Source organism: Vidua macroura (assembly GCF_024509145.1).
Source record: "Vidua macroura isolate BioBank_ID:100142 chromosome W unlocalized genomic scaffold, ASM2450914v1 whyW_random_scaffold_30, whole genome shotgun sequence".
Taxonomy (NCBI): Eukaryota; Metazoa; Chordata; class Aves; order Passeriformes; family Viduidae; genus Vidua; species Vidua macroura.
In genome coordinates, this window is record NW_026530534.1 from 4,985,727 (window position 1) to 5,057,815 (window position 72,089).

A 72,089-nucleotide genomic window follows, 5' to 3' on the forward strand; every position below is an offset into this window, starting at 1 on the left:
AAGGAGATGTTGACTCCATGCTCAGAAAGCATAAAGCGAGATTTATTAGGAACTTCACATATTTTATAGACAGGATCATTCACCCAGAACCTGATTGGTTCTTAACAACACCCCTCACACCATTGGTTAATTAGGAACAACACCTTCTGGTAAATATCTTTCCATAAACATCACATACAAACATTCCACATGTTCACAAACACCAGGTGCAGAGATTAAGATAAGAATTGTTTTAATTCTTTCTTTGAGCCTTCTCACAACTTCCCTAGGACGATTCCTGGGAAAGTTATCTGTTTCTTTCTCTGACTAAACTGTCGCATCCACACAGCTCAAGCCCTCCTGAGATACCATTGATTGTAAATTGAGCCCACCTCCCCCAAACAGCAGGCAGGGGATATTTCTGACTCTGTCTCCCAGCTGCCTGCTCTCACCACTGTGGCATTAAATGAGATTGATGGCAACACTGCAACTGCAGAGTCCCAGCTATCTGACCTACTCTCCTAAATGACCAAGTGAGGCAGAAATTCTGGCAGAATGTAAGAGGCAGTCCGAAGCCCCCCTCATTTTCTTTTTGCCTCCCGATTGCCACAAAAGGGAACCCCTCCCCCACTGCAGTTTCAGCTTGGAGAAGACGACTGTGCAGGTGCAGTTGCTGTACCGTCACACTAGCTGTTCCGAACAAGGCCTGGCAAGGACTTGGCAAGGAATTGGCAAGGACCTGGCATAGACCCAGCAAGGAACGGCCTGCTGCAATACCTGCTCACTACAACAGTTTCCCCACCTTTGAGCCAAATGAACTTTTGGGGTGACTCTAGTGGTCTCTCACTGAAGACCCCTCATCTGCCTCGTTACCACCATGACAGACAGAGATCAAAAACCCCCCTCCCAAGGACTGAGACTGAGACCCCTACCACAGGGAGTGGGGAAAAGGATGGTGTGACCACTAATGACATGACCTGTTCTCCTTCAGTAGCTCCAATGGACTTATTCTTCATTGTGTTCATCCTGCCTTGGTGGTTTCAGTGGACTCACCTGTTCCTCCCTCAGCAACTTCAATAGACTCTCATTGTCCTGCATGTTCCCCCTTTTTTTCTTGGTGGACTATAACTGAACCCCTGAGTTGACCAGAACTTTGGAGACTCTCCCCAACACAACAAGACGGATCCCCGTTGTCCGGACCAGTGAGGATCTCGCCTGTGTTGGTAGCTATTCCCATCCCCCTCTTTCCTCTCTCTCTCTCTATCCTTTTATCTCCTTTCTGACCCCACTATCGCATTTACTGTTTTGGCCCCTAATAAAGGTGCATTTGTTGTGATTAACTGATAGTCCCCTGCTGTTTGTCTTTTGCACTTTTGGGATCGGTGAAAAAGAACCATCACGATTCCTTTGCCCCTATGGGCAGATCGTGACACAGGACAACATTTTAACCAACCTCCCTCCCATATGGCCAGCTATATGCACCAAAGGGAGGAAAAATCCTAGCTTAAATTTGCTTATAGGAAGATCATTAGGTAAAGATTTGCTACAGCACTTTTAAGACAAAAAGGAGGACACAAGAAAAAGAAATACAAGAATTATTGTAATTTCTGTGCCCTGTGAATGCCTGGGTCAAATTTTTGTTGGGGCACAGTGCACACTTTTTCAGTTTCACTTGGCACATACATTTTTGTGAGCTAAAATCACCAACTGCATACAAACATAAGGTTTATTGTGGTAGTTACCTGTTTGGATGCCTGACTGAAGCTGAAGGTGAGATGAAAGGAACAGAAGAGTTGTAAGAGTAGAAGAAAAGAGGAGAGAAACAGCTTGAGGGTCTCAGCAAGCAAGGCTTTATTGCAGTTAGCACTAAGGGACTAGTGAGTGTGTATAGAAGACTTGTCTGAAGAAATAAAGACAGAAACCAGACAGTGCATAAGGAGTAGGGACAGCTAAAATGGCAGATGTTTTAGCAATGTATGGCTCCTTGTGGTTTCAACTTCAGTTGGAATTATGTTTCAATAATTAAGATTTACAACAGGCTTTAACTTGTACACACAGATATTTAAGTACAGTGAAAGTGTGTTGTATTTAATGATGAAAAAATGGAGTGAGGAGGGTCAGGGGTTTTCCCTGACAAAAACTTTGCCAAACTCTGTGCTAATTCCAATCTCTTTTAAAGGACTTTATAAGAAATTACCTGCTTGCCCTTCAGCCAGGTGGTACTTCTGGTTGGACAGGCAGGGCAGGGAAGAGATGCCAGCAGCAAGAAGACCTCACATTTGCTGCTGAAGTGGGCAGCAGGATGTGCAAGGAACAAACCCCTACAGACTGCAATTTAGAGGAAAAGACATGAGTCAGGGTTGTTATCACAGAATCACAGAATAAGCTGATTTGGAAGGGACCCTCAAGGATCATTGTCCCCAACTCCTGGTCCTGTACAGCACTGTAGCAGTCAGAGGCCATGCAAGGCCTCCATGGCGGTCACTAGCCTAAGATAAGAAATGCAGAGTCATGATGAGTGGACCAGAGCTGTCTCTCTTCCGCACTCAGACCCCTGTTATCTCTCTGTAAGGCTATAGGTTGTATTCTCCTCGACCCCAGCCATTGGACAATTCCCGATCCCCCAATACCCTATATAAACCCATACCTTTGCCCTGTTCAGACAGAAGAGCTGTCACTGGAACCCTTTGCAGAAGCTGCCAATAAAGACATCTCTGCAGAACTCCACACAGCCTTCACCTCTCTCCATCCCTGCGTCTGCTGAGGCACTTTGCGAGCACAGAGCTGAAATCACTAAGAGCTGAAATCACTAAGAGCTGAAATCACTCCACAAGTGCTCGCTAAAGTAGCCAGCGGCTCAGAGCTAGCCGGGGGGTCCAGACAGGCTGTGCCTCATCAGCACAGTGCTATCCGGGACGCCTACGGTGGCTGCTGCCCCGGGGGCCAGATGGACCCCCGGGACTCCAGGCCGCGATACAGCACCATCCCCAAGAATCTCACCATGTGCCTGAGAGCATTGTCCAAATGCTTCTTGAACTCTGTCAGACTGCTGTGACCACTTAGCTGGGGAGCCTGTTCCAGTGCCCAACCATCCTCTGGGTGAAGAATCTTTTTCTAATCCAACCTAAACCTCCCCTGACACAAGGCATTATGCGATTTCAGAGATCCTTTGGAGATGCAGAAATGGAAGTCTGTTTTGTTTTTCTTTTTGCTACACATTTTTGTAAAGAAACTAACTTTCCTGTTTATAGTCTATTTTGAATGAAAAAAACAGATTAACATTATTAACTGCATGCAGGGTTAGTAGTATCAACTGTTCTTTTTTCCCCCATTATTTGTGTCTGTACAAGCATCAGGTCACACTGAGTCTTAAATCACCCAGGGGACAGAAAGTAAGGATAATGGGATTATCTGTCCCAGAGAATTTCAGTTTGAAGCAACATCAGAAACCCTCTCTGAATGCACAAGCTGAGACATCTGTAGGACACAGGGAGCAGGAGTGATGCACCAGTTCCCCCAAGGCAAGAAGTTTAAGCATGGCAGGGAGGATGAAAGAACTGTGGTGTGTGTGCATACACATGCACACACAGTCAATAACATTCTTAAGCCTGAAATCTCTTTCTCATGCACAATATGCTGGAAAGAGCCTGGGTTTTGCCAAGACCCAATGTCTTAGGTTGCAATGCAAAATGCAACCAAAAGTATTCTATTACCATCTGTTAAAACCAGGTGGAGCTATGTTCTTTATCTCTTCCACTCCTCCACCTGGGGAGATATCTTCTGTTAATGGGCCATTAAGTCTCACTGCATGACTGATAAAATTATATCATCCCATTGTGAAATGCTCCACCCAGGGGGAGGAGTCAAGCATTACTACCTAAATTTAATCTGAGATTTAGAACACCACAGTCAGCCTTTTTCCACTGGCTTCCCAAAAGAAGACCAGACCCATCTACATCACCACTAAACCTTCAGAAGAAAACTACAGCCTTCTATAGGATCACCGCTTCAACAGAATTACATCTGTCAGTCCAGGAGGACTGTAGCCACCATTTAATGAGACTGCTACCAACACCCTGACCCCCAGGGTGTCAGGTCCTATTCTGACTCTGTCAGTGGTTTTGTACTACTGCATTTTATTTTAATTTTCCTATTAAGTTGTAGGGTTTTTTTGGTTTTGTTTTGTGGTTTTGTTGGTTTTTTAAAAATTTATACATACTAACAAAGCTCTATTATTCCTATTCTCATATCTTTGCCTGAGACTCATTTAATTTCAAAATTATAATAATTCGAAGGGAGGGGGTTTACATTTTCCATTCCTTAGCAGACACCTGTCTTTCAAACCAAGACAGATTTTGGGGCCCAATGATGGTGTCCCAGATTGAGAATCAAGATGTATTCTGTGAAAAATGCATATTTTATGATTGGCTTTTCGCAAATATTAAATTGAATACTATATGTATTATGTTATATTGATTAGAAGTGCTGTATTAACATTTTAATAGTATGGTAAATGTAGATTTGTAGTTAAAATAGAAACTATGTATGTGGGTTTTTTTTAAAAGAATGAGATACTCACTATGAGAGAACAATCCAAAAACACCTAAATCTTCCAGAGAAGAGGAATTTAGGGTTCTCTTATCAGAAGAAGCTAATTTCTCCAGGCCTTGCTCAGACTTGAAGATGCCGTGGGGATTAGAAGAAGGAGTTGACATATTCCAGACAGAGTTTCTTATTTTAAATAGAATGTATGCATAACCATGAAGTATGTATGAATATGCAACACTGTATGGTTTTTAAGGGTTATTCCTTTGTTCACAGAACCTGCTTGTCGCGGCTTACGTGCCCGAGAGCATCCGGACGTCCGTAAGTCTTTGCTTTTTATTGTCTTGTAATTGTCCTAACTCTAAATTTTTATTACCCTAATTGTATTACTATTTTTATAACTATTTTATTATTATTATTAAACTTTTTAAATTTTAAAAGCCAAGTGATTGGCATTTTTCACATATTCAATTTCTCATCTGTATGGCAGTTGTCTTGTGTTAAGTGGGCAGTTTTCCCTATCTCTTTCACAACCAATCCTCTCTCAGGGGAGACATCTGCTGATAATGGGCTACTGAATGTCACTGCATGACTGATAAGAACTATAACATCCCATTGTGATATGCTCCGCCCAGAGGGAGGAGCCAAGCATTCCTAACTGGATACAATCTGGGTTTTCGGGACATCAGAGGCAGCCTTTCCACTGGTTCCCAAGAGGAACAGCTGGGGGTTTCCACTGGACCTTCAGAGGAAGACTACACCCTTCTACAGGATCACTGCTCCAACCGAATCACATCTGCCACTCCAGGAGGACTGCAGCCATTCCAATTTGGACTGCTACCAACACACTGACCAAAGAGGTGTCAGGTCGTATTCTGACTCTGTCAGTGGTTTTTCTTTTGTATTATTGCATGCATTTTGTTTCTTTTCCCTTTTTCTAATAAACTGCATTTCTCACTTGGAGTCTTTCACTGGTTTTGCTTTCAAACCAGACAGATGGGAAAGAAGGCATTGAGAGAAAAAGGGTGCAAAAAAAAAAAAACCCAGTTCTTGAGTAACTTGATTTTTGTGTGCTGATATAGAAACCTCATTAAGTGTCACCATGTGGTCTAGCTTTCCCTGGTTTGGGTGGCACGTGGTCATGGCTATATTTCTCCCATTCACAGCCCCTTGTGTAAACATAAGTCCTATAACTAAAGCTACTGTGGCTATTATCCAGTTTGCTTTATGGGTTAACAAGGTGAAGAATGAATGGATTTTTAGCTTCCTCTAGAAGGTGGACACATAGATTCAGGGCTATCGCACACTATGTTTCTGGGGTTACTTTGATAATGGTACCTACCTTGAGGAAATGACACCGGGGGAAATTTTTTCCCAACCCTTCACCCAGCTCTTTGGGCCTACCCCAGCAGTTTTTGAAAAGTTCCAATCTTCTCTAAATGGTAATGATAACATACAGTGGCTGGTGTTGCTGATAGGCCTATTCTATTTACCATTCAGAGATAAAAGGAGATTTGTTGCTTCTTTTCTCTCCGACTTCCTTGTTTTCGCCCGGCTCCTCTTTCTCAGGGCGCTGGCCAGGCACTTCCAGGAGCAGCCGGAGAGAAGCAACAAGCACCTTTGTGGGTTCGTTTGATACAGACAGAGCTATTTAGAGAGCGCGATCAAGACCAGGATAAAGAGACTCAAGAGATTGGACACTTGTTGTGCAGTCCGAAGTAGGTTGTATTTGCTCGAACGCCGCACATACAAGTGACAATGGTCCGGGGTCGAGTCACAGGTTTTATAGGGGAAAATAAGAGATAAGGTGAAACCAATAGAACAATGCCCAGTGTGAATACATTATAGGTAAAATCCAATGGGAATAGCTTCAGGGGGAAGGATGAATACACGTAAAAATACAGAATAGAAACTCCAGCTTTAGGTTTAGGAAACAGAAACTCCCATCTCAAATTCACAAAGCCTTTTTGCTCCGTTTGCGTAGCTGTACACTACAACATCTCCCTCTTTTTTGTTTAATAACATGAACGGAGCTTTGGGGGAAGGAGAAACTGCGGCTATCACACTGCAGTGTTGTTTTGTTTTCCATCTTCCCACCATTCTCCTCCTGTGGTGGCAGCAGCAACTACGACAGGTGCGGAGGCTGCAAACTTGGAGGAAGCAATGCTAAAAATGATTTGCTTAAGAATCCCAAATGATAGCAAAACTAAAAAGACTGCAACTACAAAATAACAAATGTCCTTTAGAAGGGACAACACCCACCCAGAAAGATCCCAGCCCTTAAACATGCCCTTGAACCAGTCCTCATTCTCCTGCTTCACGCTGCCAATGAGGTTTCTCATTTCCTGGATGGATGATTGAACACTTTGGCCTTTTGATGACAAATTAAAGCAACACAATCCCTCAAATTCTTTGCATCCATGCCCATGTGCCAACAGCAGGAAATCGATAGCTGCCCTGTTTTGCAGGGTGGCTTTCCTGGTAATTTCCTCGTCTGCAAGCAGGTCACTCAAGGCTGCTGATGTTAAACTTGCCTGCTTCGTCACCCAGCATTCCAAATTGCCTAATTCACTCAATGCTTTGGCTGCCACTACCCATGGTAGGAACACAGAGACGGCAACCCTTTTTGATTTTGCCCAATGGTAAATTTTGGCGTCACAATGTTCATCAAATTGACTTGCACTCCGTTTAGTAAATTTTGTTTCACCTTTTGTTTGCCTGATTGGAATTTGAGTCATGTTGGGGGAAGCAAGGGAAAGACGCCCCAGAGTGCATGGACCTCCAACAAGATGAGAAGGGATTCCTGGATATGCTCTATCCCCACAGATGAAAAACATTCCCTTTTACAGCTTGTGGGGATAGAAATCCATGGTGCTAGGGACCTCTAAAACAGCAACAGCTGTGCACCATTGGCCCGCTCTGAATTCCATCTTGTATTGTCTGACCTGTGCATATAGTTTTATTTCTTTATCTGGTGAAAAATTAAATTGAACGCAAAATTCAGCTTTTGTGGAGCCCAGTAGTTCTAATTCCTGGGGCTCCCCATCAGCAGCGGGCAAGTCTAGAACAAACTTTTGCCACAGGAGCAGGGGATTCTGAACAGGTATTTTAACACATTCTACAACATCCTTGTGCTTGTAGAACTCTGCCCAAATATTCGGTGGATTGTTTTCATTTAATTCAGTTTGCAAATGGATCAAGGACTTTGGGAATTCTTGCCCCTTGCTCGGAATCCCTACCAGGCATGTGGACATTGGATTTTCTGCTGAGGCAGTGGCTAAACACAGGTGTTCTTGTTTCAAGGCTTGGGCAAGGGTGACCCACACATTTTTTCATGGCTGAGGGACGATCCATGCGTCCCCTGTGGACAGGTAAAAGGTCATTTTCTGGAGCCAAACGAGAAGCAGGAACGTAGAAATTGACATCCTGCTAATCTGAAAGAAAAATGAAACCATACAACAGGGTAAACTAGCTATAAAAATTCTGCCAGTATAAAGGAAAAACAGGAATTAGGGTTCTCTTCCTCCCTTGCGGCGTTTCCTGTTTGACACAACTGCATCATCTGTGGGGTCTCCAACAACCCCCTGACCCACCCCATTTGTATCATCATGCAGGGTAGGTCTGCGCTCCCCAATTAGTTTTTTTGCTGGTTGGAGAATTCTCCCCCCCACTCCCTCCCCCCCTGAGGAGGCGCTGTCCCCCAAAAGGGGCACTGGCTGATGAAATGGCCTTCCTCATTGCAGTAATAACACCTGCGTTTGGGAGGAGGAGAACTCGATGTTGGAGTTTCTGGGGTTGCTGATGTTGGAGCAACCACTTTTTCCTGAGGACTTTCCACCAAGTCCTCTGCCATCAGTGTGGCTTTTCTTGTGCACTCCTCGATGAGCTGATCCAGCGTAGGTGGAGGAGACGCTGGAAGAGCCATGATGACTCGCTGACAGGCATCATTTGCATTTGTGGTGACAATTTCAAACGTGATTTCGTCTCATGCTTCTTGCCCCTCCACCTTTTTCTCGACCGTGTCTCTCACTCGATCAACAAAATCCATGAATGGCTCTGAAACAGATTGCTTGAGAGTGATATAAGGTATTATAGGTTCTTTTGAGGGCATACTAATAAATGCCCCTTCTGCTGCGTCTTTTGTGAGATCTAACACTGCTCTTGGAATCCCTGCTGCTTGTTTTTGGGCTTGGTTCCAATCCCCTTCACCCACAAGATGTTCGAGGGTGATCTCATCATCCTCTATATCTTTTGCATAATCGGGACTCTGCAAAACTCCTGGAAGAAGGTCTCCTGCAAACCTTTTCCAAGTTTTTTCCCACATTCTGTATTCTGATGGAGGGAGCAAGCAACTGAACAAGCGCTTTAAATCAGCGGGAACTAAGGTGTTAGAACTGAAAGTTGCCTTTAACATGCTCCTAAAAAATTTGCTTTTTTGCCCAAATTCGCGTTTTGTTTTGCAGAGCTCCTTTATGCTTTCGTATGAAAGTGGTTCCCATCTGGCGTTTTGTTCTCTCGCGTTGTACAACACTGGTGCGAGAAACAAGGAGTTTGAATCCTTGCCTGCTTTCTGTTTCCCGGCTTCAGCTTCCCCGCCTTTCCCTTCGCCATGGGAAACAGAGGCCGGGCCTTGGGAAACAGGAGGAGGGGGGGCAGGGTCCAGAGGCTCGGGGGTGGAGGTTTGTGTGGGAGTGGCTGAGGTTGGTGATGCCGTGTGGAGCGGGGCGGGATCGGGTGATGGAACCTCGAGGGGTGGAGCTGAAGGAAGCACCTGAAGGGGTGGTGCTGTGGGTAGAGGCCTGCAATAGCACTTGGGAGGGGTTTGGTCTGCCGCAAGAGAGGAGGAGGAGGGGTCAGGACAAAGGGAAGGAGGGTCAGGGACTGGTGTGAGGGGGGGTACCTGGGAAGGAGGAGTTCCCGCCGCGCTTCTTTGTCCATCTTGTGATGAGACAAAGACCCCCACCACGCGGCCGCCACCATCTTGTGGCGGTTCGTCCCGTGGGGGTTGAGGGAAGGCGTTAGAAGGAGTACAGCATTTTTGGGAACAGCTACAGCTGTGAAAAGAATCAAAAGATGCGTTAGAAACTGAAGTTTCAACAGAGCGATTAGCATTTTCAGACCGTTGGGGTTGGGGAGACGGGGGGAATAAAGCAGATGGGCTCTTTTCAGTTTCCCGACTGTCTGCGCCCTCTTTAACAATGTCATACACTAACAAAAAGATCCTCATGAAGCCTTTTTTCACTGACGGATCCCCCTTCTTGGTACCTTCTGTTAAAACTTTGCCAACCTCCTTCCAAAAAACTTTCTGCCTCACATCCTGAGCTGAGACGTTTGGAAACTTTGAAGTCAACCACTTTATAAACTTTTTCACAAAACTTTTAGAAAAACTTTGTCCTGACTCTGTCAGGATTACTTTTATTTGGTAATAAGTCTCTTTCTGCTGCGTGGACAATTTCCCACCCATTCTGCCCACCAGCAAGCCTCACCCGCCTGCTGCGGAAAAAACAAAGAAAAAAAACTAAAAAAGTCTAAAAACTGACGGCGGCACCCCTCACGCTGCGCGGTCACGTGCCCTTTCCCTCCATGGGAACGGGGGTACCTCCACCCAGATTCACTAACCGGGGCCCTCCTGCGTTAGTGTTGAATCTTACCGAACCGTCGACCCTTAGAAAACAAAAAACAACAGCAGTTCCCGGTCTGAAGTCGTCTTCTGGGGTGTGCAGAAGCTGCGTCTTCACTCCGCTGGAAACCCAGAACCGGGCAGGAGCCAGAACAGTTTCTCAGCGGCGATAGCGCTGCCGGGACTGAGCAGAAGGAGCGGAAACCCCCTCGGGCTCGCTGTGGTCCAAGAGGTTTTTCCCGCCGGGCGGACTCTGGCGCTGATGGCTCAATGGTGGCGGAGTCAGCAGCCGTGTCTCCCGCAGTGACGGCGGTGGAAATCAGCGTCTGGAAAAGCCCCAAACTGGAGTGCTATCTGTTGCGTTTTGAAAACAGCTGCCACATCAGAGCCACGCGTTCGGGTGCCACTTGTTGCTTCTTTTCTCTCCGACTTCCTTGTTTTCGCCTGGCTCCTCTTTCTCGGGGCGCTGGCCAGGCGCTTCCGGGAGCAGGCGGAGAGAAGCAACAAGCACCTTTGTGGGTTCGTTTGATACAGGCAGAGCTATTTAGAGAGCGCGATCAAGACCGGGATAAAGAGACTCAAGAGATTGGACACTTGTTGTGCAGTCCGAAGTAGGTTGTATTTGCTCGAACGCCGCACATACAAGTGACAATGGTCCGGGGTCGAGTCACAGGTTTTATAGGGGAAAATAAGAGATAAGGTGAAACCAATAGAACAATGCCCAGTGTGAATACATTATAGGTAAAATCCAATGGGAATAGCTTCAGGGGGAAGGATGAATACACGTAAAAATACAGAATAGAAACTCCAGCTTTAGGTTTAGGAAACAGAAACTCCCATTTCAAATTCACAAAGCCTTTTTGCTCCGTTTGCGTAGCTGTACACTACAACAGAGATTGACTTAGATAACCACCCTGATACCTGCCTCAGAGAACAAGGATACTTCCCCAGAACCTGACGTGGCCCCAGAGACTAGGAATGCTGGCACAAAGTCTGACCCTGCCCCACAGCCCACTGCAGAAATGAACCACCCAGACTGGATTGGGGAGTTGTGAGTTAGTTAGATATGATAGTTAGAGAAAGTAGCGTGTAGTATTTAGTATCCTCTTTTATACAGTATATTAAAGTGGTTGATTTAAGAGTTTTGGCCATGACATTTCAGAGATTTTTTCAGGTCTTTTTAATTTGGTGATGGTTTTTTGCACAAGAAAGGTATGTTTGCATGGTTGACGATCAGCCCAGAGTTGGTTTTATCAGTTGTTGCAGTCTCTGGGATGACATTCAGTGTTTTGGTGTTAGATAATTATATGATGTCACATTTGGTTTTTGTTTATGGGTTTTTAATTGTTATTTGGATTTTCTTCAGTTGTTTTGTTTCAGGATTCAGCAGTTCTATGTTCTATGTTTCAGCATTGAGAAGGACTTTTGAGGATGTCAAGATCAACATTTCCAGTCAATGGACACCTTCTCCTGAGAATCAGCTGTTTGGACTTTGAAATTTGAGCATTCTTTTAATTGTTGTTTGAGTTTTTATGTTGTAAGTTTTGTTTTAGAGATTTGATAGATGGTTTGCAGATAAAGGATCTCTTTGAACATTCCACATCAGCATTTGATTTGGCTTTTGATTGATAACTAGCAAATTGATAAGGGGACCTCTTGAAATGTGTTTGCTCTCTTTTGCAGGGTCTTGCAGAAGAATTGCAGATGCAGTTTCTTTGGTTTTTTTTTAAATTTATACTAAAACGGTGATATGTGGCAAGCACATTTCTCTCTCTCTCAGGATTTTTTATTGAGGTGCACAGAGAGAAATGAAAGAGAAAACAATTTCTATTTCTGCTCTATGTTTTTCTCTTGTGGAATGTGTTTGGAGAATTGTTTACCTAGAGTGAGCGCTTGGTTGGATCATGGTGGATTGTTTGGGTCTGATGGCCAATCGGATGCACCTGTGTCTGGACTCTGGAGAACAGGGTCACGAGTTGTGAGTTAGATATGATAGTTAGAGAAAGTAGCATGTAGTATTTAGTATCCTCTTTTATATAGTATATTAAAGTATTATAACATAATTATAATAAAGAAATCATTCAGCCTTCTGAACTGGAGTTAGACATCATCATTCTTCCCATTGGGTTCGCCGACATCTTCAACACCAAGCAGCTGGGATCAATTTCTAAGGAAACAGGTATTGACAAGGCAATTAAAAGAGGGACATGAGTCCTTAGCCTCTGGAAGTGACATCTATCAAATGTGAAGGAAATGTACCCCTCCAAGGGAGATGTTATATGTCACCCAGGCAAGTGGATTACAGTAGGGAAAGGTAGCCAGTACCTGACAGAATTAGCCATGCAAGAGATGATTTGACTTTAACAAAGTGCAGTTACCCACAAATCAAGATGTATTCCAATGACCATGACCCATGTGACAGAAATTTGCATAGAGTGAAGAGGACATGAGGAAGTGGGATGGAAAACCTACCTTGACCCTAGAGGCATGGGTATGTCAATTGAAGGGAAAAACAATCACAAGTGGGGGTTCTTCCAGGAAAGTTGCTGCTCCAATCTCCAGTGGCCAGTTCCACAGGCAAAGTACAAGGGCTAATTTTACTCTTGATCCTATGGGAAGAAATCTCAGGAGAGGGTATTTCAAGGATCCAAAAGGGTACTGGGATGTCGGAACCCAAGGTGTCCCTCAGACACTCTTGGATGTTCTGGGTCCAGGGCAGAAGCCTCTGAGACCCTGGCAGGCAGCCAGAAACCCCTGTGGTCTTGAGCTTGACCCATGGAACAATTTACCAACTTTGCAGGAAGAACAAGAAATCACAAAAGTTTAGATATTATAATAGAAGTAGTCACAAAGTGAAAGGTAGGATTTTTGAGTGCTGTACAGGGGGGTTTTAGGCCTTGTACAGAGGGGTCTGAGTTTTGTACATGGGGGTCAGAGGTTCTAAGATGGAGGGATTTGGGCGTGCCCTGTCCTCCTTCTTTCTTCTTCCTATTCCCCATGTTCTTGGTGGTGTTGGCACTCACAGATTGGTTTAGAGTAGAAAGTCACTGTTCAACATAGGTAATAGGCATTGGGGAAAAACTATAAACATCTAACACGTAATGTGTGATATAAAAGATGGCACCAGCCCCTCGAGAGGGGAAGAGAGACAGGGACAGAGACGGAGACAGAGAAGAAGACGAAGAGAGACGCAGAGAGAGACGCAGAGGGAGAAGGAGTCAGGGACAATGTCAGGGAGTCTGTGTGCCTTGAGATAACATGCAATAAACTGCCTTGAGACCAGACGACTGAAGACTACTGAGTCTTTCTTTGAAGGCACGGGTTGGAGGAGAGACTTTACCACCACCCGGAGCCACCCCAATCTGGGGGAAGGCTCTGGCACTGGTAGGCTTTCGGTATAGCTGCCCTGGAAATTGAGGAGATTAAGCAGCTGTCTGCCTTGCCTGGTCTCTCAGAGGACCCTTCTCTTGTGGGGTTGCTGAAGGTCAAAGAATAATGGGTGACGATGGCTACCACAGCAGTGCACAAGTGGCAATATCGCACCAAGACTCCTCGTTTCCCATCCATAAGCTGATTTGTCAACTGTAGAGCCAAGGAGCGATCAGCAGGGCCTGCTCACCCTTTAATAGTCTCATATGGGCAGTGTAAAACTCTAATGGAGAATGGAGACTAAGAATAGATTATTGTGACCTGAATGAAGTCGTGCCACCACTGAGTGCTGCTGTACTGGATATACTAGAGCTTCAGTATGAACTGGAGTCAAAGATAGCCAAGTGGTGCCACAATGGATATCGCTAATGTGCTTTTCTCAGTCTCTTTGGCAGCAGAGTACAGGCCACAGTTTGCTTTCATTTGGAGGGCCATCCAGTACACCTGGAACCGTTTGCCCCAGGGGTGGAAACACAGCCCTAACATCTGCCATGGACTGATCCAGACTGCACTGGAACAGGGTGAAGCTCCAGAACACCTGAAATACATTGATGACATCATTGTGTGGGGCAATACAGAAGAAGACTTTTTTTGAGAAAGGGGAGAAAATAATCCAAATCCTTCTAAAAGCTGGTTTTGCCATAAAACAAAGTAAGGTCAAGAGACCTACAGAGGAGATTTAGTTTTTAGGAATTAAATGGTAACCAATGTCTCCACCAACTAACAAGAAAGAAACACAAGATGTTTTAGGTGTTGTGGGATTTTTGAGAAATCACATTCCAAATTGCAGTCTGATTGTCAACCCTCTCTATCAAGTGACTCTGAAGAAGAATTATTCCAAATGGGGCCCTGAGCAACGATAAGCCTTTTAACAAATTCAACGGGAGATAGTTCATGCAGTAGCTCTTGGGCCAGTTTGGACAAGGCAAGATGTTAAAAATGTGCTCTACATGGCTGCTGGGTGAGAATGGTCCTACCTGGAGCCTCTGTCAGAAAGCACCAGGGGACACTCAAGGTCGATGCCCAGGCTTTTGGAGTCAGGGATACAGAGGATCCAAAGCCTGCTATACTCCATGAGAAAGAGAGATACTGGCGGTTTATGAAGGGATTTGAGCTTCTTTGGAAATAATTGGTACTGAAACAGAGCTCTTCTTGGCACTCCAGTTACCCATGTTTGGCTGGATGTTCAAAGGGTCTCTATGCATCATGAAACTGATGTTACATGGAGTAAGTGTATCACAGTGATTGAAGCTCTAATAGGAAAACCAAGTCATTACAGAATCTTGAAAGTGATCATGGACTGTCCAGAAAGCAAAGATTTCAAAATGTCACCAGAGGAAGAACTGACACATGCTGAAGAAGATCCACTGTATAAGAAATTACCAAAAAGTGGGAAGTAAAATGCCTTCTTTACTGATGGGCCCTGCCAAATTGTAGGAAAGCCATTCACTTAAGAGTTGGACTAGATGACCCTTATGGCTCCCTTTCAACTCAGAATATTCTATGATTCTGTGAAAGCATCAGAGATGGAAGGTAGCTATCTGGAGTCCCCTATGACAAGTCACAGAAACTGCTGAAGGAGGTAAATGGAGTCAGTTTGCAGAGTTGAAAGCCATCCAGTTGGCCTTAAACATTGCTGAATGAGAGAAATTATCAATACTTCTATACAGACTCATGGATGGTAGCACATGCCCTGTGGGGGTGGTTGAAGCAATGGAAGCAGAATAACTGGCAGCACAATAGTAAACCCATCTGGGCTGCTGCATCATGGCAAGATATTGCTGCCCAGGTTGAGAACAAACAGCAGGTGGATCCAACTGATAGAACTGAAATGGCTCAAGTGGATTTAGATTGGCAATGTAAGGGTGAATTATTTCTGTCTTGGTGGGCCCATGACACCTCAGGCCATCAAGGAATAGATACAACATACAGATGTGCTCATGATCAAGGGGTGGACTTAACCATGGACACTATTGCACAAGTTATCCCTTAATGCAAAACATGTGCTGCAATTAAACCGGCCAAGTGGTAAAAGTCTCTCTAGGATGGAGGGCAATGACTGAAATATAAATATGAGCAGGCCTGGCAGATTGAATATATCACACTTCCACAAACCCACCAAGGTAAGCCCCATGTTACTACAATAATGGAAGCAAACACTGTATGGGTGGAAACATATCTCATGCCCCATGCATCTGCTAAGAACACTATCCTGCAAGTTTTTAATTATTTTAGATACTCCTCCCCATCCCACTGGGGCAGAGGGAGTGAGCAAGTAGCTGCATGGTTTTTATTTACTGGCCAAGGTTGAACCATGACACCTTGTTGAATGTAACAACCAGGTTTTCATAAGTATTTCTTACTTCTGAACTCCTAAAGCATGAAAGAAAATTTAATTATTTTGGGCTATGGACAACACATTGGTTTCTTCTAGATCAGCATTCATTTTTTCTCAAGGCAACCTCCACTTTTAACAGATTTGAACATTTACCTACTGACTCCACTCCTCTCCTAAATTCCTTATAAGAAGATTTTCTGGTCAACCTAAAGGGCAAGAAGGGAACACACTGGCAGTGGAAGCAAGGACGGGTACCCTGGGAAGAGTACAAGAATGCAGTTCAATTGTGTAGGGATAGTGTGAGAAGGTCAAGGAAAAGCTGGAGTGGAACTTGGCAAGGAATGCAAAGAATAACAAGATGGGCTTCTCCAGGTATGTCAGCCAGAAAAAGAAAATCAAAGAAGGTGTACCCCCCAATAAACAGTGCTGGAAAACTGGTAACTACAGGCAAGGAGATGGATGAGTAACTCAACAACTTTTTTGCCTCAGTCTTCACTGGCAACCTCTCCTCCCACTCTTCTTGAATGGATGAACTCCAAGATGGGCACTGGAGGGAGCAAAGTCCTTCCCACTGTAAGAGGCGATCAGGTTCGTGACCACCTGAGGAACCTGAATGTACATAAGTCTATGGGACCTGACAAGATGCATTCCCAAGTCCTGAGGGAATTGGCTGATGTAGTTGCCAAGCCACTCTCCATATTTGAAAAGTCATGGCAGTCAGGTGAAGACCCGGGTGACTGGAAAAAGGGAATCATTGTACCCATCTTTTAAAAGGGTGGAAAGCGGGACCCTGGGAACTATTGCCCTGTCAGCCTCACCTCTGTGCCTGGAAAGATCATGGAACAGACCTTGCTAGAAACTGTGCAAAGGCACATGGATGACAAGGAGATGATTTGAGATAGCCAGCATGGCTTCACCAAGGGCAGCTCCTGCCTGACCAACCTAGTGGCCTTCTACGATGGAGTGACTCCATCAGTGGAGAAGGGAAGGGCTACAGATGTCACTTATCTGGAGTTTTGTAAAGCCTTTGACATGGTCCCCTACAACATCCTCTCTAAATTGAAGAGAAATTGATTTGATGAGTGGACTGTTAGATGGATAAGGAATTGATTGGACAGTCACATTCATATGGCAGTGGCCAACAGCTTGGTGTCCTGACAGACCTCAGTGACAAGTGTTGTTCCTCAGGGGTTCATATTGGGACCAGTGCTATTCAATGTCTTCATCAATGACATAGACAAAGGGATCGAGTGCACTGTCAGCAAGTCTGCAGATGACACCGAGATGAGTGGTGCGGTTGTCGCACCTTGTCCTAGGGTGACGGTATGGTGTTTGTATCCCAAATCATGTGTTCTGTTTATGCCTGATATTATGTTCTGTGCCTTCAGGACTGACTCTGAAAGTGAAGGATTGTTTTGTCTTGTTATCAGCCAGCTCACCTCCCCCCATGGTCTGTGTCTAGGAGAGGCTTGGCTGGCTTGGCTTGCTTGCTGGCTTGCTTGCTTTTGCTTTTGCCCTTGCTTTTGCTTATTAGTTAGTTTTGCTAGGCAGTCCAATTTTTACCCTGGACTGTTTCTTTTTCCCTTTCCCTTTCCTGAATATCATCTGAACCTGCTCTGGACCTGGACCTGGGAAACATCAAGAAACACCGAGAGTCTGCATTTTGTGACCTGCAGCAGCCATCCCCAGCGCCGGAGAGTGATAGCTGGGCGACCACTCCCAGGAGAGACTTTCTGGATTTGTCATCTCTTCAGAACAGTGAAAGGGTTTTGTCATCTGGTGTTGTTTTGTTTGTTTTTTTTTTGTATTGGGGAGTGTTTTTGCTTGTTAAATAAACAGGGTTTTTTCCATTTCTCTCTGAGGAAATCCTTCCCGAACCAGGTGGGGGAGGGGCCGTGGGGGGTTTGCTTTCTGGATGCTCCTTCCGAAGGTCTTCTCCCAAATTTTGCCCTAAACTAGGACACACCTGAAGGATGGAATACCATCCAGAGGGACTTGGACAAGCTTGAGAAGTGGGCTTGTGGGAACCACATGAGGTTCAACAAGGTAAGTGCAATGTGCTGCACCTGGGCCAGTGTAACCCCCTGTTATCAACACAGGCTGGGGAATGAAGAGATTAAGAGCAAGCCTGCTGAGAAGGAATTGGAGGTGCTGGTAGATGAAAGGCTGGAAATGAGCCAGCAATGTGCACTTGCAGCCCAGTAAGCCAACCGTGTCCTGGGCTGCATCAAAAGCAGTGTGGCCAGCAGGGCAAGGGAAGTGATTCTGCCCCTCTTTTCTGGTGAGACACTGTAGCAGGATGTTCCTCTCTGCCACAGAAGAGCATATCTGTTCTGTTCACCAGCTGGTGCCATAGCGCTGGGCATCTTCCCTCTCACATGAATTGGTGAGATAACTCAGGCTAGACAGATGTCTGGTAGGGAGTTATCTCTGGCTAGAGAGTTATCTCTCTCTGGTGCCAGAGGTGGAATTCCCAGCTGACAATAAACATCTGGCAAGATGTAAGAAGATAAGCTGCTGGAATTTCTGACTGACACTTCACTTTACAAACTATAAAAGCTACACAAACTTTCACAAAGTCAGAAGTCTCCTGCACACACCCTGGAAACGTGTAGGACTTCTTCCCAAAGTTTAGACGCAACCTTGTGGTTACTTTCCTGGGAAGTGAGTGAAAAGACTCTATGTGTACTCCATCATCAATTTGGTGGTAAGCTACATTGACTCCTAATCTATACTATTTTTTTGACTAGCTGTAATATAGGTACCTTATTATTGTGCACTGTATTTATATCTATGTCCTAGGGTGACTTTATGATGCTGCATCCTCTATCGTCTGCTCTGTGTCCAGACATGAGTCCTGTAGCTTTAAGCGAGATCTGAGAAGGGGGGGGAGGCAGTAGAATTCTTTCAGCGCCTATGTTCAAAAACACAGATAAGGCTCTTGGGTTTTTTTCCCAGCGGCTTTTCTTTCTCCAGAGAGAGAGAGATATGGAGTTTTTCCTTGCTTTTTTTTTTTAGCTAGCTTCTCGTTCATTAGCTGAGGCAAGAAGTTTTTCCTGGGACTGTGGCTTCTTCTTCTGGAACTGTTCAGCTTTTTCTCTGGTCTGAAACACCAGAACATCGCCTCACCCCCGCCTCCCCTCCCCATGCCATGGAGGCCCGGAGGCCAGCTCTGGACTCCGAGGAAGCCGAGCCACACCTACAGAAAGGACTCTGAATCTACTATCTCTTCTCCACAGTGAGAGGTTTTATTATTTAACATTATTTATTCATTTTTTTCATGCCTGTGAATAGTCTGCTTGTTAAATTAACAGGGTTTTTTCACTTTCTCCAAGGGAATTCTTTCCGAACCTGTGGGGGAGGGATTGCTGAAACCTGCCTTCTATTAGAGGAGACACCCTTTCAGGACTTTTCCTCTCAAATTTGTCTCAAACTGGGACAAATATCTTGGTGCCCAATATGGGGCCAGAGAAAGTAAAAAAAACCCCAAAAAACTGTACTAACTACATTTTGGGTTTAATCACTTTGTATTGGGGTAAAGCAGTCAGTAGTCACCATGTTGTTTGAGGTAATAATGTCTCTTTGGTTTGAAGTACTAACATCTTTCTGGTCCCTAGGCCTGTTTGTCTATCCACAGATAGCACCAATTTTGTCCCTGTCACGTACCATTTACAGAACAGGGTCACAGATTAGGCTTGCTATTTTGATGTGCTCACTGATAATGATTTACAGAAGATTAACAGAGGCACTGGGAGTTGTTCAAAATGTATATGATCTGTTGTTTCTCCATCCTAGTCTCCATCCTAGTCTCAGTAGCCTGCTTTGGGGGTTTATTAGTAATTGCACCCAGTTTGTTAGTGGAGGAGCAGGGGATGAGGTTTCCCAGCCTTTCATCTCCTTCTTCCCCTTTAAATCTGGTACGTCACCTTTTGAGAATGTTCAGTTTCCCTGAATGTTAAAGAGACCACCTTCCTGGTGTTTTATATCGTAGGTTTACACTACACGGTTTGCAGCTTCTCTAGAATCAGGGCTGAGATGTCCAGAGGGACTGATGAGACACCTGACCCAGGCATGGAAAATCCTGAGTGGTGTGGGGAATGGGAGGATATGGGCCAAACCCTGAAGGAATTCTCTGACCTGATAGCTTGGAATTTCCCCCCTGAACAAATTCAGAACCCAGCTGAGGTGGGGAAATATCTGAAAGAGAAGTGCAATGACAACTCTAATGAGAAAAAGCTCATTACAATATGCTGGGCTCTTATCGCATGCTGCTGGATACCATAGGGTAGCAGATAGAGGCAGGGGGCAGGGAGATAAATCAGCAGATACCCCAGTCACTCAGGCTGCAGCTAAACCAGACAGGGAGCCTAAGCCAATGGCAGTTGCTCCTATCCAGAGGAGAAAACACACAACCAGAACCAATCACCCAGTGGATTATAATGATGATGATGTGGGGAAAGGACCCTCAAAGCCAGCAACTGACTCAGAACCAGAAATCATTATTGAGTCCCTGTCCATGAAGGACCTTTGTAACCTAAGAAAGGATTACACCCGATGATCTGATGAATCTATAATTAGTTGGTTAGTCTGTATTCGGGATGCTGCAGGCGATAATACAACTCTGGACAGTACTGAAGCAAGGCATTTGGGATCCCTGTCACATGATCCAGCTATCGACCAAGGAATGGTAAGGGGACCTGAACCTCTCAGTCTCTGGATACAGCTCTTGAGAAGTGTGGGGCAAAGAAATCTGTGTGCAGACGATCTCCATATGCAGCAAACCCTGTGGAAGACCATAGAATAAGGGATTCAACACTTGAGTGAACTGGTGGTGGTAGAGATTGTCTTCTCAGATGATCCAATGATTACGAGGCCAAATTTGGTAAGATGTACATCAGTGATGTGGCTAAAACTCCTATGACTTAGGCCACAGGAATACGCTTCTGCTTTAGCAATGATGAAGCAGGATGAGGAGGAGGAGACTGTGCTTGCTATGCTGAAGAAGCTCCAAGCATATGCAGATGCCGTGCATGATCCAACACATGCAAGAATCTCAGCTGTGGAAGCATGTCTGTGAGAGCACATGCAGAAAATGGAAGATAGGATGGAGGAGAATCACCAGAAACTCAGGGATGAGATTAAAGAGAACCTTCTCCAAATCTCGTCAGTACAGACTAGAGGTTCTGTTACCAGACACAGACATCCCCCAGCTAGGGAGAGAGGGTACACCCCATGAAATGAGCTGTGGTTCTTCCTGTGTGACTGTGGGGAAAACATGAGGAGGTGGGATGGAAGACCCACTGCTGCTGTAATTTGGATTTTTAAGGGGACTTTTCAGGAAAAGATCGTGACCCAGAGGCTGGCTGTCACACACAGATACCTATCTGCTGCATGCCATTTTCTATAAGAAATCAACTGCTTTCTGCTATTAAAAGATCACTCATCACTGAGAACCATGAAGACAATCCCAAGATTAATGGCTTGTCTGGATGAGAACCACTAAAAGTGAAGTCAGGTGGACTGTGCAGTAACTAGGGGAAAGGCAATTTTGTCAGGGGAGATCATGACCACCGATCAATTGACCACCTATTGAAAATGGACCCCTGACTCAAATGGAGGGAAGAACTGCACATGCAGACTATTTACCATGAGAAGTGAGAGATATATCTGGCAAGTTAGGGTTTGAATACTAATTAATGAAAAAGCTATGTAATTTGTAAGTAATGAATGCTGATGCCTTTGTTTATTTAAATGTATAAATGGTGTAAGTTTTGATGACCTGGGAGTCAGCCTTTTGTGGGTTACCACCCAGCTCCCTACTTTACACAAACTAGAATAAAAATGGAAATACTTTATCCTCAGTGTGTGAATTTGCGTTGCACACCAGGTAATGAACCCATGTTTGGGACAACAGGGTCAGTTATGGGATCAGACTGGGCTGCTTAGAGCTTTATTCAGTCATATTTTAAAAATCTCCAAGGATGGAGATCTGACACAACCTCCCTGGGAAAAGTTTTCCAGTGTTTTATTATCCTCATGGTTAAAAAGGTTTTCCTTAACATAATTAAGGTGAGAAAACAAACAGGTTGGAAATGAAGCACCCACTAAATGCTACAGACAATTTACTGCCAATTCAGCCATAGTCATATCATTCCTCACTAGCACAGAGGAGGTTTCATATGAAGCCTTTCCACTTATCTTACAACTCTCTAGGTTATCCTGGTCATCTCTCATCTGATGAGTATTACCAGGCAAATGCAGACAGCTAGCACTTTTTCCTCTTTATTCCTGTTCTTACTTTCAGGCTGGGTAGTGATGGGGGAACTGAGAGAAGCTGTATTCTGGCATGGTGTAGCTGGTGTTACTTGGGAGCTCCATAGAAGTGAAGAGGCTGTCAGCAGCCTGCAGCTCTGAAACACACGCTGTGATTAAACTCTCTTCTTTTAGCCAGCTGGACATTTACTCGTGGCAGAAAGCATTTTTAAGCTCTTGAATTTCAGGCTATTGAGCTAGATGGGAGAACTGCATAATTCCTTTAAGAGATATTAACACCTGCTGTCTTGATTGTACCAGTTTCATAGCAGAGAGCAAAGAAGAGGGTATTTTGTTGTTTGGAAAAAGCAAGAGTTATCTTGCATTCAGAGCAGAAGGTAGAAAAATTTGAAGTTACAGCAAACATAGCATGATGGATTTGGATTTATGGTAGAATTGCCTTAAAACACTAATTCTGTCTTGGTAGTTATGAATCATTGTTATATCCTTTGTGCGGTAGGTAAACTGAAACCAATGGACATGATGAAGTCTGTGCTAACTGGAAAAAAAATGCTTAGTTTGTTGCTGCAGCTGCTTCTATCCAACTTCCTCACTGTTTAATGCTGTACATCTCCTGGACACATTAAGAACTAGCTGTATCACTTACTGTACTTAGCACACTAGGGCTTTGCTGTGCATAGCTGGGTGTAACACTGTGTCATGGTTTAACTCCCGACAGCAACTAAGTACCACACAGCCACTCACTCACTTGCCCCCTCCTCTCCCTCCCCAGTGGGATGTGGAGGAGAATCAGAAAAAAAAAATAAAACTCCTGGGTTGAGATAAGTACAATTTAATAATTGAAATAAAGTAAAATATAACACTAATGATAATAATAACAGTTGTAATGAAAAGGCTGCTGAACTCCAGTGAATTGCTCTGTTCCAGTTTCTCTTAATGACTTTACTGTTTATCTGAGCTTGTGTCAGCTTCAGTGTTTCATTTATCTCTTCCCTTCTTGCCCCTCTATTCCTCTTCTAACTAATCTGCAATAATATCACAACTGTTGTTCCTTCCCCTAAGTGCCATGTCTACACATCTTTTAAATACGTCTAGGGACGGTGACTCAACCATTTCCGTGGGCAGCCTCTTCAAATGCTTGATAATCCTTTCAGTGAGGAAATTCTTCCTAATATACAATCTAAACCTCCCCTGGCACCACTTGAGGCCATTTCCTCTTGTCCTGTGCCCGGTGAATTAAAGAACTCAAATCCCACAGCAGAATTCCGTTAGATCAAATATTCCTTTATTACAGCGCTGGAGGCATGCTGGGAATTTTTGCCATGAGCCTGTCCAATGAGACACAGTTTCCTGAGGTTTAAATACATTGCAACACAGGATTTCCTCACAGTCCCTCCCAGGGTCTGCCCAGTCTATTACATCAGAGGTGCCGTCTCCAATGTTGTCTTGCTGTTCTTTCGTGGAGCGAGGCTGCCATCTAGTGTCTTTTTCCCGATATTATTTTAAGTAGGGAGCTCTGTTACTTCATCAGAGTGTCTTCATTATGGTCTTCATCACCTGCCCTCTGGATGACTCTTCCATGTTGGCAGCTCCCAGTTCATGCATAATTTACTTCTGCTGACCTCTAGTTTCTTATCTTATTGTTCTAAGACACTACTAAGACGCTAGATTTATCTTTAATTAAAGAAAACCCAAAACTCCTCTTACCTAAACAATTCTTTATTGAATTTGCTTCCTTAGCTAAACAACCTTCTATTGATTAAGTTTTCTGAGGTGTATATGTCTCTGGAGTTATTTCCTGCAGGTGCAAGCTCAGCTGTTCCTTAATTTTCTCAGGTTCTTTATCATGTTCTACTGACACTAAGTTAAACACACATTTAAGCAAAAATGGCTAAAAATTAAAAAGCCCAAAAAGCCATAAATTCCTTAGCTAACTAGGGCACATCTCCTTACAAAGTTCAGGGGACCACAAGATTCTTGGCTAAGTGAGATAAAACTCCTTTTTGTTCATTATTTGGGAGAAGAGATAGACCCCCACCTTGCTGCAACCTCCTTTCAGACAGAGTGATAAGGTCTTCCCAGAGCCTCCTTTTCTCCAGGCTAAACAACTCAAGTTCCCTCAGCTGCCTTTCATAAGTCTTGCTCTCCAGACCCTTCACCAGTTTCCTTGCCCTTATTTGGACATGCTCCAGCACCTCAATGTCACTACTTCTTGTAGTGATGGTCAAAAACTGAACACAGTATTTGTGGTGCAACCTCACCAGCGCCGAGTACAAGGAGACAATCACTTGCCTCGTCTTCCTGGTCACACCATTTCCAATACAATCGAGGATGCCATTTGCTTTCGTGGCCTTCTTGGTCACATGGGCGTACTGCTGGCTCATATTCAGCCAGATGCCATCCAACTTGCCTGGGTCCTTTTCAGACAGGCAGCTTTTGAGCCACTCTTCCCCAAGTCTGTAGAGCTGCATGGGGTTGTTGTGATCCAAGTGCAGGATCTAACACTTTGCCTTGTTGAATCTCATACAAGTGGCCTTGGCCCATGTGTTGGTTTTATATTGGAGCTACCCATGGAAGCAATTTTTTTTTAAGAGGAACTGCTGAGAGCTTCTTCTGTGCTTAGCAAAATTAATTGTTGGTTAGTTTTAAAAATAGGCAAGTTAATAGCTAATTAAAAACTAGATCTGCCTCTGTGAGATTCACATTTTAAAACAAACAAAATTTAGGAATGTTCTTTTTTTCTTCTGGCTTGGGAATAGGTAACAAGGCCGGCCCAGCCCCCCTGTCTTGTCCGGGTGGGCTCTGCCACAGGACCAGGCTTTTTTCTGGGGAGCCCGCTGGGCCCCATCCCAGCTGGGCTGGGCCCCAGTGGCTGCCAGGCAGGGAAAGGGGAGGCTGTGGCTGTTAATGTCTTGCCGCTAGATCTCCCCCCCCTCCTCCCCACTGCCAGCATGGCCGCTGCACAAAATTATGCGGCTGTGGCCAGAAGCGGCCCTGCAGCCCATGCAGAAAGTGGCTCTATGGCTGGAATTGAATGCAGCAGAGGCCGGAGACACAGCCCTCCAGTGCAGCCTCACCACAACTGCTTCAGCTGCTGCCTGGCAGGGATCATGTAACTATTTGTAGGCCCCAGGTGAGATATTAACTGTTTCAGTGCACGGATAAGACTTACAGACTTCCAATCCTCCCTCGGGTGAGAGAAAAGGACAGAGTAAAGGCATGTAGAAGAACAACATGAAGACACCAAGGTCAGTAAAGAAAGAGTTAAGACCCAGATAAAAAAAGAATGAGGAGATGTCAATCTTGGGCTGAAATTTTGTAAGGCTATGGAGAAGAATGTAATTGATTCATCAGACTCTTTTTGTCTATAACTCATTGAAAAGTATGGGGAGATGAAGTGTTCAAATTGTAGATATGAGCAAAGGCATATATGCTGAAGCAAGTAGATGTTAAAGTATCTGTGATCTCATGGGAAGTTTGAACAGAGAGAGAGAAGAGTGATGAAGACCCTTTGCCCCCAGGGAAAGAAGACAACCTCTATTCCCAAAGATAAAGATGATCTCAGAGATAGATAAAGAAAACCTTTGCTCTTGAGCAACTCATCCTTAAAATAGTACCCCATAAGTTGGCATAGCCCATAAACACAGCTGTGGGAAAGCTGTGAAAAATGAGAGAGACTTCACGACTACAGATTCCCGGGTGGCTGCTATTCGTGGAAATTAAAAGTCACAAGAGAACTTTTTTCTTGTGGAGAAGTCTCCATAACATGAGAGACTCCTCTACTTAAGTAAACTGAAAAAAAAACTATTCTAGAAGTAATAAACTGACTAAATTGTTTCTGTATCTTGTTAGTAAGAAAGAAAAGATTGTAGGGGGAGGAGAAGTGTTCTAAAAGTTTTATTCTAATTCTTATTATTCTTTCTTTTAGTCCTATTAATAAAGTTTTCTTTACACCCTTTTAAAGTTTTAAGTCTACTTTGCCTTCCTCCTAATCCTATCTCACAGCAAAAGATAAGTAAATAATTCTAAAAAGTACATAAGCATTTAGCCAGCACTGAACCCACCACATTAATTAGTGCATTAACCAAAATACTCAAATTAGCAAACCAAAGTCACTACATGAAATTAGTATTTCCACCCAAAAACAAACTAGAACTGTCACAGCCCATCAATCCAGCCTGTCCAGATCCCTCTGTACAGCCTTCCTACCCTCAGTCAGTTCAACACTCCCACCCAACTCGGTGTCATCTGCAAACTTACTAAAGGTACACTTAATCCACTCATCCAGGTCCTTGATAGATATTAAAAAGAATTGGCCCCAATATGGAGCCCTGGGGAATACCACTTGTGATCATCTGTTAGCTGCATTTGACTCCTTTCACCACAACTTTTGGCCTGGCCATCCAGCCAGCTTTTTACGCAGCAAAGAGTATTCCCATCCAAGCCACAAGTAGACAGTTTCTTCAGGAGAAAGTTGTGTGAGACACTGACAGAGGCTTTACTAAAGTCCAGGTAAACAAAGTCCATGGGCTTTCCCTCATCCACTAAATGGGTCAATCTGTCATAGAAGGACATCAAGTTGGTCAAGCAGGACTTGACTTTCCTAAAACCATGCTGACTGGGCCTGATCACCTGGTTGTCCTGTACATGCTGCATGATGGCATTCAGGATGATCTGCTCCATGATCTTCCCTGGCATTGAGGTCAGGCTGACAGGCCTGTAGTTCTCTGGATCCTTCTTCTGGCCCTTCTTTACATAGGCATCACATTGACCAACCTCCAGTCAACAGCACATTCTCCACATTGAAGCAACTTTTATTATGGGTTAAATAACCCTGTAACTGCTTCCTAAATTAGAGAGGCTTTGATGTTAAAAACTCCCGCGCATAGCTGCACCAGGGACTGCTGGAAAGGCTACTGATAATGAACCTGGACACGGATCCAGGGCACAGATCCAGGGAATGGATCCAGGGAACTAATCAATCTTCAATTTTGCGCGCAATGCTGCGGGCACTAGCAAAGCCCGCCTGGAGCTCCCCCCAGAGCAGAACGCTCCCCTCAGAGCAGGATGCCCCCTCCCCCTCTGCCACCACTGCTCTGCTGGGTCCCTCCCACGCAAGCAGCTTCTCAGCTTCCAGCTTCCCCACAGTGGCTCCTTCTCCAGCTGCCCCCCCAACGCCAGACCCCCCGTGGCTGCTCCCTTGGCCCTTGTAGGGCCTCCAGCCTCTGCTTGCCTCCCAGAACTCTGTCGGCTCCCTTGGCACTTGTAGGCCCCCTTGCCCCCCCCCCCAGCCCCACCAAAGCCAGCTTCCCATGGTGAGACCTCTTTGCATACTGCCTCCCCCACAGTGGCTGTTCTCCATGATGCCCCTGCTGCTGCGGCTCCTCCAGTGCCTGCTCCTCCAACCGCGGCTTCTTCGCTGTCCACTCCTCTCATAGTCACTCCAGCCTCTGTCACCCCCACTCACCTAGAGGCAGTTGGCCCTTGATAGCTACCCTGGCTCAGCCTACTCTTCCTACCCAGGAACCATAAATCATGGCACATGGTAGATTCATAGCCTACACGAAATGCTGGTGCTTCTGCATATCACTGTCAGAATGCCAAGAGGACACATTGCAACACGGAGATCTGTCAGTTATTACTGCATGCCCATCCGCTTACAAAGACTTAGGCTACTCTGTTATCAGAGACCTGCGGAGATTGGTGCAGGAGAGTTTGTTGTTCAGTTAACAGGTGACGCTGCGTACTCAAACCCCAGAATGCAGACAGGCTATCCTGGCAATACTTGTGATATCACTACCGGAACTCTGTTAAAACTAACCTTGTATTTTCAGTGAGCTGTGGATTTTGACAGGAGTGTTTATTGGTGAGATTAAAGGCTACCTGTGTGAATGTAGTGTCTTTCCACATGCTTTGAGGCTGCTTAGCACAGTCTAAATTCTTCAACAGAAATGCTGATATACTGCATGATTGGTAACACTTGCCATGTGGGATGTATACTGCCTTTTCAGGAATTTTGATTTAAAAGTCTGATTGGACTGAATTAATACCAATTCTTTGCTCAGTTATAATGATATTAGCTGTTACCATAAAAATTAGAAACTTGTATACCTGGAAAAACATTTGCAAACTCAGTACCCTTAGAGCATCACTTATTGTTATGTGGCCCTTTAGAAAATTCGGTAGATCCCTCCTTGGAAATATTTCGGGTGGATATTAATGCAAAAGCAATTAATGTTCAAGCCTGATGTCAAAACATAGCACAATTTACATGGGTGAGGCCCATGCCACTCATAAATCAGGCCTTCCTTTGCTCACTTGAAGGCAAACCCTGAATGTTATCTGCAGAAGCTCTTCAAGAATTAGATATAATTAGCTCTTGACTCTCCACTGTAAAGGCAGGCAGAACTGTGCTGACTTTGTCCGTTCACTTATTTTTTATCCCACAGTTTTAACAGGGTAATTTTATTGTGTATCTTTAGCCATGAAGAAACATGTGACATCATTTCAAATAGGTACAGCTATTTAGTGATTCTAGTGTAGTTATTCTTCCTTGCCACATATAAATTGAAATTGAACTTGATATCAAAACAGTGTATGTACATTGATGGACCACAAGTGCAGTAAACAGTAGCTCACTCCTTTAGAATCATCTGAAACCAAGGCTTTGTAGCTGTTTATATATAAGTGTCAGTCTTACACACCCACTGACCTGAGTTACATGTGCAAAACTCATGGCAGTATTATATAACTAGGTCCTTGATACTTTATCCTTAAATATTTATATCCCATTACCTTCAATAGTCCAAGCTCAAATCTATTGTACAGGCAATCTTGAAAAGCTGTCTTACCATGTGCAAACTGAGCAGGTTTGAAGTGCAATTTGCCAAGATATACAGTGATGTCTTTTTTTCTGAGGAAAGCTGCACTTTAAAAAAAACCTGGCAAACTTATGCTTATACTAGAACAGTACTGACCATGACCAAGCATTTTCAATAATATTTGCACTTACCATGAGCTATTCCCAAAAATAAATTATGTAAAATCATAACATATTTGCCACATCTTTATAATCTCTCCAGTAAATCCATGTTGCTGCTATTTCAGTTACGAATCAGTCCTTTGTTTGCATATTGATCATTGATGTTTAACTGTTGTATGACAAATTTCCAGTAGCTTTTTTGTAATGATGGAGTCAAAATGAGTTAAATTCTGTTGTATCTGAAACCTAAAAAGGCACACTCTCAACTCTGACTTTAGTTTTATCACATTTAAGTGATGTTAATTTTCAGTTATGTTATGTTTCTGTTCTGTACCATTTAAGTGATGTTAAGGTTCAGTTCTGTAAAGTTTAAGTGTTGCTAAATTTAAGTGATGTTAGGTTTACATTCTGTTAATTTGAAGTTCTGTTACATTTAAGTTCTGTTAAGTTGTGTTAAGTTTAATTTCTGTCAAGTTTTAGTGTTGTTAAGTTTAAGTGTTGTTCAGTTTAAGTTCTGTTATTTTAAGTTCTGTTACGTTTAAGTTCTATTACAATCAATTTCTGTTCAGTTTCAGTAATGTTAACTAAGTTCTGTTAGGTTAATTTTCTGTTGTGTTTAAGTGACATTAGATTTGAGTGAGTATAAGTTCAAGTTCTGTTTAAATCTACTAATTTAAATTACAAGATACAGTTATTTTGTTATAGAGATAAGATGGAACCAACTGAAACAATTATGATGAAGAATTGGTAAGCAACTGTTTAAGAATATAAGTTGTGTAAAAATATGTGAAGACGCTGATTATTAGATATTTAATTTAATTGAATATTCTATGGGTATAAATGTTCTGCATTGGTCAATTAAGATAATTATTCACAACAATCTTTGCAGTTTTATCTCCCATAAGTAGCACAGAGGAATGAGTAACAATTCCAAATTATGGCTGTTATTAATTGTAAGTTGTTTAGTGCTTTCTTTCTTGCTTTTATTTTACTTTATTGTCATATATGCATAGATGTGTGGAAAAATATAATCACTTCTTTGGACAGTTACTGTTGCTATATTAATGATTCTGAATATGTTGGTAATGTCATAGCAGGAATTTACTGACTTCATAACGGGCATTATCCATAAGATATTATTTGAGGTTTCACATATGCACTCCTTTGGTTGTTTGCAGTTTGTTCATGGTACCATTGACTACTTAGCTAAAGATAAATTACAAAGCCAGCTGCTTTACAAACTTTCCCATACCATTGTGTAGCTATCTGAAAGACATATGATTTTAATAGACTTTCCCAACTGCTATTCATAGAGGCTTGTTTGTAGGATATGTTAGGGAGACCCTTCTAGTTAAGGCCTTGGCTGTGGCAAAGCCCTGGCTCTAGCTGGTCAGAAGTATGCCAACAGACCCAGGTGTTTTCTGCACTAAAAATGTACTCAGGTTACTTTGACTTGCCAATTTGAGCTTATAACAGCTGGATCCTCTTTTGAGGTAAGCTTGGAAACCTTTCCCAGGGATGGTTCTCCAGGTCCTCATTGTGAAACAGGGCTTGCCAGATATTGCAGACTCTGGATGATGGTACAGTATTTAGGCAATTGATGATGTATCATTCCAAATCACTATCCTTTCTCTTGTGTGCTAATGATTACATGTATTACCTTGCTTATTTTTGCTCGATGTGAGTTTATTGCTTTGTTACATGTATTGCTTTACTTTCGTGTTGCCTTCGTGTTCATAGTGAGAAATGCACACGTTGTCAAAAAAAAAAAAAAAGAGGAGGGAATATGGCTCCTCAAGAACATTTAGATAATGCAATATTTACACTAGAAATTTTGAAAGCAAATCATCAATTTTGATCCCTGGCAGAGCAATACCGCTCTGAAGATTTGCGTGTGTGGAACCAATTTCTGAAAGTTCTGCGTAAGGATCCACAATTGGGTGTGCAATGGCAAGGTCTAGCTGATTTACTAACCTAGGAGAGAAGGTACATGTGTTTTATTGCCAACAGGTCTAAAGTGGTTACCTGCTCGTATGGACAAACATCAATTGCCTCCAAGAAGATGAGGCCCAGTGAGAGGAAAAATTACCTAATCACCATCCAGCCCTTGTAGTCAAGGCAGGAGCAGGGGTAGGACTGCCAGGACATGGCTGTGTCTGGAGGCTTACAGAGGCAGCCTGCCAACTGCCTTGTGTCCCACTGCACCCACCACCATGTTATTGTGTTCCTGCTGACCTTCTTCAGTTATTCCCTGTTCCATGCTTCCAGAAAGACACCCAGTAATAGCAAAGTCAGCATTTCCAGCTAATGGACTCCCTCCTGCCTAAACAGCATGGCCCCTGAGCTCCAGCCATATGAACTTTGGAACAGCAGCCATTTACTTCCACTTCCTGGGGACATTGGACACTATCTTTTTGTTTTCCTATGCTGCAGGTCTCTTTGTCAGTGGCATGGTTGTTTTTGATGGGTTTTTATTGATTGTGATCTGTATTCCATGTATCTTATCCTGTGTCCAGCAGATGACTAGTAATAGTCTTAATAAAATAATGGCCTTACAGGTGCAGACTGTTTTGACATTAGGGTACATGAATGCTTTGCACAAAAAACAAAGAAAGGGGGTGATGTTGCGTATAGGTAAAACCTTACAAAATAAGAGCCTTGTTACCCTTGTAAAGCCGTGGCTCAGGACTGTTACTTCGGCTAAGTAGAAAAGGACTATGGGAAAGTGACTCAGCTGAATCAGAGGTAGAAAAACAAGTTATATAACCATTACATATTCACATCGTGGTTTATGGTGGTTGGTTGAATTACATTTGTTGTGCTTAAATGGAATGTGACTGATAACAGCCTAATTGCTTAGAAAGGCCTGGGATTTGCAATAAAGAGCTTTCTCTTGCACCTGCCTGGGGACACTGTGTTGCTCTGCTTCGTAACAAAGACTGCTGGGAAATGATTGAAAGGGGCTTGGTGAGCATTTCTGCCAGCTTCCTCAGTACTCTTGGATGGACTTGTGTGGGTCTAAGTGGTGTAACAGGTCACTGACCATTTCCCTTAGATTATAGAGACTTCATTCTGCTCCCTGTCTCTCTCTTCCAGCTCACAACTAGTCTTACTATTAAAGACTGAGGCAAAGAAGGCATTAAGTATCTCGGCCTTCTCCTCATCCTTTGTCACTATGTTTCTCCCTGCATCCAATAAAAGATGGAGATTCTCCTTAGCCCTCATTTTCTTCTGAATATATTTATAGAAACAATTTTAATTGTCTTTCATTGTAGTGGTGCAATTAAGTTATTGTTGCACTTTGTCCCTGCATAATCTAATGACAACTTTGTAGTACTCCTGAGTTGCCTATCCCTTCTTCCAGAGGTCATAAACTCTCTTCCATCCCTCCTATGTTCCAGCCAAAACTTTATGTCCAGCCAGGTTGATCTTCTTCCCTGCAGGCTTGTCTTTTGGCATGAGGACAGCCTGGTCCTGAGCTTTTTAAGATTTCCTGCTTGAAGAATGTCCAGCCTTCCTGGACTCCTTTGCCCTTCAGGACTGCCTCACAAAGGATTCTGCCAACCAGGCCCCTAAACAGGCTAAAGTCTGCCCTCCAAAAGTCCGAGGTAGCAGTTTTGCTGATGCCCCTTCTTACTTCTCTGAGAATTGAAAACTAGATAATTTCATGATCACTGTGCCCAAAATGGCCTCTAGCCATCACATTACCCACATCCTTCTCTGTTCACAAACAGCAGGTCCAGTGGGGCACCTTCCCTAGTTACCAGCTGTCACAAACTTATCTTCCAGACATTCTAAGAGACTGTTTCCTCTCTCCTGTATTGTATTTCCATCAGACATCTGGTAGGTTGAAGTCCCCACTTGTCGCTGTTGAGGCAGGATAGGAACAAAAGAACTCCAGTTCAGAAGGTGAGAAGGAAAACTCAACTTATTTATTTCAAATGCATCACTCTTTTTATAGAGAACATCGTGCAGACTAATTTCATTGGTCTTAAAGTAAAAACATCTCACACCATTGGTGTGCAGCGAATGACACACGGTGGCAGAACATATCTATAAACAATGTGAACAACAAGAGAGATAGTGAATTATTTACATTCTTTTCCAACTCTCTCCCAGGCCTGGCCTGGTAGAATCTCTCTCTTTTCTCTGACTGAATTGAGAATATCCATACCCACTGAGAATAAGGGCTACTGATTGTGAGACTCCTCTCAACTGCTTATAGAATATTTCTGTCTCCAATAGGCCTGGTATTATGTAGACCAACCTGTGACCAAAAAACCACAAATTCTACTGGTGACAGCAGTCACATAGCTAGGTATTGATCAGCTGGGTCTTTCTGTTTCTTCCAATATCATTCCTTGCAACTGGAAGGATAGAGGGGAAAAAATACTTGTGCTCCTGATCCCTTAACCAGCTGTCTGAAGGTCCTGAACTCTCTTTTGATTGCCCTTGGGCTTCTTACTGCAACTTCATAATTGCTGTTATGATTAAATTTTCTTTGCCAACTTTTTTTTTGTGTCAAAGTCATTAATGAACATATACATGAAATGGCTGTTGGACAACTCCATTAGCAATGTCCTTTTTTTCTGATACTTTCTCCTTCAACACCACCTGATGTGTTTGAGTTCCTGGGCTTTTTAATCTCCTGACTCTGCTTGAACTCTTAATTTATAAAACTTATTTTTGTTATAGATCTACTTCAAATTACCTTTTCATTTAATTTGCATGGATTGAACTTGTTGTCCTTGAATCCAAAACTATTTCCGATGATCAGGTCTTCTATATCATCTTTGTGACTTACCAAAGCCAAGTCTAAAATAGAACCATTTCCTGACATGTTAGTGAATTTCTGGAGAATATTTTTATTTTTAGTGCCTAGAAATACATCTCAGACTTACCAGTCATACAATTAATTGCTTTCCAACCTGATTTCTGATGTTAAATTATACAAAACAACTGCTGCAGTAGCAATTATCTCTCTAATAACATTACAGAACTCTTTTGGCAGTGAAAAAGGATCATGGTGGCATATGACATGCTGGAAGTGATAATCTTTTACTAAACTGTGAGTTGTGCTGTCATTAATACACACAGTTGCTCCCTGCATTTTCCTGAAAAGCAGCCACTGGTTTTCAGAGTGTTCATCACTGAGATTGCAGGAAAGATCTACTGTCCCAATGCATTCACTCATATCCTGTATCAGTAGCTCAAGGTCCTCCACCTTGCTGCATAATCTTGCTACATTTACATATTCAACTTTCTGACTTCTCCTCCCTAGTCACTCTTCCAGCAAGATCTTGCTTATTCAGCCACTTTATTTTCCTTTGCTGTCCATGGGTCTACTCTGTGACATTCCTTTCTGCACTGCCATGACCAGATTTGCTTGATTATTCAATTTATACTCAGGCAGAGCCTTGAGACTTCACAAGCACTTCCCAGCTTTTTCCTGGTGTTTCTTTAAGGTTTCTCTTAGAAATGAGGCCAACACCAGTGTTTGCAGGAGTACTCCAGGCCCTTAGGTAAAACCCATCTATCAGAGAACGTCTTCATAATTATACATCAATGCCCAAACTTCCCCATATCTTCAAACCTTCGCTGTTTTCTGACCTTCCCTGTGGTGGCTGAACAGCAGGCCTGTAAAAGCCTCACAGACGGAATTCTAACTTGATTCAACTGTACCTGTGAGAAATCTGTCAACCTTTCCTGAAAATGGAATCCTGTAACAGTAAAAAACAGCTTGTTTCCCTGAGAAAGTATTCTAGGGCTGGGACTGTTACTCGCACCTGTATAAACTATTCTGAACCATCAAAGAGAAAAAATGCAAACAATATCTAAAAATAGACACTTGCCAGCACATAGGCATCTTTGGTGAACTGACCAATCCTTACGGGGTAACAGCTAGTTACTGACCAATTAGAAATTGGCATGATATGTTTGTAAAACTATATATAATAGTATGTGTGAATAAACCGGGACCTTTTTTCACTGCATGAACAAGAGTGTGTCTTGTTTCTCTAACGCGAGGTCACAGAGACACTTCCCTGTCACCCATTTGGTAGTGGTCAGAGCTATTCCACTGAACATCTGGGCACCCACTTCTTTCAGAGCCTTACCGAGCATGGCATACAATCATAGAATGATTTGGGTTGGAAGGGACCTTTAAAGGTCACCTAATTCAAGCCTCCTGCAATGAGCAGGGACATCTTCAACTAGACTAGGTTGCTCAGAGCCCCATCCAATCTGACCTTGAATATTTCCAGGAATGGGGCAATTACAATCTCTCCTGGAAAACTGTTCTAGTGGTTCACCACCCTCATCATAAAAAAATTCATCCTTATATCTAGTCTGAATCTACCCTCTTTAAAATCATTATCCTGGGTTCTGTTGCTAAAGGCCCTATTAAAAAGTCTGTCTGAATCTTTCTTATAAGCCTGTCATAATTTGACAGGGAAGTGAATTTTTTTAGGAAGTTGGGGTCAAACCAATCAGTGGTCAGGTTTGGATATTGGTACTTGGAGTGACTACTGAAGGCATTAGACACGCCTCTGAGAACACAGGGGGTTAAAAGCAGAGAACTCTTAGGGGAGCCCTCTTTTTAGTTCTAGTCAGGGACGAGTGCAGACTCTCCCCTGCCCAGCCACAGGCTGGGTGTGGGAGGGGAAGCCATGCAGCCTGGGAGAGGTAGGCCCAGGGTGTGAAGGGACTGGAACCAGGCCAGCCCCTGTAGGATGGAAGGGTGGAAAAAACTGAGGTGTCTTTGTTCCCTCCGCTAGAGGGAGAGAGAGTGAAAGAAACAGAGGCTGTGCCGGCAGTACGCCAGCAGAGGAGAAAGAGAAGGGGGGGAAGGTGCCCAGCCGTGGGAGTTGGAGTTCTAGTCAGAGATTTCAGCCGTCCTGGGATTCTGAGACTTTTAACCCCTTCTTGAATAATGAAAGCTTTGTGAAATGCTACTCCTCTTCGATTTGAAAGAGAAAAGAGACAGTTTAGGACCTGAGATGTTAAAAGAAGAAATCCTAGGTGGGAGGAGATGATGGAGTGGCTTTTAACTAGACTTTTCTTGTATAGCCATAAACTGAACCAATCCTGCAACACAGAGACTACATTTAAGAGGATTAAATGACTTGGGCCAAGAGAGTGTAGAAGTGGGAGTGACCTGCTTCAGCAACTGCAAGTGCAAGAGTGGAGTGAACAGAGAAAAGTTGAGGAGGGTGTGGTAGTACCCTCTGTCTCCAGGAAGAAGAAGATCTCTGTTCTTGAGACCCTCAGCCCCAGGGGAGGAGAAAATAGGGGGGACTGTTGTCCCACAAATGAGAAACTGTTGTTCTTTTAGTCCTTAGCAAAGCATCCTTGAAAGAAAACCCTATGAGCAGTCTTGGACCATGCATAGTAGTAAGAGCACTGTGACATGGAAAAGAAGGTGTCACAATAGCAGATTTTCTCCAGGCAGTGCCATGTGTGACATAGAAACACAGGAAGTCGCAACTGTTTTTCCTGGGGGGTCTATAGTGCAAGAGAGACTCCTCTCTCCCTTAATAAACTGAGTATTAATAATCTGAAAGGTAGTAACTTTATTGAGGGTCCAAGTTGTGTCTCACTGTAGTTTATTAGAGTTTAAGTAAGGAAAGGAAGAATGTTTTAGAAGGTTTTCATTCTAGATTCAGTGTGTGTCTTTTATCATAGTAGTAGCTTAATAAAGTTCTTTCCTTTGTTTTTAAACTTGAGCCTGCTCTGGTCTGTTCCTGATCACATCTCACAGCACTCATTTAAAAAAAGTGCATTTTCATGGGGGCGCTAGCATTATGCCAGCATCAAACCATAACAAAGCCCCCTTTTAGTATTGAAAGGCTGCAATAAGTTCTCCCCAGAGTCTTTTGTTCTCTAGGCTAAACAACCCCAACTGTCTCAACCTTTCCTGATACAAGAGGTGTTCCATCCCTGTGACCATTTTTGTGGCTCTCCTCTGGATCCACTCCAACAGGTCAACCTCAACCAGCCTCAGCAGCATCCTGTCAGTGTCATTTGTTCTGATGTGAAGGATAACCAGGGGACTGCTTCCTGCTCCTATGTGAAATTTTCAAGACTTAGATTCCCATTTTTTATTCATGCTCTGAGCAAAACATACACTTCCTTTGATCTGTCCCTTGTCAGGTCTTTGAGTCTGTGTGGCACAATAGAGGCTCAGGTTTTGGAGACTGGACAGTCATGTGTGGATTGCTGCCCTCTTGTAAGCATTAGCCTTGTGAGGAAGTAGACTATTGTGCTAATATAATTCTGCTTCCAGGACTTCAAAAATATTGCTCAGAAATAGCACAAGTATTTCTATGTGAACCTTTACAAACCTTCAAACCCTCCAGTGTAGCAGTCGGAGGCCCTGCAAGGCCTCCCTGGCAGTCACTTGCCTAAGATAAAAAATGCCTAGTCATGATGACTGGACCAAAGTAGCCTTTCTTCCACCTTCAGACCCTCGTTATCTCTCTGTAAGACCATAGGTCATATTCGCCTCGACCCTTACTATTGGACCATTTCCCAAAACCCCCGCACCCTATATAAACCCCGGTTTCTGCCCAGTTTGGCAGAAGAGCTGTCACTGAAACCCTTCGCAGAATCTGCCAATAAAGACACCTTTGTGGAACCTCATACAGCCTTCTCCTCTCTCTCTCCCTGCGTCTGCCGGGGCACCTTAGCAAGCAAAGAGCTGAAATCACTGAAGAGCTGAATTCACCAAAGAGCTGATCTCACTAAAGAGCTGAGCTGCTTGCTAAGATTGCCTGCGTCTGGGAGCTTGCCTGAGGGACCTGGACAGGTTGTGCTTAGCTGGACATCACTATCCAGGACACCTATGGCAGCCGGGGTCAGATAGACCCGGGAACCGCAGGCCGTCATACTCCAGCTTGCAGTAACACTGCTCTTCCTGGTAGTCCAAGTCTCTGATTCTTTCCCTTTTGTTTGCAGTTATCCTGTCTTCTCTTCTATACACTCCCTCTATATTATATTCTTTCTTTTCCTGCTCAAACCCTTGATAAAAATCTGTAGGTTTAAAGAGATATGTCTTCCTTTCAAGGCATAGTTTTCTTCCTCTACCACAGCCCTTGATAAAGTGTCCTTGCATGTTTGCAGAAGAATCACACTGATAAAGTGCTCTGGAGTTGTCTGAGCTGAGCTGGCATGCTCAGCCATATACATTAAGATCTCCATATGGTCCTACAGGCACCTCACCATATTTCAGACCTTGGATTCAGCCTTTTTACGCTCCATCAGCAAAGACTCACCTAATTTCACTTGAAGTGGGGATGGCTTACAGTTCATGGCTACAGTCTCTCCTTCTCTCATACCACAATCTCTGTCCAAAATAGATGCAGCTGTTGGATCCTGTTGTGAAAGAAAATGAAACAAAACAATAATTTAGCTAAAAGTTCTGCAGTCTGTTCTCTGACTGTTAGGTGAGTCCATTCCCACCCACATTCAGAGGGAACAGAGAACATGCCAGTGTTTTGAATGGCTGAAACCTAGGGAAACCTAGACAAAACTTTGGAAGCATGTTTAGTGTGCTATGTTTAGTTTCAGGGGTACTGTAAGTACCCCTGAAAACACCAGATTTCAACACCTGGCTTATATGATAGATAATACTGGGAATATAATATAGAGGGTGGGTCACCAGTTCAAATTCACCCTGCTCTCACAGTAGTCCAAAACTATTTTCATGTGATGACTTTGGGGTATTGTATGAAACACATTTACAGTTTCAGCTGAGTTCCAAGTGGACCAGTCTACCTCATGATTAAAACTAAAAAGCTCATGACCAGCTGTGTTAAAGTCCATCTCAGAAGAAATAAGGACTAAATGAGTAAGAGAATTCAATCTCCAGTCCCTCCTGGAGAAGAGCAAAGAAGTCTGTAGTTCCCAACCTGGATCGATTTGGTTTTGGCTAACTATAAAGATTTAATTTCAGTATCTGTCAGCACAGCATTTTTCACTGCCACTGAAATCCCCCTGAAAACCAAAGTTCCTCAAACACTGAGTCCACCCCATTATGCCTACTTGTAGACAAGCTAATTCAGGTAGTTCTGTACTCTATGGTACAGCATAGCAGTGGATTTAGATATACAAAGTGCCAATTCAGGCAGTTCCAGCACTGGAACTGGAACAGGAAAAAGTTTTTCACCCAGAGGGTGGTTGTGCACTGGAACAGGCTCCCCAGGGAAGTGGTCACAGCACCAAGCCTGACAGAGTTCAAGAAGCATTTGGACAAAGCTCTCAGGCACATAGTGTCATTCTTGGGCTATTCTGTGTGTGCCAGGAGTTGGACTAGATGATCCTGATGGGTCCCTTCCAACTCAGCATATTCTATGATTCTGTTTTATGATTCTATGATATTCAAACTCCTTTCATGGCAAACATCAAACTTCTTGTAACTGTCTCTATTTAGCACCATAGTAAATAAAATTGGTTTTCAAACGCATTCACTTCTTCCCACTATATATATATATACAGGATGTATAAGGTGGTAAGTGGCAGGCCACCACCTGTGTCTAGGCTTCCCAGATAAGAACCTTTTCTCTAACAGTCTGGAAAAATGAAGGCTACAGCTGCTTTTCAAAAGCATGACTCCAAGAGCTGGATGCTTCCTAGTAGTACTGAAGACAACTAAGTCCTTGGAGACTGTAGGAAAATGACTGAGGACCCTGTGGACAGGTAACTGGGGATACAATTAGAAGAAACTGAAGAGTTGTATTGGCATCTTAGCAGGAGTTATAATAGTACAGAAATTATACAGTAAATCAGTTGTTGCTCCCTGGATGGAATGTGGTTGGCATGACTTGAAACCTATTCCATGATGATTCCCCATACACACACACCTGAGAAGGGTGATAGAATGGAGGGTGGAGCAGAGTGGAGAAACCATGGCCAAACTCTGGAAATCCTTGCAGGAAAGGGAACTCAGTGATACTTTACAGCTGATAAACCACATTAACACCTGTCAGTCAGGGAAATTGGGAAAGACATCCTACTGCTGAGCCAGCAACTGTGGGGAAATTCCTCTCCTTAAATGAACTTGCTTCATTAACGCCTAATAATAATGCACACCTCCATCCCAAAGTTACCTGCCTCCAAGGTATGACCACGCCTCACTGGGCATGCGCTCTATATTATTTTTGACTGCATCTTTAAAAGCAAAGCTAAAGAATTTTATACCAATCAGTAACAAAGGTATGCATGACTAGAGTCACTCAAGACTTACCTAAACACAAAGAAATAGTATAAAAATAAGTTGAGAATGGGGGAAAAGTTAGGGAAGCCTCCATTATAACTGCTGGGATCACTTGATGGGCTGAACCTGTCTTCTCCCCCATAGGGATGCCTATTGGGTAAGAATCATACTCTATGCATGCGCTGAACATTTTATTGAGAATTAGAGCTTGCCTGTTGTGTTGGTTTTGCATGGTCTGTGTTTTTGTAGCGGAGAGGGCACAGGGGTGGCTTCTGTGAGAAGCTGCTAGAAGCTTCCACCATGTCTGGCAGAGTAAATCCCTGATGGCTCTGAAGATGGACATGCTGCTGGCCAAAGCTGGGCAAATTAGAAAGGTTGGTAACACCTCTGTGATAACATATTTAAAAAGAAAATCAAAACAAAGTGGGCCACATGCAGTTTTTTCTTCTAGTCAGAGAAGAGGAGGAGATGAGAACATGTGAAGGAAAACAACATGGAGACACCAAGGTCAGTGAAGAAGGAGGGGCAGGAAGTGCTCCAGGTGTCAGAGCCGAGATTCCTCTGCAGGCCATGGTGATGACCATGGTGAAGCAGGCTGTCCCCCTGCAGCCCATGGGGATCCACGGGGGATGCAGAGATCCACCTGCAGCCCATGGGGGAGATGCTCACACTGGAGTGGGTAGATGTCTGGAGGAGGCTGTGATCCAGTGGGAGACCTAGTGGAGAGAGAAGGCCCCTGCTTTCAGGCTGAAGCAGCCTGTCCTTGGAGGACTGCACCCCATGGAAGAGTGACCCATGCCACAGCAGTTTTGGGAGGACTGTGTGCCCGTGGGAGGGACTCGCATTGCAGCAGTTTTGGGAAGACTGCTGCTTGTGAGATTGGAGCCACACTGGAGAAGTTCACAGAGAACTCTCTCCTGTGGGAGGGACCCCACAGTGTAGCAGGGGAAGGACTCCTCTCTGTGAGCAGTGGAAGAAAACCTTGGGTGATGAACTGACCAAACCCACATACCCTGTCTCCCTGCCCTGTCAGTGGGAAGGAGGGAGGGGGCTGGGGGAAGAAAAGATGTTTTATGGGCCTATTTTACTTCTCATTATCCTCCTCTGACTCTGTTAGTAATAAATTCACTTTGCAACTTTAAGTTGAGCCTGTTTTGCCCTTGAAGTATTTTCTCACGGTCCTTTTCTCAGCTCATAAACCCTTCTTCAAATTTTTTTTTCTCCTCTGACCAGCTGTGGCAGGGGAGGGTGAGTGAGCGGCTTTCATGGATGCCTGGCATTGGGCCAGTGTCAAACCACGACACCTGTATATTCCTTCGAGTATATTTTTGCAGTCAGACACTATTGTGGACAATCTTCGAACCTTAACCTGTCATGATTTTATATTAATAGAGTGTTATTACATAAACTGTGTGAATCCTTTGTGGACACTGGCAGTTGCCAGCAGCAGGTGACACTAATAAAGAGAAAGACCTGCTGAGGGGTCTCCCTTATGCTGTTGATGTGTTACCCTGACTAAGTCAGTCAAACCACACTCCTATCTAGTAGGACAGCTCAGTGAAGGATCCCTCTAATGGGACACTGACAAACTGGTCAGGCACGAGGGTCTCAACTTTCCTGGGATGCTGACAGACAAATTAAACACTAAGGGCTGAGTAAATCTTCCCACACTAAGGGTCAAGGAAGCCTCCCCTTTTCACATGACAGACCCCAAATCTGCTGGCTGCAGGAAGGCATGGGATTAGACATGTTATGCTAAATGACGGTGCAATGGCCAGATATTGCCTTCTGTGGTGGTGCAGTCTAGCACTTGAACATATGAGGTCCCACATGGAAAGAACACACAGCCAGCAGTTCACATGGCAGGGAAAGGGCCAGGTCACCTGGACTAGCTCAGGCTCAAACTGTTAAAATTGTACTTAAACTCTTTAAATGAAAACCAGACCCTATTTTTCTTACAAGTTGATATGCTGACTGTAGCTTCTCCTTGTGAGTAACCTTCCAGTGACATTAGACATCCATGTGCATGAACAGCAGGAGGTGATAAATGTTCTGAGGTGCCTTTGAGGATCTGGACTCTGGTCCTGGACCAGAGGACTCTGCTAGAACAATCTCAAAGCTGGGCTCTAGAGCAAACAAATAGAAAAGGCTTCCTAGACCACCAGAGAAGAGGAAGATGATTTTCAAAGAGCGATTTATTCCATTCTGCCTTAGACACTCATCTTAAAAGGAGACAAGTCCATCCCTGGAGATGTGTCTTCCTTTCCCCCTAGTGACTAGAGAGGTCTGGAAACTGGTAGAGACTGCATTCCTGCCCCTGCCCCTGGAGGTGGGGATGATTAAGGACACACCAGCAGAGTCCTTAACAATGCCTGTCCACACCAGGAATTCATTTCCAAGGTTTGGAATGATGTTTTTCTGCCTCAGCAGCACTGCTCCTCTACAACAGAACCCACAGGGGAACATGCTATCACTGCAAAAGAGGCTCACATCTAGGGCAGAGGGATCACAAAGAACCATCAGTCTGGGCAATCACCACTGTATACATGGGCCAGGTCCATTTCCTCCAAAGAGTAAAATGGAACCAAAAGGAAACTGAACTAGGCCAGAGACAGCATCTGCAGTGCCAGCATGTATCTATCCCTGGTCCAGGAGCATCAAGGCAATGTCTTATTTCCCATCACTTCATATGCATTCTGTAGCAATGAACAATCCCTGGCTGTGGGAAGACAACTTGGCTGGAGCGCCCTCTTTGAATGAACACGCTCTGCTTCTGTGCATACTGAATGGATGCATTTCTCTCTCTATAGCTCGTCCACCCAGAAAAACATTTACTTGACTAATTAGCCCTTTGCTTATGAAAGCCTATGAGCACACTGAGATACACCACAGGTTTTTGCTATTGAAATTCACTTGGCAATTCTGTCAGTTTTTACAAGCTTCCCTAGACTGATGCATTCAGTTCTGACCCCAACATCAAAATCTCAGCTATGTGGTGTGACCAGCCCTGGGGCAGATGATGAAAATAGAATAGACTAGACTAGACTAGACTAGACTAGAATAGAATAGAATATTTCAGTTGGAAGAGATCTACAGTGACCATTTGGTGCAACTCCATGACCAATTCAGGCCTGATCAAAAGTTAAAGCATGTCATTAAGGGCATTGTTTAAATGCCTTGAACACTGACAGGCTTGGTGCATCAACCACCTCTCTAGGAAGCCTTTTCAAGTGTTTGACCACCCTTTTGGCAAAGAAATGCTTCTTAACATCCAGTCTAAACCTCCCCTGGCACAGCTCTGAACCATTCCCATGCATCATCTCAGTGGACATCAGGGAGGAGAGATCAGCACCTGTAATGGGTTGACTCTGGCTGGATGCCAGGTACCCAACAAAGCCTCTCTATCACTCCCCTCCACAGCTGGACAGGGGAGAGAAAATATAATGAAGGGTTAATGAGTTAAAGACTGGGAGACATCACTCACCAAATGCTGTCAGGCAAAACAGACTCAAATTAAAAATATTGATTGAATTTATTGCTAACAAAAACAGAGCAGGATAATGAGAAGTAAAGCAAGATCTTAAAAACACCTTCCCCTCCCCCTCCCTCCCTCCTCTCAAGCTCCACCTCCTCCCCCAGCAGTACAGGAAGACAACAAATGGGGGTTATGGTCAGTTCAGCACACATTGTTTCTCCCACTGCTCAGGGAGAGTACTTCCCCTGCTCCAATGTGGGGTTCTTCCCATGGGAGACAATTCTCTGTGAACTTCTCCAACATGGGTCCATCTCATGAGCAACAGTCCTCTGCAAACTGCTGCAGGATGGGTCATTCTTCCATGGGGTGCAGTCCTTCAAGGACAGGATGCTCCAGCATGGGCTCCTCTCTCCATGGGCCTCCCATGGGTTCACAGCCTCCTCTCAGGCATTCACCTGCCCTGGTGTGGGCCTCCTCCATGTGATGCAGGTGGATCTCTGCCCCTGCACCGATCTCCATGTGCTGCAGGGGCACAGATGCTTCATCATGGTCTTTACCACGGGCTGCAGAGGAATCCCAGATCTGATGCCTGGAGCATCTCCTTCCCCTCCTTCTTCACTGACCTTGGTGTCTGCAGAGTTATTCTTCTCACATATTCTCACCCTGCTCTTCTTTAGCTGCAATTACAACTGTGCAATAACTTCAACTTCTTCTTCCTCTTCTTCTTCATCTTCTTCAGTATCTTACCACAGAGGCATTGCCACCATTTCTAATTGGCCCGGCCTTGACCCGTGGCACATCTGTCTTTGGAGCTACCAGGGATTGGCTCTGCTAGACATGGAGGAAGTTTCTAGCAACTTCTCACAGAAGCCAACCCAGTTGCCAAAACCTGGCCATGCAAACCCAATGCCACACCTCCCTCTCTACTTCCCCTCTTCAGGAAGATGGAGAGAGCAATGACATTGCTCCTTAGCATCTTTTTTTCTGAACTAGATGAGCCAAAAATCTTTGGCCGCTCCTCTCAGTACATACCTTCCAGCCCTTTGGCCAGTTTTGTTGCCCTCCTCTGGACGCATTCAAGGACCTTAACATCCTTCTTAAATTGTAGGGCCCAGAACTACACACAGGACTTAAGGTATGGCTGCACCAACCCTGAATACATTGGGATAATCACCTCTTTTGACTGACTGGTTATATTGTGTTTGATGCACCCCATGATGCAGTTTGCCCTCTTGGCCGCTGGGGCTCACTGCTGACTCTTACTGAGCTTGCTATTGACCTGCACTGCCAGTTTCCTTTCTGCAGGGCTGGTCTCCAGCCACTCCTCTCCCACTTTATATTTGTGCCCAGCATTACTCCATCCCAGGTGCAGAATCTGGCATTTTGACTTGTTAAATTTCATCCTATTAATCATAACCAAATGCTCCAATCTATCTAGAGCAAGATATCTTGTCCCTTGAGAGAGTCAACAGCAACTCCCAGTTTGGTAGCTGCAAACTTGCTAATGGTGCAACTCCTGCATCCAGATCATTGATAAAGATATTGAACAGAACTGGCCCTAGAATTGAGCCCCAAGGAACACTGCTGGTGACTGGTTGACAGTCAGATTCACTACAAACAGTATAAACAGTTGACAGTCCATTCACTACAAACCTTTGAGCTCTGCCCTTCAGCCAGCTCTTCACCCAGTGCACTGTAAACCTGCTCATCCCACAGTTGGACAACTTGTCCAGAAGGATGCTGCAAGGGACAGTATCAATGGCCTTACTAAAATAAAGAAAAACTACATCCATTGCCTTCCTTTCATCCACTAGGCAATTGACATTATCATAGAAAAATATCAAATTAGTTAAATAGGACTTTCCCTTTGTGAACCCATTAATTGTGCCTGATTATTGCATTGTTCTTTAACTACCTTTCAATAGCACCCAGTATGATCTCCATAATTTTTCCAGGTACTGAAGCTAGACTAACCAGTCTGTAGTTCACTGGGGCTTCCTTCATGCCCTTCTTATAAATTGGAATAATATTGCCTAGCTTCCAGTCAGCAGGCACCTCACCAGACTCCCAAGACCTTTAGTAGATGATTGAGAGAGGTCCTGCCATAACATCCTCTAGCTCCTTCAGAACTCTGAGATGAATCCCATCAGGCCCCATAGACTTATGAACATTCAGCTGATACAGCTGGTAATTTACAATTTTAGTGTTCTCAAAGCAAGGCACTGTTCCTGCAGTCATGGCTTTCCAACTCAGAGGACCGAGCAGCCCAAGGTCTATCAGTATCATTAAAGACTGAAGCAAAAAAAACCCCATTTAATGCCTCTGCTTTTTGTTCATCCCTATCATTCAGATGACCATCTTTAACAAGTACAGTCCAATGTTTTCTTTACACCTTCTCCTGTTATGAACATACTTTAAAAAGCCTTTCTTGTTGTCTGACATAAAACTGTCCAGTTTCAACTCTAATTGAGCTTTGGCCTTTTGTGTCTTCTCCCTACATATACTAACCACAGCTCTGTAATCTTCCTGAGAAGCCTGACCTCGCTTTCTGAGATCATATAATTTCTTTTTCCCTTTGAGCTCCAGGAGGAGTTTCCTGTTCAACCAAGCTGGTCCTCTGCTCTGCTTACTTGACTTAGGACACAATGGGATTGCCTGCTCCTGTACATTTAAAAGGTGGTTCCTAAAGATTGACCAGCACTCATGGACTCATTGGTACTAAAAAGCAGATTTCTGGGGTACTCTGCTAAATAGCTCCCTAAGTAGCTTAAAGTTTGCTCTCTCGAAATCCAGGGTAGCAGCTCTGCTGACTTTTTTCTCGTTACCCTGAAAATTTTAACCTCAACCATTTTGTAATCACTGTGGCCAAGACAACCACCATCACATCTCCCATGATTCCTTCTCTAGTCACAAAGAAGTCTAGGAGGGCATCTTTCCTAGTTGGTTCACTGAGTACCTGTGACAAGAAGTTATCTTCCAAAAACTTCAGGAATTTTACAGACTTGCTTGTCACAGAAGAATGGTATTCCCTGTTGATGCCTGGAAAGTTGAAATCTCCCATACAGACAAGGGCTACCAATCCAGAGATTTCTCCTAATTGCCTGTAGACTAACTCATCAGTGTCATCGCCTTGGCTGGGTGATCAATAGTAGACACCCACCATGACAGCCGCTTTGTTTTCCATCCCCCTAATCCTCACCCAGAGGCTTTCAACCACATCATCCCTTGTCGCTGTCGAGCAGGACGGGAACAGAGAACTCCAGATCAGAAGGCAAAGAAAATGAGCTCTGATTTATTTCAAATATACTGCTCTATATATAGAGAACATCGAGAAGATTAATTTCATTGGTCTTAGAGTAAAAACATGTCACACCATTGGTGTGCAGTGAATGACGCACAGTGGCAGAGCATATCTATAAACAATGTGAATAACAAGATAGATTAGAGAATTATTTACATTCTTTCCCAACTGTTTCCCAGGCTCTTGCCTGGTTAGAAAACCTTTCTCTTTCTCTCTGACTGAGCTGAGAATATCCACAATCCCTAACTGTAATGGACATACAGTCATACCTCTCACATACAGTGCAACTCCTCCACCTCGCCTGCCCTGTCTAACCTTCCTGAACAGCCTGTAGTCCTCCATCCTGGCATTCCAGTTGTGGGACTTATTCCACCAAGTCTCACTAACACCAATGACATCATAGCTCTGGGAACTAACCAACGCTTCTCATTCATCCTGTTCGTTTCTCATACTGCATGTGTTGGTGTACAATGAGTTCAGGTGTGGTCCTGAGCCCTCCATGCTCCCAGGAGCAGCATAAATGTTCCCACTAGCATTTCTACTCTCAGGCGATGCCATAACAACCCTTGTCTTACCTTCAGCTCTCCTGTTGGTATCCCCTTCCTCCATCAATTCTAGTTCTCGATCAGCCCCATCAGCTTATGTCCAAAAATGTGTTTTCTCCATCTGGACATCTGGACGTCAAGACCCAGAATACCTTGCCTCTCAAAGGCTATTCCATTGTTTAAAACCCCAACATTTTGGTGCAGGCACCAGTCCTGCAGCCAGGTATTGATATCCTAGGCTCACCTGTTTCTTCCAAAGTTTCTCCATATTATTGAGGAAAATCCCCCAGGACTGAGGAAAACACTACCTGTGCTCCTGCATATTTTATCATTATTCCCAGGACTCTGAAGTCTCTTTTGATTGATCTTAGACGTTTTGTTGTGACATCATTTGTACCCACGTGAAAGTGCAGAAATGGATAGTAAATTGTCTGTGATTTCTCTCTGCTCACTGGGAGCAGAACACAATGCTCCCAATCAGAAGGCAGGTGCTGAGATGTGGCTGTAAAGGCTCTAAATGGCTCTAGGTTCGCATACATTTAGGTGGTTTTTTGTTCCTGAGGCCTCCTTATGTCTTCATTCCTAGGGAGAAAAATACATTCCATCAGGCCACTGTATGAACAGTTGGCTGAGGCCAGAGTTTAATCAGTTTTCTCCCCACATGCTCAGAGCTTAATTTGGTATGGGTAGCCGCAGCATTCAAATGGTGGGGCAGTTCCTTATTTTTTTTTTCTATAGGCTTGACATGATGGGCCTTGAAAACTCTGCCCTCCTGCTAGGTACAGCTGTGTCTTACAGTGTGTACAATGTGTCATTTCTGAACATCAGAAAATAGTTCCAATGAGCCTTCATGGAGCAGGAGTGCTGTGAATCCTCAGTATGCAGGGGCACAGAGAAGCTGAACTCACTTTAAACTGAAATCGGGGATTTAAGGAACATGGCATGCTCAGTAGAGTTTTTAGTCTTTGTTTAAAACAAGCCATGGAAATCCCCTCTTTCTTTTTGGCAGTACTGAGCAAGAAACACAAAATCTTCCATAATGCATCAGGTCAAGTCTTTTTACACTCATCACCTGCCCACACTCACTGTGGTGGGAAATAGCTCCAGACAACAGTGTGCACTTACACTCTGAGCAATGGATCTGGGTGCTGGGTACAAATACACCCTTGGTAGAACCTTAGAAAATGTAGCTTCCTTTGCCACAGTCAACACCTCTGACATCTTGAAAGTTTGACAAGTCTCTGCTTTCCACCCTGTAACTACTTTGGGAACCCAGTGCATGTGGAAAGGAATGGGGACACAGATTCTGTGGCCTTCAGATGCCCCTTAAAAGCATATCTGGGAACTGGGATGTTACGTGGGGTTGTTGGTTGGAGACAGGGACGGCACAAACTCTCAGAGATCCATGCGACAATAGCGACAGTTTATGATGGAGGCCTGCTTATTATATAGGTAGTTTGAAACTCCTGGGTTTAAACAGCTGATTGGTCTGGTCTTAACACCACCCAGCTCCTTGACCAGTGAGATGTCTGCAGCTTAGGGTGGAACGTGATTGGGTGAAGTCCCTGTTTGGGTTTGAATGTATCCTATTATTGTTTACCCAGGGACCGGTTTATTGAACCGGGCTAACCGAACTGGGTTTCTCATTTATGGCCAAATTAATTGTCCAGCCACTGACCAGCTGTGCTGTGACAGGATGTGTCTATTTGCCCACCCTTTCCAATTAATTTTTACAGCCCTGAGAAAATATTCTCCACTCTGCCATCTGTGGGAAATTTTTTGATCATTAAAACAGATCTGCTCTTTGATAAAGCAGAACAGGAAGATTGCCCTACCTTCCAATCTCAAAGAAAGACCCAATATACAGGTATTTACCCACAATTTCCCTCCAGAGTTCAGAGGCTTTGGTATGATCATCATCAGCTGAATCATTTTGAGCTGACTGCTCAGAAATACCAGTCACAGAATCATCAAGGTTGGAAGAGACCTTCAAGATCATCTAGTCCAACTGTCAACCCAGCACCACCATAATCACCTCTAAACCATATCCCCAAGTGCTACATCCAGACATGTCTTAAAGACTTCCAGAGACAGTGAGTCCACCACCTCCCTGGGCAACTTATTCCAATGTCTAACCACATTTTCTGTGCATTTTCTTTTCTAATATCTATTATGAACCCACTCTGACACAACTTAAGGCCATTTCCTCTTGTCTTTTCACTTGAGACATGGCAGAAGGGACTGACTCCCACCTCACTACAATCTCCTTTCAGGTAGTTGTAGAGAGTAATGAGGTCTCCCCTGAACCTTTTCTTCTCCAGACGTAACAACCACAGTTCCTTCAGCTTCTCCTCATACAATATGTTTTATATGCCCTTCATCAGCTTTGTTGTCCTTCTTTGGAAACACTCCAGCACCTCAATGCCCTTTTTGAAGTGAGGGGCCCTAATTGAACATAGTATTCAATGTATGGCCTCACCAGTGCCAAGTACAGGGGGACAATCACTTGTCTAGTCCTGCTGGCCACACTTCTTGATATAGGCCAAGATGCCATTGGTCTTCTTGGCCACTTCGGCACACTGCTGGCTCATATCCATCCCACTGTCAACCAGCCTAAGTCCGTTTCTAGTAGAAATCCATCAGGTAGAATCCTATCAATGCATACGGAATAATGGCCCATGCATTCTGATTCCAGTTGGTTCTCATCAACAATAACATTTCTAATAGATATGTGTTGCCACAGGCCCTCAGCTGGGTAATAATTAGCATTGACTCCATGATTGCAGAAGGCTGATCAATTGCTTTATTATATCATCTTATCCTATATTATACTACACTTATTAAGAAACTCAGTAACCCTTACAGCCAGTCCGATACATCTTTGACCTAATTGGTCAATCCATCCAAACACCATCCAGTGTCCAATTAAGAAATCACCCTTTGGTAAACAAATCTCCATGACACCTTACACATGTGCACAACAGCAGGTGCAACAAGTTGAGATAAGAATTGTTTCTCATTCTTTTCTCTGATTTTCTCACAGACTTCCCCGGGAAAATGCCTGGGAAAGTCTGTGTCTGCTCTCTGTGGCCAGAGAGCTGCTGCCACAGATATGGGAGCACATCATTCAATATCAACACAGCAAGATGCTGAGAAGCTGGGTGTATGACCCTGTATTGGGTTTGCATGGCCTGGTTTTGTTAGTGGGGGGCTACAGGGATGGCTTCTATGAGAAGCTGCTAGAAGCTCCCACCATATCTGGCAGAGCAAACCCCTGGTAGCTCTAAAAATGAACATGCTGCAGGCCAAGGCTGGGCCAATTAGAAATTGTGGTAACGCCACTGTGATCGTATATTTAAGAAGAAAGAAAAATGAAAAGTTATTGCACAGTTGTAATTGCGGCCAGAGAAGAGCAGCATGGGAACATGTGAGAGAATCAACTCTACAGACACCAAGGTCAGTGAAGAAGGAGGGGGAGGAGGTGCTCCAGGCACCGGAGCCGGGATTCCCCTGCAGCTCATGATGAAGACCATGGTGAAGCAGCTGTGCTCCTGCAGCACATGGAGATCCACAGGGATGCAGAGATTCACCTGAAGCACATGGAGGATGCCCATGCCCGAGCAGATGAATGCCTGAGAGAAGGCTGTGAACCAGTGGGAGGTCCATGGAAAGAGGATCCCTCTCTGGAGCATCCTGTCCTTGAAGGACTGCACCCTGTGGAAGAGTGACCCATGCTGCAGCAGTTTGAGGAGGACTGTTGCCCCTGGGATGGACTCAAGTTGGAGAAGTTTGCAGAGAACTGTTGTCCTGGTTAAAGGAGTAGAGCACCATTTTAACACTATGTGGGTGTGACCTAAACTGTGTATTCTACTCCCCTCTATGTAATTTCTGACAAATTGTTAATGATGGGCCGTTTGCAGTAGCTGCCCAGTGCACACCCAACACCTCAGGCTACAAACTGGGTGTTAAATGAGATACCAAAAAAGAGGCAAACCCTGTGAGGCAGGGTAGTGTTTCTCTTTCCTCACAAATTACTCAGCTGTGATAACTCCCTCTGGGGAAGCACCAGCACAGTCCCACCCATCCTGAGGGGATCATCTCTGCTAATGGGCCATGATGAACTGAATGTCACCAGCAGAATAGGCAACTGCAATGACTCACAGGATTACATCATTCCATTGTGAAACTCCTCGCCCTGGGGGAGATACTGAGCCACCTTGTGGGTATTCTCAGCTCAGTCAGAGAGAAAGAGAAAGGTTTTCTAACCAGGCGACAGCCTGGGAAGCAGTTGGGAAAGAATGTAAATAATTCTCTAATCTACCTTGTTATTCACATTGTTTATAGATATGTTCTGCCACTGTGCGTCATTCACTGCCCACCAGTGGTGTGGGATGTTTTTACTCTAAGACCAATGAAATGAGTCTTCTCGATGTTCTCTATATATAGAGCGGTGCATTTGAAATAAAGGAAGGAGTTCATTTTCTTAGCCTTCTGATCTGGAGTTCTTTGTTCCCGTCCTGCTCAACAGCGTCACCACCTGAACCTGGCCATTCATAATCTTGTAGTTTAGGGACTTGGTACACCACCACAGGACGGATTTGGAGGAGGAACAGAACTTCCACAGGACCACCACTTTTGACTACAACCATCACTTCAACAGGACTGCAACCACCACTTGAAAGGCCTGCAACCCTCATCCTGACCAACAGGGTGCCAGGTTGTACTCTGACTTTGTGGGTTTAAGCCAGTTTTCTGTGTATCATTGCATTTACTGTAATCTTTCTATTAAATTGTAACTCCGACCTGAAATCTCTCTTAAGCTAATTGAGTGGGGTTCATTTCCCCCCTGGTTTACTTTCAAACCAGCACAACTGTCTCCTGTGGGAGGTACCCCACAGTGGAACATGGGAATGACTCCTCTCCCTGAGCAGTGGGAGACAACTGGTGATGAATTGACTGTAACCCCCATTCCCTGTCTTCTTGTGCTGCTGGGGTAGGAGGTAGAGCTGGGAAGAAGGGAGGGGTGGGGGAAGGTATTTTTAAGGGTTTCTTTTACTTCTCATTATCCTGCTCTGTTTTGTTTACTAATAAAATTAATATCTCTAAGTTGAACCTGTTTTGCCCATGACGGTATTTGGTGAGTGATCTCCCCCAATCCTTCTCTCAACCCATGAATCCTTCATTAAATTTTGTCTCCCCTGTCCAATTGCAAAGGGGAGTGCTGTTATAAATTGAGGCGAATAATTTGTTCAGCCTTTCGAGAGTCAATCAGAAATTTATTGATTACAGCAAGCGATGGCAAGCAAACAGCACTGGGTGCAGCCGGGGAGTCCCTGCTCCGCAAACGGCTCACGCCATTTCCCCCTTCCCGCAGTCTTTTTATACTCTTTTTCTTCCGTGTCTGTGGTATCTCTGGGTGTACTCTGCGCTTGCGCCCTCTGTTGCTAGGGGGTCTTCTTCCACTCTCTGGTGGTCGTTTGAGGAAGGCTCCTCTCTTCTTCCTTGGTGAAAGTCCACAGCCCTATAATGGTCTTTTCCATATAAGGTTATATGTTATATGCACCTAAGTTCTAATTACACAACCAGCTTAAGTAATCAACATACTAGCTAGTTTCTGTCTGGCAGTTTTCTGTTATCTACACAAGGCTTCTCCTTTGATTTTCTGTTATCTACACAAGGCTTCTCCTTTCTGTCTTGATGAACAAAGAGTCTTTTCTAACTTATCACAATCCCCCCTTTTCTTTTTCTTTATTTTGTTCATCAAACCTTTTTAGTTCTTGTAAGCTAAGGGTTAAGGTTTCATTAGTCTCAGGATCCTCCGGTGTGGGTTTTAAAGGGTGTTAAATCGAGAATCCTCGCTAGTGGGTATTATTGTCTGGTTATCAATAGTTGAATCTTCCATTCCTGAGTTACTTTGATTACTGATTATTTCAACATAACCTGGCTCTCTATCTTTGGCTATTACCGGGTTAGGGCCTACTGGCCGGGTATCTGGTGGGATAGGCTCCTTCTTACTGGGTTCCATGTACTGAAAACCCCATGTTTGTCTTACTGTCCATATTGGATCTGATGGTTTAGTTACATTCAGATACACAAATTGACAATTCCCCTGATTGACTATGCCGCTCGACCAGTCCTTCTGTGGAGCTTTACACCCGTGGGGTCCCCAAGAAACAGTAAGCCATTGATCTCCTTCTACTGACTAATCCGATGCTATTGTTTCACAGCCCCAATACCCACAGAAGTATTCCCCAGGGTAATTGCAATATCCCTTTCCTGGATTTGATGCTGGACACATTGATGGGGGCCAATGTGCATAATGACGATGTAAAACTAGGAGATCTGGACGATATCTGAGTTTGAATTTCCTTCTTATCTACTCGGGTTAATATCTATTTAAAGGGTTGATGTGAAAATTGAGAATATCTTCCTGGTAATAACATAATCAGAATTACAATAACGATAACTTGCCAAGGAGGATGCCAACCAGGATTCTCCTGGTTTTGCACTTAACTCATAATTTCCTACCATTTCGCTTGTAGCTTGTTGCCCTTTTTGTTTACCCGGGGTGGTTGAGTCGGTACCTTTGGGGAGATTATCAATACCCAGTCGGTAATATTTGGAGTATTTCTGTATTATTCCACTTGGGATTGGGAAGAGCCTGGTTCTTTCCCCTCTGCCTCGCCCGCCGACTCGGGTGCTTCGAGCCGCGGGGATTACCATCTTCTCGGCAGCAGCGGTACTCTCCAGCGCATCCATTCCCTTTTCCCCTTCTAGCCTTATACTGCTCCCAGTTCTTATCTTTGACCGGGGATGAGTCACACAGGATTTCTTTCAGCTCTTTCTGACAACACCGGTTTACAATATGGGCAACAAAGGGGGCAGGTTCATTCAGGTGGAAACAAAAATTCCCAGGGTTAACCCCTTTTCTGTAAACCTCCCACCACTCTTCTGATTTGAACCTTACCCACTTATTCTCCAATTCCCCTAACTCTAATATGATTCTTGTTAATCCTCGCTCCAGCTTGTAGCAGCTGGAGCAAATCCCAGTAGGTGGCTTTCCTTTGTAGCAATGGACCTACCACCGTTCTTGGCAAGTTTTACAAACAAAGCACACAAAAGGATAACAATCACAATGTATTTCTTTACACAGTACTCCATAATCATCAGCCAAGGGGTAAGTGTATCTTTTCTGTTCCCCTTCTTGGTCTATCTGGATTACCTACACTGAGTCCGTCAGTTTTTCTTCAAGGTGACCTTCAGGTTTCCGGGTTGGCTTGTTACTCTCTAATGGTCAGCTGTAGTCCTGTTGTCTATTGGATCGTAACCGGCGTCTGTCGGTCACACTAGGGGAGTACAGTGAGGCTGCCTAACAGGGCAGGATGCATACATATACTTTTATTCGTCCACATTCACTTAACTTTATTTTTCACTTACTCTCACGCACAACAAAACAATCACAACAACAAGGTACCTTTTATTTTTCAACACACTTATTACACTTTCAGGTTTCCCTGGCCAGTCCTAGTGTTCTTGGATGCCCCTCAATCTAGCTGTGTTGTTCCCAACTCCAGATCCTCTCAGATTTATCTTCAAACCGGCAAAAACTTTTATTCAATTCTGGGTGCTCTCGAATATTAATATCTCAACCCAGCAAACTTAATTCTGGGTGCTCTCAGAATGTTAATCCCTCAATCCAGCAGGTCTGAATCAACCCTGGATGCTCTTGGAATATTAATCCCTCAATCCAGCAGAATTTTTAGGGGCCCCTCCTACACATTTTACCTTTTATTTTTCCCCAATAGATTATGCCAAGAAAACCCTCTTTTTACCTTTTAATTTTTTTTTTCCTAATTAATTACCTTTTACTCCCCCCCCCCCCCACCAAGGGGTCCCACTCTTTCTCTGAGACCCAGACCCGGGGGGGGTTCTCTCACTCTTTTTATCACTCGCTTCGTCTCTTTACTGGCCGCTTTTCTCGCGAAAAAGACGGAAACGCAGCATGGGAGACTACTGCTCTCGCTTAGCAGGTCTGGGGTAACCAGCCCGCCTCTCATTCACACACATTTATTCTCCCTTTATTCGCCCCTTCTCACATAAATTTATAAACTCCTAAGGGTTCAATCTAAACTACTGGGGAGGAAAGAAAAGGAGAAAAAAAATTGCCTTAGTTCTTCCTTTTAATGCTAAGGCTGTGCCACTCCTTTATCCTTTCTCAATCTTCTTCAAACACGACTCAGGTTTCAGGGACTAGGTGGCTTTTAAATTCACTATTTCACACCTTGCTTGTTCAACCCCTGGGTTATAGTATCTCGGTAATTCATGGGTACATGCACGACACGTGGATCTCCGTCTATATAAAATACAATACCACCTCCTCTGACACTTCAAGCATCGGAGGAGAACCCAAGCTGTGTGCCAGTCTGGCTTCTAGCAAAAGGTTGTCAATCCACACACGAAGCAGGGGATTACCCCTTCCAGACCCCACCTCAAGGGGTTCTTAAGCGCCCGTTCAACTGGCGGTTGTTCCCAGTCAAAGGCTAGTTAGCAACTTGTTGAACTTTGGTATATCTTAGTTAAGAATATTCTGTCTCTCCCTCCGTCCTCCCGCTCTATGACTAACGAGTCCCCTGATGGATGAAGAGACTGACTTGATTCAAGCTGAAACCACCTGTGGAGACCCTGTCTGGGAGGCCGGGCTCCCTCGGCCCGGGCTTGGAGTTCTGCAGCCACTGTGGGCAGATCGCCTCTCACTTGTAACAAGAACTAAGCAGCAAACCTCGTAATGCAAAGTGTTATGAACAGTTTCCAGGTGTTCCCCAGAGACACGGGCAGGGCTTTCCTAGTTCCCATAGCAACACTAAAAGAAAACTACTAACTCTAGCTAAGTACCGATATTGAAATGCTAATTAGCTAATTGCTCTGTTTGTTTTCTCTAAACTACCTGGCCTCCCACCCCTCCACGCTGCCATTCTGGGACTAACATGCAAATAAAAACCCCTTAGGATCATGGGAGTATTTTTAGGAGATAAAAATGAATATAAATCAAAAACTGAACACAATAGAGGAGTCTAGATAAATGCCCTAGCTGAGGAAGAGGGAAACACATCCCCTGACTGGCTTTTAACCGTCGCCATCACCTAAGAGAGAACAGACTATATTAGGCTCTGAGAAGCAGGGAGATAGAGACAGAGAGCCCTGGTGCTGCCACCATGGAAGGAGCGGGGACAGCTGTTGTTCTGGACTTCAGCAACAAACTCTGCACACCATGCCTCCTCATCCTCAGTCCACCGGTGTGCCACAAGGAAAGGAGAAAGGACAGCTGCTGCTCGGGACTCCAGTGACCGACTCTGCACGCCGCCTTCCTTTCGGCTGCCTGGGAAAGCTACGACCGCGGGGGCGAGCTCTGTGTCGAGCCCCCTGCCCAGCTGATCTTTTTAATAAAGAGCTGAACATTAATAAAGGCATTAGCCCTGTTCATTTCAATTTGGGGGCTCGTCCGGGATAGCCACGCCCGAAGAGGACCCCCGGACAGCTGGACAGCTCGACCATCTGCTTCGAGGGACCCTCGGGAGTTGCTGGCTACCTTCCGACCCTAGGATCCGCGTGAGACGAGCAACACAGAGGAGCATCGGATGGGTAAGAAAAACCGGGAGACGAGCGAATGAGTGAGTGAGTGAGACGGAGGCCGGCAGCTCGGACCCCCGAAGTGAGAGGGACCCGCTAGTACAGCGTTTCCGGACTCCTGCGAAGGGGCCGGCCGGGAACGGGGGGAAGCGAGTGGAATAGAGGAGCGACTGAGGCGTCTCCTTAGAAGTAAAGCAGGCCCTCCTCCGAGCGTGTGGAGGTGCCCTATGGGCAAAGTAAGTCCCTGGCAATCAGGGCAAGGGGAATATCCCCAGCAGGGCAGGTGGAGGTCCTAGAGGACATGTCCCCAGCGCCGGCAGGATGGGATAGGACGGCAGGTGGGATCTCCCTGGCAGGTAGGGCAGGGTGTCCTAGCAGGCAGGAGTGACATGTACCTGGCAGGTAGTGGGCATGTACCTGGCAGACAGAAAGCATGTCCCCGACAGGCAAAAGTCATGCCCCTGCCAGGCAGGACAGGACAACAGGGCAGGTGGGATGTCCAAGCAGGCAGGAGCGTCATGTCCCCACCGGGCAGAAGGCATGTCCCCGCCAGGCAGGACAGGATAACAGGGCATGTAGGGCAGGATGTCCTAGCAAGCAGGAGCAGCAAGTCCCGCCAGGCAGAGGGCATGTCCCCAGCAGGCAGGACAGGATAACAGGGCAGGTAGGATGTCCATGGCAGGCATGGATGGAGGTCCCCGTCAGAGCAGGCACTAACTCAAGTAATCAGAAAGGCAGGAAGGCAAGCAAGCTAAGCCTAGTAGGGTCAGGCAAGGGGGCTTGGCCGGAGTTCGAGTGTAAGGCTCGTCAGGACGTTCGACCTTACCTCGGCAGGGAGACCAAGCTTCCCAAGCCGAGTAGGAGAGTCAGGCAAGGGGGCTTGGCCGGAGTTCGAGTGTAAGGCTCGGCAGGACGTTCGACCTTACCTCGGCAGGGAGACCAAGCTTCCCAAGCCTAGTAGGAGAGTCAGGCAAGGGGGCTTGGCCGGAGTTCGAGTGTAAGGCTCGGCAGGACGTTCGACCTTACCTCGGCAGGGAGACCAAGCTTCCCAAGCCTAGTAGGGTCAGGCAAGGGGACTTGGCCGGAGTTCGAGTGTAAGGCTCGGCAGGACGTTCGACCTTACCTCGGCAGGGAGACCAAGCTTCCCAAGCCTAGTAGGGTCAGGCAAGGGGGCTTGGCCGGAGTTCGAGTGTAAGGCTCGGCAGGACGTTCGACCTTACCTCAGCAGGGAGACCAAGCTTGCCAAGCCTAGTAGGGTCAGGCAAGGGGACTTGGCCGGAGTTCGAGTGTAAGGCTCGGCAGGACGTTCGACCTTACCTCGGCAGGGAGACCAATCTTCCCAAGCCTAGTAGGGTCAGGCAAGGGGGCTTGGCCGGAGTTCGAGTGTAAGGCTCGGCAGGACGTTCGACCTTACCTCGGCAGGGAGACCAAGCTTCCCAAGCCTAGTAGGAGAGTCAGGCAAGGGGGCTTGGCCGGAGTTCGAGTGTAAGGCTCGGCAGGACGTTCGACCTTACCTCGGCAGGGAGACCAAGCTTCCCAAGCCTAGTAAGAAGGTTAGGCAAATGGCCAAGTAAGAGTTTGGGCAGGACTTAGCAGGGGTACAAGGCTAGAAAGTCCATCAAGGAGTTCAAAACTTAGGCCAAAGAGAAAAAGAACAGAAGACAATAGATAAGAGTATGACTAGTGATTGTCCTGGCCAAGAGACAATGTAAAGTGCCAAGAGGGGAATTTAGTTAAAAGAGATTAAGTTTAGTCAAGTGATTCAAAATACGAAGTTGGGAGGGGTCAGATGCGCTTTAGCTGCCTGTCAGTATATTCCATTTTAGATAGAAGCACCATTTAAGGTATATATTTTTTTTGTTTTTGAGGCCTGAAAATGGGAAGAGGTTATAGTAAAAGAGCAAATCCTTCCAAAGCAAAGAGAATTCCCCCTAACAGCCCCTTGGGGCAACTGTTAGACTAATGGGATTCTCGGGAGATCATGAAGGATCTAGACAAGAGTAAGATGATACATTACAGTATAGGAAGTATGGCCGAAGTTAGAATTACGGGGAGAGTGGCCGTGGTATGGAACCCAAGATCAGTGGATGTGTAATCAGAAGAGAGGGCCTTGATATAGAACAACTATCTCATGCAGCTTGCTGGCTGGAGAATTCTATAAATAATGAGACTGTGAGAATATGCAAGTTACAAAGAAATAGAGAGGAAGACAAAGGGAATAGAGAGGGGGAGACTAGAAAAATAAAGGAATGGGACCCCCTCGATTGCCTGTCCCCTTCTGCTCCTGTTACTTCCCCAACAGTTTCCCCAGTTGGTCCTTCAGCCCCTCCTATTAAGTCCCTGATTCCTTTCCCCCGTTTTCCCACCTCTGTTTCATCATCCCTTCCCTTAGTTTCCTCAACCATCTCCCCAACTCCCTCTTCCCCTTCTCCAGCTGGAGTTTCCTTGCCTCCTCCCACTTGGGAGCTGAGGCCACCTTTGCCCAGGGTTGGTTCATCACCTGGCATGCCCCCTGGCCTCCAGTGTCTCTCTCCACTACTATTTCCCTGCTTGGTGCCTTAGAAAAAGGGCCGTATTGTAGCACCCGATCCAAAGCACCAAGGGTGGAGGGGCTCTTTCCCCTTAGAGGGGTTCCTATGGGTAGAGCAGCTGGGGGAGTTAGGTTTGTGGATGCACCTTTGGCAGCTTCTGAAGTCTGGGGATTTGGGAAAGAGCTAAGAAACTTAGTGGAAGATCCCGTTGGAATATCTAGCCAGTTGGACCAGTTTCTAGGGCTGAGTATTTGTACCTGGGGAGACCTGAGCTATTCTAAGCATTCTGTTCTTTCTGAGAAAGGTCCAGATGATCTGAGCAGCAGGGGTGAAGATATGGGAAAGAGAGGGTGGATTGGGGCCCCCAGGGAACCAGGGGATGCCCTTGGTGGACCCCAACTGGAGTCCCAGCTAACAAGAAGGTAGGCAAAACATGAGAGACTATAGGTCCCTCATGATAAGAGGGATCAAAGAGTATCCATAGGGGAAGCAACACGAAATTGGCCTTTGATGGTACTCAGGAGAAGGATGAGACCCCGGCAATTTGGCTTAACCAACTAAAACGAAATTTCCAGTTATATTCAAATATAGACCCAGATAGCCCAGAGGGTCAAGTCCTCTTAAAGGTCTAGTTTGCCACCAAATCCTGACCCGATATTAGACAAAAACCAGAAAAGATAGAGGACTGGCAAGCAAAGAACATCAATGAGTTGCTCAAAGAAGCCCTAAGAATGTATTTAAGTGGGAAAGTAATCACAGCAGCAGCAGCTATCCTGATAAAAGAAGCCCAAAAATTGATCCTGCAAGGGAAAATTAAAGTACAAACATATACTAGTGATCGTAGATCACCTCACTCACTGGGTGGAGGCTTTCCCAACCAAAAAGGAAACTGCAGGAAGTTGCAAGAATAATCTTAGAAAACATCATACCACGATATGGGCTAGTCAATAACATTGACTTGGACCAAGGTCCACATTTTGTCGCTCAAACTTTACATCAAGTAACAAAAGCCCTGGGGATAAGGTGGAGGTTGCACACCCCATGGCATCCTCAAAGCTCTAGAAGGGTGGAAAGGATGAATAGAACTCTTAAAAATGTGTTAACTAAATTAATTGAAGAAACAAAGATGAATTGGCTCAGGTGTTTACCTCTCGCTCTCTTGCGCATCAGAACCAGACCTTGGTCTGACACAGGGGTCTCTCCCTATGAAATAATGTTTGGACTCCCTTTTTTAAATCACCCCTTTCAGTACAGCAGATTATCTGGAAGGGGAGGCAGCAACTCAGAAATATTTAGAGGTCATAGGAAAATCCCTAGAAGGCCTCCGAAAGAAGGGGTATCTCTCCCAAACTTCCCCTCTGGACGCCAATGCCCACATCAGTCTTGGGAATTGGGTGTTGATAAAGTCCTGGTACACTACCACTCCATTAACCCCCAAATTCGAAGGACCTTTCCAGGTACTACTCACCACACACACTGCGGTATGGACCTAAGAAAAAGGCTGGACCCATGTCACCAGAGTTAAAGGACCAGTGCCACCCCCAGACGCCAGACCAGACCCAACAGTGTCACCCGCCTCCTCTTGTGCATGGACAGTAATTAAGAAACCAGAGGACTTAAAATTAACTTTAAAGAAGACTTGCTAGAGGCTGATATACAGTAAGGTGTTAATAACTGTTTCTGAGTTAAAGTACCATAGAAAAGGTTTAAGTACTTGGTAATTGTTTAATAAGACTATGTGTCCTTTAGCCAAAGGAGTTACCTAAAAAAAACTTGGTTTCTAAAGAACACTAGAATTACCCTCAGGCCTGAGTGAAAGCATACAAATGCCAAAAGAAGTTAGCCCTCAAAAGCCAAAGACTGTAAGTTGATGCGGGCTTAAGCCCGATCAAAGAAGTAGAGGAGGGATTTGTTATGAACAGTTTCCAGGTGTTCCCCAGAGACGCGGGCAGGGCTTTCCTAGTTCCCATAGCAACACTAAAAGAAAACTACTAACTCTAGCTAAGTACCGATATTGAAATGCTAATTAGCTAATTGCTCTGTTTGTTTTCTCTAAACTACCTGGCCTCCCACCCCTCCACGCTGCCATTCTGGGACTAACATGCAAATAAAAACCCCTTAGGATCATGGGAGTATTTTTAGGAGATAAAAATGAATATAAATCAAAAACTGAACACAATAGAGGAGTCTAGATAAATGCCCTAGCTGAGGAAGAGGGAAACACATCCCCTGACTGGCTTTTAACTGTCGCCATCACCTAAGAGAGAACAGACTATATTAGGCTCTGAGAAGCAGGGAGATAGAGACAGAGAGCCCTGGTGCTGCCACAATGGAAGGAGCGGGGACAGCTGTTGTTCTGGACTTCAGCAACAAACTCTGCACACCACGCCTCCTCATCCTCGGGCCACCGGTGTGCCACAAGGAAAGGAGAAAGGACAGCTGCTGCTCGGGACTCCAGTGACCGACTCTGCACGCCGCCTTCCTTTCGGCTGCCTGGGAAAGCTACGACCGCGGGGGCGAGCTCTGCGTCGAGCCCCCTGCCCAGCTGATCTTTTTAATAAAGAGCTGAACATTAATAAAGGCATTAGCCCCGTTCATTTCACAAAGGATCTCTCAGTGACAGCTTTTAACACTAAAGGGCAGTGCTATCGCACAACAAACACTTAACTCTTAGCCCAGACGGGTTCGCTGGCTACTTTTGCAAGCCCTTTACTAACCAGCGATGCTTTTAAGCGGTGCTTGTAACTCCCAACTTGTACCACGCTCCCACTAGCTGCACTATCAGCTAGCAGAGTTCAAAGCTGTTAAAAATAGAGGCGAATAATTTGTTCAGCCTTTCAAGAGTCAATCAGAAATTTATTGATTACAGCAAGCGATGGCAAGCAAACAGCGCCGGGTGCAGCCGGGGAGTCCCCGCTCCGCAAAACGGCCCACACACCGTTTTCCCCCTTCCCACAGTCTTTTTATACCTTTTGTTTCGGGGCCGCGGTATCTCTGGGTGTACTCTGCGCTTGCGCCCTCTGTTGCTAGGGGGTCGTCTTCTACTCTCTGTTGGTCGCCTGAGGGAAGCTCCTCTCTTCTTCCCCGGCGAAAGTCCACGGCCCTGCAATGGTCTTTTCCATATGCACCTAAGTTCTAATTACACAACCAGCTTAAGTAATCAACATACTAACTAGTTTATGTCTGGCGGTTTTCTGTTATCTACACAAGGCTTCTCCTTTGATTCTCTGTTATCTACACAAGGCTTCTCCTTTGATTTTCTGTTATCTACACAAGACTTCTTCTTTCTGTCTTGATGAACAAAGAGTCTTTTCTAACTTATCACAAAAGCAGCTCCTCAAACCGCGGCTTGTGCCCGTGCGCCCGCTGCGCTATCAGCTAGACTGTGCCTAAAGCACTTTTGCAAGCCCCAACTTAAGCCCCGCGCCGCACTCCCCCAGCTCGCCAGAGACAGCCTGTGCCGCACATGCGCACCCCGCGCATGCGCTCTTCGGCACCACCGCGCCGCGTCTCTGTATCTTAGTAACGCCGCACCGCGCTTCACACACACACACACAAGCACGCACGTCCGGATGTAACAGACACACCACACTGAAACTGGGACACACCACACCGCAATCGGGACACAACACACAACACACTGAGATTGCTATTTCTCCCTCCCCGAGCCGCGCTATCAGCTGGGGAGGTCCTCCCGCCTTTTCCTAGTCTGGCTTCTAGTTACTCGCTGGTTATTTCCCTGGAGCTCAACATTCACCTCATTCTCACCTCATCCCCCTCCGACTCATCTTTTACCGAGTCGTCTTGTACCGGGGCAGAGGGATGTTGTGGTGAATGTGGAGGTAGGGGTGGAGGGGGAGGAGGTATGTAGGGTGGAGGGGTGGAATCGGGTAGGTCTGTACCTTCTTTCAATCTTTTCTTCTCCCTAGTACTAAGTGCACACAACTTAGTGCGAGTTTCCCCCACTATCTAGAGGGAGGCGTACTCGCTTTCCTCTAAGTTCAAGGGCTCTTTAGAACTCACATAAATACTTAGAGCCTGACATATCTAATCCTCAAATGAGCCAAACACTGGCCAGTAGAAATGGTCCACTCTTACTTGTTTCCCTCCCCAAACCTCTATGCAGTAGTGCACCATTTTCACCTTGTCCTTTCCTGGAGGGGAAGGCATCCCAATTTTTAATCATTAGTCCTTATGGACTATCTGGAGGAATTTGGGGAAGCTTTACAGGGTTTCCCCTACCCATGGGACCAGAGGGCTTGCTTTTCCTCTGTCCCATCTTCCGGAGTGCCTTCTCACACACACCTCTACGCTTCCCTCAATTCGTGGCCCAGCCCGTTGCCGGGTGTGGGAAACGCACGACTATGAGGTCCACACTCACGTCGTCTCACAGAGACGTCTCACTCATCACACTCCGGGATCCAAACCCCGACCGAGCGGGCCCCGTTCCCTCTGAACGGGGCAACCTCAGTAGCCCCAAAGGACCACTGAAAGGTACTTACACAGTCCTGTGTCTTCACCCGGGAGTTCGTGCACGAAGATTAAGGGGTTGCCGGCTATTCTTTGCTTGCCACCGAATTTGGGTTCGTCGGTAAGGGTCCCAGAGGGGAGACTCCTGAGCGGGGCTCGCTGCCAAAGCAGCGAGGGCGCCTCCCCATGAGGAGCTTCCAACGGATAGCCCTTATCCGAGTCACGGCACCAGATTGTTATAAACTGAGGTGAATAATTTGTTCAGCCTTTCAAGAGTCAATCAGAAATTTATTGATTACAGCAAGCGATGGCAAGCAAACAGCGCTGGGTGCAGCTGGGGAGTCCCTGCTCCGCAAACGGCTCACGCCGTTTCCCCCTGCCCGCAGTCTTTTTATACTCTTTTTCTTCCGTGTCTGTGGTATCTCTGGGTGTACTCTGCGCTTGCGCCCTCTGTTGCTAGGGGGTCTTCTTCCACTCTCTGGTGGTCGTTTGAGGAAGGCTCCTCTCTTCTTCCTCGGTGAAAGTCCACGGCCCTATAATGGTCTTTTCCATATAAGGTTATATGTTATATGCACCTAAGTTCTAATTACACAACCAGCTTAAGTAATCAACATACTAGCTAGTTTCTGTCTGGCGGTTTTCTGTTATCTACACAAGGCTTCTCCTTTGGTTTTCTGTTATCTTACACAAGGCTTCTCCTTTGATTTTCTGTTATCTACACAAGGCTTCTCCTTTCTGTCTTGATGAACAAAGAGTCTTTTCTAACTTATCACAAGTGGGAGTGGCTTTGAGTGGGTGCCTGCAAACAGCTAAAATCACTGGAGTAAGTGGAGGAAGTGTTACCTTACTACAGAACTGCTATGGTTAATTTATGGGTTCTGGGTGAGAACTGGATGCCAGTTACTCACTTTGAAATTAATGATCACAATTAAAATATTTTGGGTTTCAATGTTCTGAATGGTGGAACCTGGTGTCTGCTGGAAAGCAGTGTGTGGTCCTTTGGTTCGAATGTTAACCCTAACCCTAAGGGAAATCTGAGACTACAGTGCACTTACTCCATGCAGCATCTGCATTCCCAGATTCAAAAATTACTAATGTACCACAGTATAAAATTTCTGCTGCAGCACAACATGGCATTTCTGAAGTTATAGCTGATTTGGCCCCACTAACAGCTGCAGTACCCAATATTGCAAACCTATCAGCCACAATACAAGCACCCGCATCCTTTGATGCCTAAAGATTTTTGACTTTTATATACTTTTTATATATTTGTAGTTTTGTAGATTTTTTATATATAGCTGTATCGTTTTTAACACTTTCACACACTTTAGAATAGTAATTTACCCTTTCTCACACATTTGTGCCACCTTTTTGAAATTCTCTTTAGTCTTATTTTCAAGAAAAAAAAATTCTAACAAGAACACCCTGTTTTGCACCAGCACTTGGGAGATATAACAAAATATGGGGCTAAGAACTCTTCGATATACTTCAGGGCAGACCCAAGGGTGGGTTACCAGGGCAACTGGTCTCCTATTGGATGTACTTGCTAGATATACTAATTAATTAAACTTATAAAAATTGTGGAAAACCAATGCTGCTCATGTGCATACCTATGATTTGTGCACCTGAAAGCTTTCATTAAAAAACTACTCTTTATGTTACCACTTTTAATATTGTTTGGAAAGTCTTTTTTTTCAAGTCTAGGCAACAATGCAGCCTAGGATGCAATTGGCTTACTGGGCTGCAAGTGCACGTTGCTGGCCCATGTCCAGCCTTTCATCCACCAGCACCCCCAAGACAGTCTCAGAAGGGCTGCTCTCTATCTCTTCATCCCCCAGCTTGTGTTGATGGCAAGGATTGCCCCAGCCCAGGTGCAGCACCTTGCACTTGGTCTTATTAAACCTCATGAGATTCCCATGGGCCAACTACTCAAGCTTGTCCAGATCTTCTGGATAGCATCCTGTCCTTCAGGTGTGTCAACCGCACCACTCAGCTTGATGCCATATGCAAACTTGCTAAAAGTGCACTCAATCCCTTTGTCTATGCCATTAATGAAGATATGAAAAAGCACTGGTCCCAGTATGAACCCCTGAGGAACAACACTTGTCACTGAGGTCTGTCAGGACACCAAGCTGTTGGCCACTGCCATATGAATGCAAGCATCCAACCACTTTCTTATCCATCTAACAGTCCACTCATCAAATCCATTTCTCTCCAATTTAGAGAGGATGTTGTAGGGGACCATGTCAAAGGCTTTACAAAACTCCAGATAAGTGACATCTGTAGCCCTTCCCTTCTCCACTGATGGAGTCACTCCATCGTAGAAGGCCACTAGGTTGGTCAGGCAGGAGTTGCACTTGGAAAAGCCATGCTGGCTATCTCAAATCATCTCCTTGTCATCCATGTGCCTTTGCACAGTTTCTAGCAAGGTCTGTTCCATGATCTTTCCAGGCACAGAGGTGAGGCTGACAGGGCAATAGTTCCCAGGGTCCCGCTTTCCACCCTTTTAAAAGATGGGTACAATGATTCCCTTTTTCCAGTCACCCGGGTCTTCACCTGACTGCCATGACTTTTCAAATATGGAGAGTGGCTTGGCAACTACATCAGCCAATTCCCTCAGGACTTGGGAATGCATCTTGTCAGGTCCCATAGACTTATGTACATTCAGGTTCCTCAGGTGGTCACAAACCTGATCGCCTCTTACAGTGGGAAGGACTTTACTCCCTCCAGTGCCCATCTTGGAGTTCATCCATTCAAGAAGAGTGGGAGGAGAGGTTGCCAGTGAAGACTGAGGCAAAAAAGTTGTTGAGTACTGTCTTGGTTTGAAAGATAGGGGTCTGCTAAGGAAGGCAAGAGCCTCCCGTGGAATGGAAAATATAACCCCCTTCCCTCTGAATTACTGTAATTTTGAAATTAAGGGACTTTCAGGCGATGATATGGGAAAAGGAATAACTTCTTTGTAGTATATATAACAAGGCAAGCAAGCAAAAACAATGGCTGTGACAACAAACAACCAGAAACCCAGTAACAGCCTGCTTGGCTGCAGGCACTTTCCTCTTTGGTATGGTTATGGTCACAGCCGGTAGGGGCGCTGGCAGGCTTCCAGTGGGCAGGTGTCCTGGTTCACGGCAAATTTCAGAGAGAACCTGTCCTGGGTTGACTATATGATGCTTGTATCCCCAATCGTCTGTTCTGTTTATGCTGGATAATAAGATTTGCACCTTTAAGACTTGATCCAAGAGTGAAGGGGGGAGAGAAGAAGTGCAGAGGTTTTTTCAGAAACTGCACTCAATCTTCCACATTCCTGCTCCTAGACTGTGTTGTCTACAGATGGAGAGAGAGCGAAACAGAGCACTCCTTCGCTTTTAGTTAGTTTTAAGTAACTGAGGCAAAGAAGTTCCCTGGATTTTTTTTTTTTTTTTCTTTTCTTTAGACCTTTAAATCTGCTCTGGACTGAACACCAGAAAAGCACCAGCAGCTGGTACCTGTGGCCCACCAGGTCAGGCCTGGGCCGTGGCATTTCCAGCACCAGAGGGACTGATGAAAGACTGAGTGAGCTGAGCTACAGCCCACGGAGGGGACTTTCTAAGTTTGTCTCTCTTTTAGAGCAGCCAGAGGTTTTATTGTTTAATATTGTTTCGGTTTCATTGTTTAATAAACAGTTTTTTCCACTTTTCTCCAAGGAAGTATTTTTACCGAACCAGTTAGGAGAGAGGCCAATTGAATCTGCTGCCTAGAGGAACCCTTCTGGGGGTTCTCTCCCAAATTTACCCTGAACCAGGACAAATATATTTATTGGCACCCAACGCGTGGACCGAGAAAGTGGAAAAAACCTTTATTGATCGCATTTTAGTTGTTCTTGCTCTGTAGTGGGTTAATGCAGTCAGTAGCCATATTGTTTGAATTCGTAATGTCTCTCAGGGTGGAGGCCTTCATGTGGTTCTGGTCTCTAGGCTTTTTTAAGGTTTTAATACCTTTCTGGTCACTAAGATTATTTTCTTATCCAGAAATAGCTCCAGTATTGTCCCTAACACATAGTTTTTACAGTAGAGGGGCACAGATTAGAATAGCTATTGTGCTGGGCTTGGTGATAATGATTTATAGGGCATTTACAAAGGTACTGGAGTCTGTTCAAGATAAATATGGTTTATGGTTTCTTCATCCTACCCTGCATCCCAGTTCCAGTAGTATGTTTTGGGGGTTTATTAGTAATTGCACCCAGTTTGTGAGAGGAGGAGCAGGGGATGAGGTTTCCAGCCTTTCCTTTCCTTCTTCTCCTTTGAATCTGTTATGTCACTTTTTGAGAAATGTTCAATTTCCCCTGAATGTTAAAGAGACCACTTTCCTAGTATTTAATCTGGTAAGCTTCCTCTATACAGTCTGCAGCTTCTCTAGAATGAGGGCTGAGATGTCCAGAAGAGTTGATGAGACCCCTGACCCATAAGTAAACCCAGGTGTGGAAAATCCTGAGTGGTGTGAAGAATGAGAAAATATGGGCCAAACCCTGAAGGAATTTTCTGACCCTGTAAACTGGGATTTTCCACGTGAACAAATTGAGAACCCAGCTGAAGTGGAGAAATACCTGAAAGAGAAGTACAATGATGACTCTAAAGAGAAAAAGCTCATTGCAATAAGCTGGGCCCTGGCCTATGCTTATTGAACGCTGCTAGATACTGTAGGGTGGCAGGGAGATAAATCAGCAGCCACCCCAGTCACTCAGGCTGCAGCCAACCCCCTATCTACTCAAGTTTTAGCTAAACCAGACAGTAACCCTAAGCCACTGGCAGTTACCGCAGGAAAGAAGCACACAAGCAAAACCAATCGGCCAGTGACCGATGATGATGATCCAGGGGAAGGACCCTCAGTGCCAATTACTGACAGAAAAGCCAAAATTAAAGCAAGTGACACAAGATCAGAAACCACTATTAAGTCTTATTCCCTGAAAGACCTTCATGGCCTAAGAAAAGATTACACTTGAAGACCTGATGAATCTATAATTAGTTAGTCCGTCTTTAAGATGCTGCAGGCGAGGCTACAATTTTAGATGGTAGTGAAAAGAGGCATTTGAGATCCCTGTCACATGATCCAGTTATTGACCAAGGAATTATGAGGAGGGTTGACTCTCAGAGTCTCTGGGCATGGGTCCTGGGAAGTGTAGCACAAAGATATCTGTGTGCAGACGATCTCTATATGCAGCAAACTCAGTGGAAGACCATAGAACAAAGAATTCAACACTTAAAGGAAATGGCAATGGCAGAGATTGTCTTCTCAGATGACGTAAACACTATAAATCCAGACTTAGTACCATGTACATCTGTCATGTGGCGAAAACTTATATGACTTAAGCCACAAGAATATGCTTCTGCTTTAGCAATAATGAAGCGAGATGACAGTGAGGAGACCATACTTAATATGGCAAAGAAACTCCGAACATATGCAGATGCTCTACATGGCCCAACACATACCAGAATTGCAGCGGTGGAAACACATCTGCAGAAATTAGAAGATAAGATGGAGGAGAATCACAAGAAACTCAGAGAGGAGATTAAAGAGGGCTTTCTCCAAATCTCAGCAGTTCAGGTCAGAGGTTCTGGTATCCAATGCAGATGTTCCCCAGATGGGGAGAAAAAGTACACCCCACAAGCTGATCTGTAGTTCTTCCAGCGTGATTGCGGAGAAGACATGAGGAGATGGGATGGGAAATCTGCTGCTCTGGCATAACAAGTGCGTGAATTGAAGGAAGGCAAGACTCAGAGAGGAAGTTCCACCAAAAGGAAAGCAGCTCCAGTTGCCCGTAGCCAAACTGCCAGGTATGATGATAATGATGACATGTCCGATTCCCTTGAAGGAACCTCCAAGACATATTCCCAGGGAAAGAAGGATAGCGAAGCTTAGAGGAGCCCTGCCTCTGGCCAGGTAAAGGCTAGGGAAAACCATGTTTCTTAAACTGTGTAGATTTGTTAGCCTGACACATCTGAACCACAAGAATATAAAGCTTTAGTCAACACTAGTAACACAGGGCACATTAATCCCATCAAGACATGTGGGGGCAGAATCTGTTTCTATTACTAGTGTGACAAGGAGATCACAGAATTTTACTTTAGTAGAAGTTGAAGTGAGCCTGACTAGAAATGTGTAAAAGAAACACCCTATTGTGACTGACCCAGAGGCCCCATGCATTTTATGCATAGACGTCCTCCAAAGTAGGTATTTCAAAGACCCAAAGGGACTCAGGTAAGCATTTAAAATAGCTGCTGTAGAAACAGAGGACATCAAGCAATTAAACACCTTGCTTAGACTATCAGAAAACCCATCTGTAGTAGGACTCCTGAAGGTAGAAGAGCAACAGGTACCAATTGCCACCTCAATAGTGCACTGCCAACAGTACCAAAGAACTCGAAATGCTGTGATCCCCATCCACAGAATGATCCGTGAGCTAGAGATCCAAGGAGTAGTCAGCAAAACCCACTCACCCTTCAACAGTCCCATTTAGCCTGTGCATAAATCTAAAAGAGAATAGAGGTTGACTGTGGACTACCGTGCATTGAATGAAGTAACTCCACCACTGAGCGCTGCTGTGCCAGACATGCTAGAACTCCAGTACAAGCTAGAGTCCAAGGCAGCAAAGTGGTATGCCACTATTGATATTACCAATACATTTTTATCCATTCCTCTGACAACAGAATGCAAGCCTCAGTTTACCTTCACCTAGAAGAACATACAGTACACCTAGAACCAATTACCCCAGGAGTAGAAACACAACCCCACCATTTACCATAAACTGATCCAGACTACACTTGAAAAGAGTGAGGCCTTAAAACATCTACAGTACATTGATGACATCATTGTGTAGGGGAAGACAACAGCAGAAGTGTTTGAAAAAAAAGAGAAAATCATCCAGATTCTCCTGAAAGCTGGTTTTGCCATCAAGAAGAGCAAAGTCAAGAGACCTGCTCGAGAGATCCAGTTCCTGGGAGTGAAGTGGCAAGATAAATGGCATCAGATTCCCACCGATGTCATCAACAAGATCACAGCAATGTCTACACCATCCAGCAAAAAAGAAACACAAGCTTTCCTAGGCACCATAGGCTTTTAAAGAATGCACATTCCCAAGTACAACCAGATTGTGAGCCCTCTATACCTAGTCACCCACAAGAAGAACACTTTCCACTAGAGCCCTGAACAGCAACAAGCCTTTGCCCAGATTAAACAGGAGATTGCTCATGCAGTAACCCTTGGCCCAGTCAGGACAAAACCAAATGTGAAAAATGTGCTCTACTCTGCAGTCAAGAGCCATAGTTTGTCCTAGAGCATTTAGAAAAAGGTGCCTAGTGAGACTTGAGGCTGGCCACTAAGATTTTAGAGTCGAAGCTACTGAAGGTCTGAAGCCAACTATACTCCAACAGAGAAAGAAATTTTAACAACCTACGAAGAAGTCCAAGCTGCCTCAAAAGTAATAAGCACTGAAGTACAACTCCTCCTGTTGTGGCACGTTTGGGGGGACCCTCCGGGGTGCCCCCGGGGGGCCCCCTAAGCTGTGAGTTCACTGGTAGCAGCAGGCAGGCAGGCAAGGAGACTCCACATGGCTTCTGAGGCTGCTAATTAGATGAGGGTTTATTTGGGGTCCTACCCCTGGGAGGCAGCATGGTTTCTGAGTGAGACGGGGGGGAAGGGGGAGTGAGGGGGGAAAGGGGAGGGGGAGAGAGGGGCTGAGAGAGCACCAGCCATGAGAGCTGGCTAAGAGAGAGAGAGCCCCATCCCC